Source organism: Mytilus californianus, unplaced genomic scaffold (genome assembly GCF_021869535.1).
Source record: "Mytilus californianus isolate M0D057914Y unplaced genomic scaffold, xbMytCali1.0.p SCAF_12, whole genome shotgun sequence".
Taxonomy (NCBI): domain Eukaryota; kingdom Metazoa; phylum Mollusca; class Bivalvia; order Mytilida; family Mytilidae; genus Mytilus; species Mytilus californianus.
In genome coordinates this window covers 26,150,481-26,222,569 of record NW_026262604.1, presented here as the reverse complement: position 1 = coordinate 26,222,569, position 72,089 = coordinate 26,150,481, and the positions used below count along the sequence as shown (strand labels likewise).

At 34.2% G+C, this 72,089-nt stretch overlaps 1 protein-coding gene and 1 pseudogene across 1 annotated transcript; both read left to right on the top strand.

Moving 5' to 3' along the window:
• The first annotated feature begins 38,789 nt into the window (after nt 1–38,789).
• On the top strand, nt 38,790–39,380 carry LOC127722365 (uncharacterized; annotated as a pseudogene).
• A 3,488-nt stretch (nt 39,381–42,868) lies between these two features.
• LOC127722364 (organic cation transporter protein-like) lies at nt 42,869–64,524 on the top strand. Its single transcript, XM_052229247.1, has 9 exons — nt 42,869–43,011; nt 50,167–50,413; nt 52,589–52,692; nt 54,055–54,209; nt 55,309–55,477; nt 56,829–57,041; nt 58,255–58,481; nt 63,844–64,025; nt 64,369–64,524. The coding sequence occupies exons 1-9, from the start codon at nt 42,869–42,871 to the stop codon at nt 64,522–64,524; spliced, it is 1,596 nt and encodes a 531-aa protein (XP_052085207.1).
• The last annotated feature ends 7,565 nt before the right edge of the window (nt 64,525–72,089 follow it).

Genomic DNA, 72,089 nt, shown 5'->3' with positions numbered 1-72,089 from the left:
CAAACATTTCCCCAACATATCTAAGAGACATTTTTATATAGTTATTTTTCTATTTAATATTATAGTTAATCAATATTGTTATTGTTAAAGTAACTTGCCCAACATTTCTTACTGCCTGTATAAATTCCTCTCTTTGGTCTTCGACATTTAAATGATGAGCGTGTCTTTTGTTAGGAGTTTTAGGCATTTTAATCAATTTTAAGTTAATGTGAAATTTTTCAATTCCATAAAACTCAAAAATCATGTCGGACATTCTATTTTCATGAAGGGGATGGTCTTGATCTTTTAATGAACATGTCTTTTATTGCACAATTTTAATGTTCAAGCTAATTTCACAGTACATTTTTTTTTAAATACAAATGAAAATTATTCTTTACAGTGAAAATAATGATGGTAACTATTGATTATATGCAGCTGGTCAATCATGTTATTCTCTTATCTTAGACGTCTAGACAGAGGCGGAGCTTTGTCTATGTTTAATTACTACATTACAGATATTGGTCAAATCTGTGACGTCAAACTCCCGCCAAATGATGCTAAGTTAGTGTTGGACAGTTGCTAGTTCATATTGATATTGATCTCCTGACTCTTTTGTATTAAGTCAGGAAAATACCCATAACGAAAATTCAATTGAATTTTAAGATTATCCCAAGAATTGTACCGGCTTAGTTTCTCTTAACCATTTAGCAAGAAAATCACTTGCAGGCCCGACAGAAGATCACATACCATTTAACAATCAGTTAGATTAGTAATCATTGCGTATTTGTCTGTACATCGACAATCGAATTGATACCGTTTGCAGTTAATTTTTTAGTGTTGCTTGTGATGATTAATTTCCTATAAATATATGACGTTCAGGATTTCTTTATTTTTAAAGTTAAAACTGCCTTAAGGAGATTAATTTTTCATATACCTGTACGAAGTTATGCATTTGTCAATTATTTCTCCAGTCGTTCTTGTCGGTTGATACATTCGCCCGTTTTTATAATAACCTTGTGTTTTTTACAATGTCTAACCCAATATTTGGGAACTTGGGGCAGTAAGAAAAATTATATAATGTCCAACCTAGTCCATCGGAACTTGTGGCAGTGTGAAAACAGTATATGACATTCAGGATTCCTATATTTTTTAATTTAGAACTGCCTGACGGCAAAACAATTTCATAAACCTGTACGAAGTCATGAATTTGTCAATTGTTTCTCCAGTCGTTCATGTTGGTTGATATAGTCCAGCGTTTTTAGAACTCTCAGTAATGAGCAATACAATTTTCATATAACACTAACACACATACATTGCACTTTCTTAAATGGTATTCCTGACTCGTCCACCAAGGGTGACTTGGGAGTAGAAGTATGGTCACCATTGGTCTTCCTCCGACCGGCAGTAAAACCCTTGCCAAAGTGGGGCGTCCGTTTGACTGTGCGGGATGTGCAAATATGCAGCCACGTCCGGTCAGAATGGGGACGTTAAATCCGATGCCTCGTGTAAAGAGAGAGCCACGCTCTTTGCACGTTAAGAACCCTTGCGACAACTCTTTGAGGGGTCCGTAGGTGACCTGTTGCAAGGCAAAATTTCTGTCTCTGTCCAATATACCCTCATTCCCGTGGCAGTCTAAATTTCTCCGACCTTAATCCCGGACGCCCCTATTACAGAACCTACCTATTGTATTTACTGTTAATTTGTTCTCGTCCTGAATATGCATGAAATATTTGCCACTGGACGTTAAGCAACCAACAACAATCAATCCTGATTCGTCAACGTTCATGTTTATTTTTTATCCAACTATGACGGGAATTGGTGCTCCTACGGGTTGCTCTATACTGTTTTTAATAATTGTGAGGGGTACTCTCTGCTACCATCTTGAAATGAGTAGGTTACTTCACCTGCTGGTCTTGACGAATATTTATAATTTGAGTGTTTTGGAGGACTGATAGGTTCCGTCATCGGCATCAATGATACTGGCTGAAACGATAATACATCCTCTCATCTTTATATTGATTCATTATGATTATGATTTCTTTTTTTATTAAGGATTTCTTCCCCCCTAAAAAAAATCAAAAATTCTATTAATTTATTTTTCATGTTTTAACAATATGTGACCATTTAATGTATAACGATATTAATTTTACATACGTATTGAATAATATTAATCGTGATTAATAGTGAAATATTTGTCACTACGTAAAACAAACAAAATTGTGTGTATTAATTAATTATTATCTTAAATAAATGTGAAATATTTGTTACTATGTAAAACCAAACGAAATCTAAAAAGATGTACAACTGAACTTTGAAATAATGTTATGGACAAATTTGAATACTTCTGTGAAATTGAAAATGAAAATGTATATATGTTGAACATCATCTTACCTTCTTGAATTCTACTTTCATGGTCTCCGTCGCTTCCTTAATCTGACAAAGTTCATTTAACTCATCGAAACCAAGAAACATTTTGTTTTCCTTATATATCGGTCTATTGTCGTATAAATTCATGTTGAAGAACTCGCCTCCTTTTTTCATCACAGTAGTTTTTTTTCCTCCCGAAATGGGTTCATTATTTTTGTGAACATCTAAGAGTAGATTAATCGAAATATAATTACATTAAATTCTTTAAAGTTGTCTTGTGTTAATTTTTCTGTAATTAATTTTTGTTGCATTCTTGAAAATGGTATCAAGTAGATGTTCGGACAATACTGATCCTCTGACTATTGTGTTAAGTCAGGTATATGCCCATAACGAAAATTCAATTGAATTTTAAGATTATCTCAAGTATTTTTACCGGGCGGGCTTAGTTTCTTCTAACCATTTAGCAATAAAATCACTTACAGGTCCTACAGAAGTTTGATAACATACCATTTTACAATCATTTGGCTTTTAATTGGTAATCATTGCGTATTTTGCTCTAGATCGACAATCGAATTGACACCGTTTGCAGTTAAAATTGAGTGAAACCTTGAACTTGTGTTGCATGTGACGATTAATTTCATATAAATATATGACGTTCAGGATTTCTTTTTTTTTTATTCTAAAACTGCCAGAAAGAGTATAATTTTTCATAAACCTGTACCAAGTGGCGAATTTGTCAATTGTTTCTCCAGTCGTTCTTGTTGGTTGAAATATTGAAGCGTTTTAAGAACCTTGGGTGTCATACAATGTCCAACCAAATATTTGCGAACGTGTGGCAGTATAAACGTGTGGCTGTGTAAAAAAAAATATATGACGTTCAGGATTCCTGTATTTTTAAATTTAAAACTACCTGAAGGAATATGATTATTATATTCCTATACCTGTACGAAGTCATAATATTGTCTACAGTTTCCCCAGTCGTTCATATTGGTTGATATATTCGGGCGTTTTAAGAACCTCTTCTTTAATTTTCACAACAATTTACACATTACTTATTAATTTTGTGTAACAAGTTAAATAACCAGAATGTATCGACTTTTATTACATTATTGAGCGGATTGTATATTTTTCGTGAATTCAAATCAAAGTGAACAAATGGGATTGACGTTGACATGCAGACTGACACATTCAACCAGCCTGCATGTCAACTTCTAGGCAAATATGCATTTTAAAATCAATCAAAGTATTTTGATTTCGAGTTAAAATTCCATTGATTAAGATGATTGATTACAGGTGATTAATTGCATGTTGATTTGCTGACGAGATAGTATATTGAAATATGGTTAGTTTTTAGTAACAAAATAAAGAACTGTGACAAAACAAGATAATTGCAACAAGAGATTATTTAAGCCGGTCTGGAACGATATGTCCATTTATCATCCTTCCCTACCGCTATATCAGCTTCCTCAACATATCTGTAAAACTCGTATCCAGTTAGCGCGTGCAAGTGAGGAGACATTATCAAGTGAGCAGGACTTATCAACAAATTCTTCCAACATATTGTCTTGTATTGTAATGGTGATAAGTCACCAAATAATTTTTTTAAATAAAATAAATTACACTTGCAGTACATATTTTACACACAATGACCCATTTCTTTTTTCCTAAAATTACTTTACATTCTGAAAACACAAAGTTCTGTTCAGTTGGAATACACAGATCTGTTTTTGTTTATTATAGTATAATACTAAACATCAAAATTAAAATAGTAATAATTAACAAATACAATAAAGTTGTAAATAAATCAAATAACATTGAACAAATTAAGCTTTCCATTAAATTTGATAAAATTAAACGAGTACATTATTTCTATTTTCAGATTACAGTTTTCACTTATTTCACAAGTTCACATTTTTAATGTCTCTGAAATATTTCTCGTATCATAGTACAAATTATTGTTCATGTATATTGTTCATTTCCTGAAAATGAATTAAGTATTAAGTTACCTGAAAAATAAATCTAATTAGTATTTCATTTTATAAACTTTTAATAATATGTTAAATTTGATTTTTGAACTTTAAAAACAATATATAGATTGAATATACACAAAATACATAAAATACTTTAATATATTTGAAAATTAAATCAATAGTATTACTTTTCACTATATTGTATTCTAAGCATGAAAATAGAAAACTAATGTTGTCACTTTTCTGAAAGTAAAATAAAAATACACATATTTAAACATAATTGAATTTAAAAAAAAACTTTTAACCACAGATATATTCTCAATTTAAATGATTAAATCGTTACAAAAAATGTGTAAAGTCGACTAACCTTTAAATAAAAATACAAAGTTCTGTTCAGTTTGAATACACAAGATAGTACACCAACTGAACAAACTTGTTTATGTAGTACCCGGAGAAATTATCCCATTAATCAAATAAAATAATAAACGTCGGTGCTAAAATTTTGCATCTTTGAAGTAACCGTTGAATTACCCTTATTTAAACTCTTAACCTTCCCAATACACTTAAAAGTAACATGTGTAATGGGGTTTACGTTACATGGTCATTCAGTATTCTGATTAGAGTGTTTACTTACATCACAAACCCCACTGGCTAAATTTGTACATGGTCTATAAAAATGTATACATGGCTATTGATCTCTGGACAAGTGCAACTAAACTATGTATACATTATACTTCAAACTTTCAATTATTTTTAATGAAAAATTCTCTATAATAATACTCCCCCACTCCATTTAATTTTGAGTAAAAAGACAAATCAACAACACCAATAATTGAGATTATTATGTACATGCAAAATGAAGCATAAAAAAAAAAATGTCTGTTTTATTCTTAAAAAAAATAAATAGCGCTTCCAAACAACATATGTGGGTCGTAAGGAATAAGGCTGATATCCGTTGATATTGTATATATCGGTTAGACAAGTTGTTATGACCAATATGACTTATTGCGTTTTAGTTTTTTTTTTACTCACTTTAACTTACTTTCTATCTTTTTTCACCTGATCGCTATTTTTTTAATTTTAACTTTCCCCCCCAAGGGTGACTGGGGAATAGAAATAAAAAGCCCGCTTTTCTTGGTAGTCTGTTCGAACTCCAAACATACCGGAGTCATTCCCTCTCGCTGGAGTATGCTCCTTTTTCTGAGTATTTTGCTCCGACTCCAGAACTACCGCAAGACATACCCTCATTTTCTATTATATTACTTTAGTCAAATTTGTTGTTTGTTTTACAATGGATAGTTTTCTAAAACATTTGATTACAGTTAAGATTTTACATTGTGGATAAGGATTTGCCTATGTAAGAATACATTATGTTTGCTTCAATCAAGGTGTTACATGATGACTAGCTAGGTCAACATATTTATCACTAATTTAATTAGGTGATCAAATAAAATTAAATTCTTATGATTAAACTAACATTAAATTCTTATATACGGGAACCTTAAAACACATGTTTCACTCAACATTTTGTCGTAACCGCTATAGAACCATTAAACACTTTAACAATCAACCAAGATTTATAATTCATTTTTTTCACGTGCATTTCTCTTTAACTTACTATTTATTTATTTATCTATGTTTGTTCCTTATAGGACACTGTGCATTACCTCGACACTTTCTGCTGTGTTTAAGTTTTTAAACAACCAACCTCTTCTTACAGATTTGATCTTTTGAAGGTTAAAGTTTAAGGCATTATTTAAAGGCTCTCATATAAACAAGGGTATTTCTTCCTATCCTTATACGTTAAATGAATTTGAACCGACTGAAAGTTAACTTCTAAGACATATTACATTTCAATATAGTCACCCTAAGTTTTTTTTTTTTTTTTTCTATTCAGTAAACTATAAATATTTTGCTTAACATCTCATATTTCTTTATTTTTATTTTTATTTTACATCAATCATCATCTTTTTAGTATCTTATTTGCCATTTTCAGTCTTCCAAATTAAATGAATTTTTTTTATCAACACTTTAAATAAAGATGTTTAGGCACTTATATATAATAATTCATATTCCGTTTATCTCAATTTAGACATTTCTTTTCAAATTTACCTTTATCAATGACTCCATTTTCAATTTAACCTAATTCTAATCGCTATTTTATCTATTTTAACTTTACTTTAACTTTTCCCCCCAAGGGTGACTGAGGAATAGAAATATGGTCACCATTGGTCTTCCTCCGACCGTCGGTAAAACCCCTGCTAAAGTGGGGCGTCCGTTTGGCTGTGCGGGATGTACAAATTCGCAGTCACCTCCGGTCAGAATGGGGACGTTAAATCCGATGCCTCGTGTAAAGAGAGTGCCACGTTCTTTGCACGTTAAGAACCCTTGCAACAACTCTTTGTGGGGTCCGTAGGTGGCCTGTTGCAAGCCAAATTTCTGTCCTTATCCAATATACCCTCATTTTCCCGTGGCAGTCTAAATATCCCCGACCTTCATCCCGGACGGCCTCTATTACAGGACCTACCTATTGTATTTATTGTTAACTTGTTCTCGTCCTGAACATATATGAAATATTTGTCACTGGACGTTAAACAACCAACAATCAATCAATACTTTAACTTTTTTTTTATCTAATATATTTTTAACATTAACGTTAACTTACTTGCTATTTAATAATCAGCTTTTTTTAAAACCATTGAACATATTTACAATATATACACAAAGCGTGAAACAATAGTTAAATTTAAAATCCACTGTTTAGTATAAACGTCCAAAATTAAGCTCCGTCAGGGGCCACCTTTCTCCGTTCTACGTACGCCTTTCTCCGTTCTCCTTTCTTTGTTCTCCTTTCTCCATTCTTTGTTATCCTTTCTACATTCTCTTTTCTGCGTTCGCGGTTCTCGGCTTCAGAATATATTTTACACAATTCCTTTTCTTTTCCAACATCAAGAACACTAGTCCGCTAGATATCATCTTCTTGGTTGTCCTGATTTTTCTTTCACTTCTCAGCTTCATCCACCGGAGATCTTTATTTCTTTTCCTCCAACACTTTTTATATTTGGTTTTGGTGTTGGTTGGGGTGAGACTTTACTCGACTTGGTGTAGTGAGAGGATGGATGAAACTTGTAGGTGTATGTAGATGACAAGTAACTGTTTGCTATTCGTGTTTTTAGGACTTAAATCCTACCGCTAGGGTTTCTGAAATTGTCCGGTTATATGGTTACCTTTAAAATAAAAACACAAAGTTCTGTTCAGTTGGAATACTGGTTCTAAAATAGATCAATCGAAATAAAATTAAATTCTAAAATGTTGTTTGGTATTATTTTTCTGTAATTCATTTTTGCTGCATTCTTCAAAAATTGGTACTAAGTAGATGTTCGAATATTGCCAGTTAAATGCGATATTGATCTCCTGACTTTTGTTTTAAGTTCAATCAAGCGTGGTGATAAGTTCATCTCTTCACCCACAGATGGATTATAAGGTTCCATACACTGCCGAAAAATCCTTAATAGGACAGTAATCTTTGCTTTTATACATACTTTCAAATACAAGGTATAATAAACCTTTTCAACCAGAGGTGGACGAATCCCAACTTTGTTAATTGATGTTTTTGAACCATGATGGATGATATTTGTAATTAATAGAATTGAATATGCTATTCAGCAGTTTTTCTTTTAAAAAAATCGACATGGCATCTTGTAATCATTTCAAATGTTTAATTTGGCAATGCAAAGGTGTCTTCAATAAATTCGATCCGCAATGCAAGGATAGATTTTTGTCACTGAATATTTGTTCCCAGCCATACTACAGATTTCCATTGTCACAGGAAATGCATCCTACAAAACAAAAGAGAAAAAAATTACTTTCGAACAAAAATAAATTTGTTCATTCATTTCTTCTACTTATTTTAACTTGTAAAATTTGAACATATGTATAAAAAATGTAAGTGAACTCATCAAAATGTTCATAATAGATTTGAAAAGGGATGGTTTCATTTTAAAATTATAATTAAAAATGATGTACATGTATATTGTAACGTATTAGATTTAGCTGTGATATAAATGTCAGTGTCAGCTGTGGATAGGGTAAACATGCCCTGCTTCCAAACTTAACTATTTTGATAATATGTAAAGAGAGAAGGTTATGCATTGATCTACATTTCTGTCACAAATCAGTTTATCATCTCACCTTTATTTTATCTCTCCTTTGATGTCTTGTGGTGTTAGAGAACGAAGATAGTTCAGGACATCCTTTGGCCATGTATACTAGGCATCGTCTGGTCCAATTTCAGAATCCTGTTGTATAACAAACATATTATATAAATTAATTTAAATATTACATAAGATTGAAGAAGCAAAATAGTATTCAAATAAACATATTAACATCACAAGCCAGGCATAAGTAAAGCAGGAATAAACAAAAAATTGCAAAACGAACCACAAAAATATTTAATTCTCATAGTCAAATGAAAACCTACAAACTACATGAACCCCACCCCCTCCTTTTCAATAATGATTTTTTTTTCAATTTAATTGCTCTTGGCATTACAGTTCTATGAATGTTGAATAGCCAAAGAAAGACTTTAGATAGACTGATAGACAATCTACTCATTTTGTAAATAACTTGATAATTAAAATTTTTTTTCTGAGCATAAGCCCAGTGACAGTATGTTACCATCTTAATTTTCTGTCCCCCCCCCCCCCTCCCTTCTATTTCTTCTCTTCTGTGATTGTATTTCCTCATTTAGCAAGTTGGCAAACATTTCCCCAACATATCTAAGAGACATTTTTATATAGTTATTTTTCTATTTAATATTATAATTAATCAATAAATGAAAATTACTATTAGATAATTAGATAATACTAGCATCATTAACATGTTTGCTCACACGTCATGCATAATAACAGTAGTTAAAACTGTTTTACTTATAATTTTTTTTTTAACAAAAAAAATTTAATTGTTAAAGTTACTTGCCCAACATTTCTTACTGCCTGTATAAATTCTTCTCTTTGGTCTTCGACATTTAAATGATGAGCGTGTCTTCTGTTAGGAGTTTTAGGCATTTTTATCAATTTCAAGTTAATGTGAAATTTTTCAATTCCATAAAACTCAAATATCATGTCGGACATTCTATTTTCATGAAGGGGATGATCTTGATCTTTTAATGAACATGTCTTTTATTGCACAATTTTAATGTTCAAGCTAATTTCACAGTATATTTTTTTTTAAATACAAATGAAAATTATTCTTTACAGTGAAAATAATGATGGTAACTATTGATTATATGCAGCTGGTCAATCATGTTATTCTCTTATTTTAGACTGTCTGGACAGAGGCGGAGCTTTGTCTATGTTTAATTACTATATTACAGATGTTGGTCAAATCTGTGACGACAAACTCCCGCCAAATGATGCTAAGTTAGTGTTGGACAGTTGCTAGTTCATATTGATATTGATCTCCTGACTTTTTTGTATTAAGTCAGGAATATACCCATAACGAAAATTCAATTAAATTTTAAGATTATCCCAAGAATTTTACCGGCTTAGTTTCTCTTAACCATTTAGCAAGAAAATCATTTGCAGGCCCTACAGAAGATCACATACCATTTAACAATCATTTAGATTGGTAATCATTGCGTATTTGTCTGTACATCGACAATCGAATTGATACCGTTTGCAGTTAATTTTTTAGTGAGACTTTGAATTGTGTTGCTTGTGATGATTAGTTTCCTATAAATATATGACGTTCAGGATTTCTTTATTTTTAAAGTTAAAACTGCCTTAAGGAGATTACTTTTTCATATACCTGTACGAAGTTATGCATTTGTCAATTATTTTTCCAGTCGTTCTTGTCGGTTGATACATTCGTCCGTTTTAATAACCTTGTGTTTTTTACAATGTCTAACCCAATATTTGGGAACTTGGGGCAGTAAAAAAAATTATATAATGTCCAACCTAGTCCTTCGGAACTTGTGGCAGTGTGAAAACAGTATATGACATTCAGGATTCCTATATTTTTTAATTTAGAACTGCCTGACGGCAAAAAAAATTTCATACACCTGTACGAAGTCATGAATTTGTCAATTGTTTCTCCAGTCGTTCATGTTGGTTGATATATTCGAGCGTTTTTAGAACTCTCACTAATGAGCAATACAATTTTCATATAACACTAACACACATACATTGCACTTTTTCTTAAATGGTATTCCTGACTCGTCCCCCATGGGTGACTTGGGAATAGAAGTATGGTCACCATTGGTCTTCCTCCGACCGGCAGTAAAACCCTTGCCAAAGTGGGGCGTCCGTTTGACTGTGCGGGATGTACAAATATGCAGCCACGTCTGGTCAGAATGGGGACGTTAAATCCGATGCCTCGTGTAAAGAGAGTGCCACGTTCTTTGCACGTTAAGAACCCTTGCGACAACTCTTTGAGGGGTCCGTAGGTGACCTGTTGCAAGGCTAAATTTCTGTCCAAATATACCCTCATTCCCGTGGCAGTCTAAATTTCTCCGACTTTAATCCCGGACGCCCCCATTACAGAACCTACCTATTGTATTTATTGTTAATTTGTTCTCGTCCTGAATATGCATGAAACATTTGCCACTGGACGTTAAGCAACCAACAACAATCAATCCTGACTCGTCAACGTTCATGTTTATTTTTTATCCAACTATGACGGGAATTGGTGCTCCTACGGGTTGCTCTATACTGTTTTTAATAATTGTGAGGGATACACTCTGCTACCATCTTGAAATGAGTAGGTTACTTCACTTGCTGGTCTTGACGAATATTTATAATTTGAGTGTTTTGGAGGACTGATAGGTTCCGTCATCGGCATCAATGATACTGGCTGAAACGATAATACATTCTCTTATATTTATATTGATTCATTATGATTATGATTTCTTTTTTTATTAAGGATTTCTTCCCCCCTAAAAAAAATCAAAAATTCTATTAACTTATTTTTCATGTTTTAACAATATGTAACCATTTAATGTATAACGATATTAATTTTACATACGTATTGAATAATATTAATCGTGATTAATAGTGAAATTTTTGTCACTACGTAAAACAAACGAGATTGTGTGTATTAATTAATTATTATCTTAAATAAATGTGAAATATTTGTTACTGTGTAAAAACAAAATCTAAAAAGATGTACGACTGAACTTTGAAATAATGTTATGGACAAATTTGAATACTTCTGTGAAATTGAAAATGAAAATGTATATATGTTGAACATCATCTTAACTTCTTGAATTCTTCTTTCATGGTCTCCGTCGCTTCCTTAATCTGACAAAGTTCATTTAACTCATCGAAACCAAGAAACATTTTGTTTTCCTTATATATCGGCCTATTGTCGTATAAATTCATGTCGAAGTACTCGCCTCCTTTTGTCATCACAGTATTTTTTTTCCCTCCCGAAATGGGTTCATTATTTTTGTGAACATCTAAGAGTAGATTAATCGAAATATAATTACATTAAATTCTTTAAAGTTGTCTTGTGTTATTTTTTCTGTAATTAGTTTTTGTTGCATTCTTGAAAAATGGTATCAAGTAGATGTTCGGACAATACTGATCCCCTGACTATTGTGTTAAGTCAGATATATGCCCATAATTTTAAGATTATCTCGTAGTATTTTTACCGGGCGGGCTTAGTTTCTCCTAACCATTTAGCAATAAAATCACTTACAGGTCCTACAGAAGTTTGATAACATACCATTTTACAATCATTTGGCTTTAAATTGGTAATCATTGCGTATTTTGCTATAGATCGACAATCGAATTGACACCGTTTGCAGTTAAAATTGAGTGAAACCTTGAACTTGTGTTGCATGTGACGATTAATTTCATATAAATATATGACGTTCAGGATTTCTTTTTTTTTTTTTAATCTAAAACTGCCAGAAGGAGTATATTTTTTCATAAACCTGTACCAAGTGGCGAATTTGTTTCTCCAGTCGTTCTTGTTGGTTGAAATATTGAAGCGTTTTAAGAACCTTGGGTGTCATACAATGTCCGACCCAATATTTGCGAACGTGTGGCAGTATAAACTTGTGGCTGTGTAAAAAAAATATATGACGTTCAGGATTCCTGTATTTTTAAATTTAAAACTGCCTGAAGGAATATGATTATTCCTATACCTGTACAAAGTCATGATATTGTCTACAGTTTCCCCAGTCGTTCATGTTGGTTGATATATTCGAGCGTTTTAAGAACCTCTTCTTTAATATTCACAACAATTTACACATTACTTATTAATTTTGTGTAACAAGTTAAATAACCAGAATGTATCGACTTTTATTACATTATTGAGCGGATTGTATATTTTTCGTGAATTCAAATCAAAGTGAACAAATGGGATTGACGTTGACATGCAGACTGACACATTCAACCAGCCTGCATGTCATCTTGTAGGCAAACATGCATTTTAAAATCAAAGTATTTTGATTTCGAGTTAAAATTCCATTCAATAAGCTGATTGATTACAGGTGATTAATTGCATGTTGATTTGCTGACGAGATAGTATATTTGAAATATGGTTAGTTTTTAGTAACAAAATAAAGAACTGTGACAAAACAAGATAATTGCAACAAGAGACTATGTAAGCCGGTCTGGAACGATATGTCCATTTATCATCCTTCCCTACCGCTATATCAGCTTCCTCAACATATCTGTAAAACTCGTATCCAGTTAGCGCGTGCAAGTGAGGAGACATTATCAAGTGAGCAGCCCCCAAGGGTGACTGGGGAATAGAAGTATGGTCACCATTGGTCTTCCTCCGACCGGCAGTAAAACCAGTGCTAAAGTGGGGCGTCCGTTTGGCTGTGCGGGATGTACAAATTTGCAGCCACGTCCGGTCAGAATGGGGACGTTAAATCCGATGCCTCGTGTAAAGAGAGTGCCACGCTCTTTGCACGTTAAGAACCCTTGCAACAACTCTTTGAGGGGTCCGTAGGTGACCTGTTGCAAGGCTAAATTCCTGTCCCTATCCAATATACCCTCATTTCCCGTGGCAGTCTAAATTTCTCCGACCTTAATCCCTTAATCTTAATACAGAACCTACCTATTGTATTTATTGTGAACTTGTTCTCGTCCTGAATATGCATGAAATATTTGCCACTGGACGTAAAGCAACCAACAATCAATCAATCAATCAAGTGAGCAGTACTTATCAACAAATTCTCCCAACATATTGTATTGTATTGTAATGGTGATAAGTCACATAATAATTCATTTAAATAAAATAAATTACACTTGCAGTACATATTTTACACACAATGAACCATTTCTTTTTTCCTAAAATTACTTTACATTCTGAAACGAGATGTTGATAAAATGGTGTCGACGGCAGTCTTGATAAGTTCTGCCGGGACTACTTTTTTCAGAACTGAACTATTTGAACTATTGATCTGACCTGTATTGAGATCAATCTATCGATACAAATGTCAACAATGCGGGGATGGCAGTTTAAATTATTAGGGAAAATTATAGTGAATATAAAATTAACAGTAAAACTTATAATAAAAATTGATTAATTAAATGCACATATATTATACACTCTAGATTAAACATTTCATTTTAAATAATAAAATAGGGGGAAAAAATCTACCACAAAACAACAACCCTCTTTCTGACAAGTCTAAAGTACTTATTTCGTCTGCTAAAACAAAACAAAACAAAACAAACATACAAAATGGCTACTGACAACGATAATGCTTTTGAAGACCAATCAAACAGACATTTTTTACTTCAATTTGGGGGAAATTCAGCAAATGAAAGTCAAAGTCAAACTGATGATGATGCAATATGGGAATCAGAAGATGACACAAATGAACTCTTAAGTGAAATGGATAGCCCTTGTTGTAATTACTGGGACTTTTCAAAACCTAGATCATGTGACCGGTATAAAAATCTCCCTGTAAACATCCAATCCAATCAAATTACACAAAAACAGCCAGATCATAACGTACACTCAGACAATCAAGATATCGCAAAAAATCTAACAAAAAAAAAGCAACCAATACATTAACAGACCATGAAAGATTCAGAGATGTGACAGACGCTGATTTAGAGTCATTCATAAAGGAACAACAAAGCAAAAATACCTGCAGAAAAACCAAATCTGATCTAAACATCTTTCAATCATATATGAAAACTAAACATAATGAAACGAGAAATATTGATGAAATCCCTCCTCATGAATTGGACCGCTTTTTATGTTTCTTTTTCATCAGTGCAACAAAAGAAAGACAATCAAATGGTACAATGGAGTATGAACAAACATCCTTGAAATCCATCCAACATAGTATCAGTCGGTATCTAAAAGACAGCAACTACCAATGCAACATCATGACCGATGACGAATTTTATAAAAGTCGTCAAACTTGAGTGCTAAATTTAAGAATTTAAAGTCGCTTGGATTGGGAAATAAACCAAATGCTGCTGACCCATTAACAGATGATGACATAAATGAGTTTTACTCTAAAAATGTAATGGGTGCAACCAGTCCGCGCTCTCTGATAAATACAATGTATATAAATAACAACTACCACTTTGGTTTACGAGGAGTTACAGAACATTACAATTTATGTTGGGGGGGATATAACATTGAAGGTGGACACAAATGGAGATGAATATCTACAGTGTTGTCGTGGACGACAAACAAAAACAAGACAGGGTGACAATCTTTCCAATTTACGGAGAGCAGGACCCATTGCAATGGAGAACAAGAATGACCACACACGATGTCCAGTATTTGCATACAAACTTTTTAGACAGAAAAGACCAGAAACAATGAAAAAAGATGATTCCCCTTTTTACATTCAAGCAACAACATTTCAAGATGATAATAATGGATCAAAGTTACTGTGGTATAAAGGTCAAAGACTTGGTACAAAATCAATATCTAAAATAATAAAAAGTATGGCAACTGAAGCACTGCCTTACAACGACAAGAGGCTAACAGGTCACAGTGCAAGGAAAGGATCAATACAAAAACAAAAAGATGCAAGAGTTCAGGAATTTTAATTTTCCTAACGTGCATCCTGCAATGAGTGGTCTTTTTACAAATGCAACCTTCCATGGTGGAAATTTTAACTTTACTTTTAACAATGGAATATCATCCGATCACCCCCCAAGGGTGACTGGGGAATAGAAGTATGGTCACCATTGGTCTTCCTCCGACCGGCAGTAAAACCCGTGCTAAAGTGGGGCGTCCGTTTGGCTGTGCGGGATGTACAAATTTGCAGCCACGTCCGGTCAGAATGGGGACGTTAAATCCGATGCCTCGTGTAAAGAAAGTGCCACGTTCTTTGCACGTTAAGAACCCTTGCAACAACTCTTTGAGGGGTCCGTAGGTGACCTGTTGCAAGGCTAAATTTCTGTCCCTATCCAATATACCCTCATTTCCCGTGGCAGTCTAAATTTCTCCGACCTTAATCCCTTAATCTATTACAGAACCTACCTATTGTATTTATTGTGAACTTGTTCTCGTCCTGAATATGCATGAAATATTTGCCACTGGACGTTAAGCAACCAACAATCAATCAATCATCCGATCAGCAACCCTCTGATAAGAACAACTTGAACAAAGTGAACAAATGAAAACGTACTTGCATTATTGACAGTGATAGTGATAACTAAAACCTAAATCATTCATGAACATTGGATTTTACTATATTTTACATTTCATTTCAATGCTTCAATATAAAAACTGATAATTTAAAATACTTTGTTCAAATCTGAAATTAAAGTGATATTAATACATTAATTTAATATTTACCTGACATGGTTTCTATGATTATCAATTTGCATGTATAATTTGTCAGGTTTTTCTACATATTGATATAAAATATCATCTCCAAGTTACAATGTGAAACTGTTTTTTTGGCGATTGAGCGCAGCACTTTTTCAGTGTAACAAGGTTAGGATTTTAACTTAAAACCTTCTCGTTAAGAGCTGCTCTGGTCCCTGAGCTACCTAGTTGCTAACACTGAGTGCATGTACATACTTGTATCACTAATGTCAAATTATTTGAGCCTGAATTACATATACCAAGTTTTCTCAAATTGCTTGTAAAACAAAGAAAAATAATTGTTTCATATAAAAAAAGCACATATACAACAATTTATTATCATGTTCACTGCATATTGAATTGGTATCCTGAAATATTCCACAAAAAGTCACAATTTAATGTTTTTGTTGTGAAAACTGGTGTAAATCATATATATTGGCTATATATGTATATGTACATTGATAATTCACATGAGATAGACTGAAGAGGGCAAAATAACAAATGATTAATACATGTAAACCATGTCAAAATTCCATTTATAGTATTTACTGTTTCAGTGTAACTAAGTTAGGATTTGAACCTAAGACCTTCTCATAAAGAGATGCTCTGACCCCTGAGTTACCTAGTTGAACACACTGAAAGCATAATTTTTTTCAAGAATCATAAGCATGATGTACCTTGTCATTTTAACTCCAAGTCATCAAAAGAATGATATATCAATTTACATGGAAAAACAGAATGCAGCGAAGCAATTTTTTATAATATTTCAAAAATCCAGGTGATCTGGTTCTGTTATTTTTCAATAGAGAAGAAAATATCTGACGGAAAACAAAATGCTGCTGACCATTAACAGATGATGACATAAATGAGTTTTACTCTAAAAATGTAATGGGTGCAACCAGTCCGCGCTCTCTGATAAATACAATGTATATAAATAACAACTACCACTTTGATCTACGAGGAGTTACATAACATTACAATTTATGTTGGGGGGATATAACATTGAAGGTGGACACAAATGGAGATGAATATCTACAGTGTTGTCGTGAACGACAAACAAAAACAAGGCAGGGTGACAATCTTTCCAATTTACGGAGAGCAGGACCCATTGCAATGGAGAACAAGAATGACCACACACGATGTCCAGTATTTGCATACAAACTTTTTAGACAGAAAAGACCAGAAACAATGAAAAAAGATGATTCCCCTTTTTACATTCAAGCAACAACATTTCAAGATGATAATAATGGATCACAGTTACTGTGGTATAAAGGTCAAAGACTTGGTACAAAATCAATATCTAAAATAATAAAAAGTATGGCAACTAAAGCACTGCCTTACAACGACAAGAGGCTAACAGGTCACAGTGCAAGGAAAGGATCAATACAAAAACAAAAAGATGCAAGAGTTCAGGACACTGAAATTGTTCAAGGGACAGGACATAAAAATGTGAACAGTCTCTTATCTTATTCTAAAACTAGCTTAGAACAGCAGAAAAAGACATCATTAATGCTATCAACAAGTAACCCAATAAATCATCCAAAAATATCAAACAGTAAAACAAATACTAAACCTGTAGAAACAATAACACTGTCTCGGTCAACAGAAATTATTCGTAACAGTAACAGTAATCAGTCTATCTATCATGGGAATTTTAATTTTCCTAACGTGCATCCTGCAATGAGTGGTCTTTTTACAAATGCAACCTTCCATGGTGGAAATTTTAACTTTACTTTTAACAATGGAATATCATCCGATCACCCCCCAAGGGTGACTGGGGAATAGAAGTATGGTCACCATTGGTCTTCCTCCGACCGGCAGTAAAACCCGTGCTAAAGTGGGGCGTCCGTTTGGCTGTGCGGGATGTACAAATTTGCAGCCACGTCCGGTCAGAATGGGGACGTTAAATCCGATGCCTCGTGTAAAGAAAGTGCCACGTTCTTTGCACGTTAAGAACCCTTGCAACAACTCTTTGAGGGGTCCGTAGGTGACCTGTTGTAAGGCTAAATTTCTGTCCCTATCCAACCCCCAAGGGTGACTGGGGAATAGAAGTATGGTCACCATTGGTCTTCCTCCGACCGGCAGTAAAACCCGTGCTAAAGTGGGGCGTCCGTTTGGCTGTGCGGGATGTACAAATTTGCAGCCACGTCCGGTCAGAATGGGGACGTTAAATCCGATGCCTCGTGTAAAGAGAGTGCCACGCTCTTTGCACGTTAAGAACCCTTGCAACAACTCTTTGAGGGGTCCGTAGGTGACCTGTTGCAAGGCTAAATTTCTGTTCCTATCCAATATACCCTCATTTCCCGTGGCAGTCTAAATTTCTCCGACCTTAATCCCTTAATCTATTACAGATCCTACCTATTGTATTTATTGTGAACTTGTTCTCGTCCTGAATATGCATGAAATATTTGCCACTGGACGTTAAGCAACCAACAATCAATCAATCTGTCCCTATCCAATATACCCTCATTTCCCGTGGCAGTCTAAATTTCTCCGACCTTAATCCCTTAATCTATTACAGAACCTACCTATTGTATTTATTGTGAACTTGTTCTCGTCCTGAATATGCATGAAATATTTGCCACTGGACGTTAAGCAACCAACAATCAATCAATCATCCGATCAGCAACCCTCTGATAAGAACAACTTGAACAAAGTGAACAAATGAAAACGTACTTGCATTATTGACAGTGATAGTGATAACTAAAACCTAAATCATTCATGAACATTGGATTTTACTATATTTTACATTTCATTTCAATGCTTCAATATAAAAACTGATAATTTAAAATACTTTGTTCAAATCTGAAATTAAAGTGATATTAATACATTAATTTAATATTTACCTGACATGGTTTCTATGATTATCAATTTGCATGTATAATTTGTCAGGTTTTTCTACATATTGATATAAAATATCATCTCCAAGTTACAATGTGAAACTGTTTTTTTGGCGATTGAGCGCAGCACTTTTTCAGTGTAACAAGGTTAGGATTTTAACTTAAAACCTTCTCGTTAAGAGCTGCTCTGGTCCCTGAGCTACCTAGTTGCTAACACTGAGTGCATGTACATACTTGTATCACTAATGTCAAATTATTTGAGCCTGAATTACATATACCAAGTTTTCTCAAATTGCTTGTAAAACAAAGAAAAATAATTGTTTCATATAAAAAAAAGCACATATACAACAATTTATTATCATGTTCACTGCATATTGAATTGGTATCCTGAAATATTCCACAAAAAGTCACAATTTAATGTTTTTGTTGTGAAAACTGGTGTAAATCATATATATTGGCTATATATGTATATGTACATTGATAATTCACATGAGATAGACTGAAGAGGGCAAAATAACAAATGATTAATACATGTAAACCATGTCAAAATTCCATTTATAGTATTTACTGTTTCAGTGTAACTAAGTTAGGATTTGAACCTAAGACCTTCTCATAAAGAGATGCTCTGACCCCTGAGTTACCTAGTTGAACACACTGAAAGCATAATTTTTTTCAAGAATCATAAGCATGATGTACCTTGTCATTTTAACTCCAAGTCATCAAAAGAATGATATATCAATTTACATGGAAAAACAGAATGCAGCGAAGCAATTTTTTATAATATTTCAAAAATCCAGGTGATCTGGTTCTGTTATTTTTCAATAGAGAAGAAAATATCTGACGGAAAACAAAATGCTGCTGACCATTAACAGATGATGACATAAATGAGTTTTACTCTAAAAATGTAATGGGTGCAACCAGTCCGCGCTCTCTGATAAATACAATGTATATAAATAACAACTACCACTTTGATCTACGAGGAGTTACATAACATTACAATTTATGTTGGGGGGATATAACATTGAAGGTGGACACAAATGGAGATGAATATCTACAGTGTTGTCGTGAACGACAAACAAAAACAAGGCAGGGTGACAATCTTTCCAATTTACGGAGAGCAGGACCCATTGCAATGGAGAACAAGAATGACCACACACGATGTCCAGTATTTGCATACAAACTTTTTAGACAGAAAAGACCAGAAACAATGAAAAAAGATGATTCCCCTTTTTACATTCAAGCAACAACATTTCAAGATGATAATAATGGATCAAAGTTACTGTGGTATAAAGGTCAAAGACTTGGTACAAAATCAATATCTAAAATAATAAAAAGTATGGCAACTAAAGCACTGCCTTACAACGACAAGAGGCTAACAGGTCACAGTGCAAGGAAAGGATCAATACAAAAACAAAAAGATGCAAGAGTTCAGGACACTGAAATTGTTCAAGGGACAGGACATAAAAATGTGAACAGTCTCTTTATCTTATTCTAAAACTAGCTTAGAACAGCAGAAAAAGACATCATTAATGCTATCAACAAGTAACCCAATAAATCATCCAAAAATATCAAACAGTAAAACAAATACTAAACCTGTAGAAACAATAACACTGTCTCGGTCAACAGAAATTATTCGTAACAGTAATCAGTCTATCTATCATGGGAATTTTAATTTTCCTAACGTGCATCCTGCAATGAGTGGTCTTTTTACAAATGCAACCTTCCATGGTGGAAATTTTAACTTTACTTTTAACAATGGAATATCATCCGATCAGCAACCCTCTGATAATGTCAAATTATTTGAGCCTGAATTACATATACCAAGTTTTCTCAAATTGCTTGTAAAACAAAGAAAAAAAATTGTTTCATATAAAAAAGAACATATACAACAATTTATTATCATGTTCACTGCATATTGAATTGGTATCCTGAAATATTCCACAAAAAGTCACAATTTAATGTTTTTGTTGTGAAAACTGGTGTAAATCATATATATTGGCTATATATGTATATGTACATTGACAATTCACATGAGACAGACTGAAGAGGGCAAAATATCAAATGATTAATACATGTAAAACATGTTAAAATTCCATTTATAGTATTTACTGTTTCAGTGTAACTAAGTTAGGATTTGAACCTAAGACCTTCTCATAAAGAGATGCTCTGACCCCTGAGTTACCTAGTTGAACACACTGAAAGCATAATTTTTTTCAAGAATCATAAGCATGATGTACCTTGTCATTTTAACTCCAAGTCATCAAAAGAATGATATATCAATGTACATGGAAAAACAGAATGCAGCGAACCAATTTTTTATAATATTTCAAAAATCCAGGTGATCTGGTTCTGTTATTTTTCAATAGAGAAGAAAATATCTGACGGAAAACCAAACGCTGCTGACCCATTAACAGATGATGACATAAATGAGTTTTACTCTAAAATATAATGGGTGCAACCAGTCCGCGCTCTCTGATAAATACAATGTATATAAATAACAACTACCACTTTGGTCTACGAGGAGTTACAGAACATTACAATTTATGTTGGGGGGATATAACATTGAAGGTGGACACAAATGGAGATGGATATCTACAGTGTTGTCGTGAACGACAAACAAAAACAAGGCAGGGTGACAATCTTACCAATTTACAGAGAGTAGGACCCATTGCAATGGAGAAAAAGAATGACCACACACGATGTCCAGTATTTGCATACAAACTTTTTAGACAGAAAAGACCAGAAACAATGAAAAAAGATGATTCCCCTTTTTACATTCAAGCAACAACACTTCCAAGATGATAATAATGGATCAAAGTAACTGTGGTATAAAGGTCAAAGACTTGGTACAATATCAATATCTAAAATAATAAAAAGTATGGCAACTGAAGCACTGCCTTACAACAAGAGGCTAACAGGTCACAGTGCAAGGAATTCCGAAAGGATCAATACAAAAACAAAAAGATGCAAGAGTTCAGGACACTGAAATTGTTCAAGGGACAGGACATAAAAATGTGAACAGTCTCTTATCTTATTCTAAAACTAGCTTAGAACAGCAGAAAAAGACATCATTAATGCTATCAACAACAAGTAACCCAATAAATCATCCAAAAATATCAAACAGTAAAACAAATACTAAACCTGTATAAACAATAACACTGTCTCGGTCAACAGAAATTATTCGTAACAGTAACAGTAATCAGTCTATCTATCATGGGAATTTTAATTTTCCTAACGTGCATCCTGCAATGAGTTGTCTTTTTACAAATGCAACCTTCCATGGTGGAAATTTTAACTTTACTTTTAACAATGGAATATCATCCGATCAGCAACCCTCTGATAATGTCAAATTATTTGAGCCTGAACTACATATACCAAGTTTTCTCAAATTGCTTGTAAAACAAAGAAAAATAATTGTTTCATATAAAAAAGCACATATACAACAATTTATTATCATGTTCACTGCATATTGAATTGGTATCCTGAAATATTCCACAAAAAGTCACAATTTAATGTTTTTGTTGTGAAAACTGGTGTAAATCATATATATTGGCTATATATGTATATGTACATTGATAATTCACATGAGATAGACTGAAGAGGGCAAAATAACAAATGATTAATACATGTAAAACATGTTAAAATTCCATTTATAGTATTTACTGTTTCAGTGTAACTAAGTTAGGATTTGAACCTAAGACCTTCTCATAAAGAGATGCTCTGACCCCTGAGCTACCTAGTTGAACACACTGAAAGCATAATTTTTTTCAAGAATCATAAGCATGATGTACCTTGTCATTTTAACTCCAAGTCATCAAAAGAATGATATATCAATGTACATGGAAAAACAGAATGCAGCGAAGCAATTTTTTATAATATTTCAAAAATCCAGGTGATCTTGTTCTGTTATTTTTCAATAGAGAAGAAAATATCTGACGGAAAACAAAATGCTGCTGACCCATTAACAGATGATGACATAAATGAGTTTTACTCTAAAAATGTAATGGGTGCAACCAGTCCGCGCTCTCTGATAAATACAATGTATATAAATAACAACTACCACTTTGGTCTACGAGGAGTTACAGAACATTACAATTTATGTTGGGGGGATATAACAGTGAAGGTGGACACAAATGGAGATGAATATCTACAGTGTTGTCGTGAACGACAAACAAAAACAAGGCAGGGTGACAATCTTTCCAATTTACGGAGAGCATGACCCATTGCAATGGAGAACAAGAATGACCACACACGATGTCCAGTATTTGCATACAAACTTTTTAGACAGAAAAGACCAGAAACAATGAAAAAAGATGATTCCCCTTTTTACATCAAGCAACAACATTTCAAGATGATAATAATGGATCAAAGTTACTGTGGTATAAAGGTCAAGGACTTGGTACAAAATCAATATCTAAAATAATAAAAAGTATGGCAACTGAAGCACTGCCTTACAACGACAAGAGGCGAACAGGTCACAGTGCAAGATAAGGATCAATACAAAAACAAAAAGATGCAAGAGTTCAGGACACTGAAATTGTTCAAGGGACAGGACATAAAAATGTGAACAGTCTCTTATCTTATTCTAAAACTAGCTTAGAGCAGCAGAAAAAGACATCAGTAATGCTATCAACAACAAGTAACCCAATAAATCTTCCAAAAATATCAAACAGTAAAACAAATACTAAACCTGTAGAAACAATAACACTGTCTCGGTCAACAGAAATTATTCGTAACAGTAACAGTAATCAGTCTATCTATCATGGGAATTTTAATTTTCCTAACGTGCATCCTGCAATGAGTGGTCTTTTTACAAATGCAACCTTCCATGGTGGAAATTTTAACTTTACTTTTAACAATGGAATATCATCCGATCAGCAACCCTCTGATAATGTCAAATTATTTGAGCCTGAATTACATATACCAAGTTTTCTCAAATTTGTTGTAAAACGTACGGTCAGAATGGGGAAGTTAAATCCGATGTCTCGTGTAAAGAGAGTGCCACGCTCTTTGCACGTTAAGAACCCTTGCAACAACTTTTTAAGGAGTCCGTAGGTAACCTGTTGCAAGGCTAAATTTCTGTCCCAATCCAATATACCCTCATCTCCCGTGGCAGTCTAAATTTCTCCGACCTCAATCCCAGACGCCTCTATTACAGAACCTACCTATTGTATTTATTGTTAATTTGTTCTCGTCCTGAATATGCATGAAATATTTGCCACTGGACGTTAAGCAACCAACAATCAATCAATCATGACTCCTTATCATCTGTTTTCAGATTTTAAACGACAAGACAAATCCTACGGAATCGGTTGAAAGTGCTTTCAGTAACTAATTGTGGGCTGATTGCTGGATAAACAGTCAAGCACAACTTTGCACACAATTCTAATTAAGACAACTGTATTGTACCAAGATGCACGGTCAACCCTTTTAAAATTAACAAACCCCCTCCCAAGGGTGACCGGGGAATAGAAGTATGGTCACCATTGGTCTTCCTCCGACCGGCAGTAAAACCCTTGCAAAAGTGGGGCATCCGTTTGGCTGTGCGGGATCTACAAATTTGCAGCCTCGTGTAAAGAGAGTGCCACGCTCTTTGCACGTTTAGAATCCTTGCAACAACTCTTTGAGCGGTCCGTAGGTGACCTGTTGCAAGGCTAAATTTCTGTCCCTATCCAATCGTGGCAGTCGAAATTTCTCCGACCTTAATCCCGGAAGCCCCATTATAATAGATAACCCACCTATTGTATTTATTGTTAATTTGTTCTCGTCCTAAATATGCATGAAATATTTGCCACTGGACGTTAAGCAACCAACAATCAATCAATAAAATTAACAAAAAGATATAACTAGTGTTATAATATTTGATGGTGTGATGTAACCATGAATACATCTACAGATAGATCACAATATTTAGAGTTAAATAAAAGACACAAAAACAAGGACTGGAGAGAATATATCAGAGGTGCGGGAGATTTCGCCAAATGTTGATCAATGCTCATGAGACCGTAACGCCTTTCTACAATGTGTATGCCTCAAACAGACCAGTTGGGGGTTTAGTACACCAGATTCGCCCTTTGAATTGGCCAAAGGCACCACCTCCCCGGAAGACAACAGGTCTGACACTTATTTTTTTAAGACAAAATCTTAGAGAAAGAAAACTATGATACGTGGTCAAAACAATGAAAGAAAATGGAAATCTAGATTAAAATAAATGACTCACGAATCACAGTCATTGTGCTAGAAAATATCTTAAATAATATCCAGGACACATGTATCATGCAAAGTGCAGGACACAAGAATGTTTCCTCTCTGATGTACAATTTAAGTACATGTATGTTTGTGGCCTTGGGTTGACACATTCCTCATTCCCTTCTCAATGTTATACAACATAGTTCAAAACTAATTTAAATCAATGTTTAATCTTATGATCAGCTTTGTACAGTTGAATATGACCAGAATTGTATTTGGCTTATTAATATCCTACATGATATCTGTCAATATAAGTAAGAATATGCCGTTTACTTATAGGTTACTATAACAAAGAAACCAATCTAAGATGCATACAGATGTATAGACAGTTTGTGTTCTCTAATACGAGTCCTGATAGCTATTTTACATATTCAAACACTATCATTATCCTTAACGAAGAAATATTATGTTTCTGAAAGGCTAGAAACAAACAAGATTTACAAGGGATTCGAGTTATCCTTCTTTGAATGCAAAAGATATAGTGCAGGTATATTAATTGCAGGTCAGGATATATATGAAGGGTAAAGATTCAAAGGATGTTACTTTCTGAGAATAGTTATCAAAGGTACCAGGATTATAATTTAATACGCCAGACGCGCATTTCGTCTACATAAGACTCATCAGTGACGCTCAGATCAAAATAGTTATAAAGCCAAACAAATATCATAAAAGAGAATATAGAAAAGAGACTGGTTGAAGATGGATTATTAGATGACATTTATATATGTGCTTCTTACATTCCTCCATTTTCATATACATGAAAAGGACTTGATTATGATTGATCAAGAGTTAAGCATACTATCTATTAGAGGTAAATAATTAGTTATATGAGACTTAAACCCTAGAACAGAAGAATTACAAGATTATATTAAAAAAATTACTTTTTACAGATATATATCATTGATATAGAAGACAGACGAATTAACCAAGATAACTGTTGATTGTGCTGTAGTAAGTGACAGTGTCCTGTCCTCAGTTCAATATGTCAAGACAAATGAATTTACATATCTCTCAGATCATGTTAAGATTGATAAAGTTTTAAAATGTCCAATTAATGAGAACACTGGGTTTAAATTATATAGACAAGACAAGATACTATTGTTTTTAAGTCTTATATCTTACAAAACATTTACAATAAAAGCCAACGATAAATCTTATAATTATGATACAGTGTACTACACAATATACATGATAAGCAAGTCTAAAAGGGTACAACATCACACAAAAATACAATCCTGATAAAAAATGTTAAATATTTCGGATAACTAATATTCCTCATGTAAAATGATTCTTATCTTGACATATGGTAGTCAAACTGAAATTATAATCTGGAGGTTATACAAATTATCACGAACCAATATGTTGATAAATTTGGTAATTTTTTTTTTAATATTGAGGTTTGAAAAAATTCCTTAAAACTGTAAGAGGCATGTACTGAAGCCTGAACTTTCAAATCTGTCGGCCCTTGGCCAACCTTCGTTATGGTCTATGATAGTGATTGTAAGGTTTTTGAGATTAAATGTAAATAACAGCACAACAATGTTATACTGCGAAATTGCAAAAGCAAAGTTTTGTTCTTCCCTCGCCGGGATTCGAACTCATGCTATTGGGATACCGAGACAACACCACCTCGAATGAACGAAAAATTCAGCTTTTGGTGGCCTAGTGTTACCTTTCCTCGTCAGTACAATCTAGAGTTGTAACACAGTACATGATATATAAGGCATGAAAATGGAATCAATTGCAGATTATCTAAATTATCTATCGTAAAGGATCGTAAGATGCAGTCACAGAAATAATTATAGTACATCTAAACAAGTGACAACTCTACGACAGATCCATCTATTGGATCACCAGTGAAGGTGATACAAGGATGTAAACACAATTTATATTTATAATAACTCTAAATAACAGCACAACAATGTTAAATCTGCAAATTTGCGAAAGCAAAATTTGTTCTTCCTTGGCCGTGGTACAAACTATTGGATATCGAGACAACATGCACATACACACATACATAAAATACAAAACATAATAAAAATACATTTGAAGAAAATAACAAACATTTTCTTTTCAAAAGAATATCATAGCAGATTTTGGCAGTATAAAAGTAAACATTTACATTCCTAAATAACAAAATACAAATTTATCGTCATCTGACATACTATACAAATCATGACAAAGGGAATAAGCAAGACTAAAAAAACAGCACGTAAATCTGCAAACAGTGGACATTTCAAAATTACATGTTTTTCATCTTCAATTGTATTATCGTTACAATTAAAACATATTCTATCATTAAAAGGTAAGTTCTGATTCAGGCTTCAAAACTCCTCTCAACAGCATATCTTGTTCTCATATAGGACCTGTTGTAACGTTGGTCCTGTCATGTTGTTGGGTTTTAGTCGTGTGTAAGGAGCCAAGGACGAATGGGAAATCCACTGTCCCCAAGAAGCCACCTATGGCTTATGTCTCCGTCTTCAAACATGTCACATAGCCTTGAATTGCGCAACGCAAATGATGCATGTGTACTTCCAGGCCACTTTGCCACTATGTTTAAAAACATCAAGTTTGAATCACAAACTCCCATTACATTTAGCGAGTTATATTTTTTTTCTGTTCACGTATAAGTGTTCATCAACAACTGGGCTTTTGATACGCACATGAGTACCATCTACAGCACCAGTGATATTTGGAAATTTGCAATGTAATAAAAACCTTGTTTTAAAGCATGAAGAGATGTTTGATCTGTGGACATCGAAATGTATTGATTGCGAACATTCCTTAAACATTGTGTGACGTCACGTGTAATATTCGAAACACTTGCTCTTGAAATACGATGGACATCTGCATTAACCAGCTGAAAGCTTCCAGTCGCATAAAACCTTAATGCTACCATTATTTGTAATGAGACAGGAATTGCATGGGACCTTTAAGTCGGCCTAGTGAGCTCATTTTGAAACATTCTACAAAGTTCTAGAATCATTGGTCTAGAAAGTCTATATTTATGAACAGTATCAACATCGTCCAAATAATCTAATAGATTGTCTTTCCGTAAACACCCTGTTTCGGCGAATGTTATTTGCTCGTCGTCTTACATGAACATACACAGCGGCCATATTTGTTGCTTTTATTTCAACATCGTAACTTTAAGGACTATCCTAAGACCATCCTGACACTTATGTATATATCTTAACTTTAGGACCACATTTAGGACATATCTCAACTTAGGCATCTTCGCTAGACAAGGGTTACGATCCGCTTACCTCCTCTCCACCCTTGGCAGATTAAGCCAACATTTGTGATAACAATGTTTTGCCATCTATCGGTAGATTAAAGTCACCCCCATTCCGAATACATTATTCCTGACCAATGGTAGCACTTGAACTCTCAATTTGGAGGTAAAAACACGGTAGCGTCTAGATTCTACACACTTGGTAAAGCAGGAAACGAAAATATACGTTGACATTCATGCATTTGTGCAAGAAACATACACAGGAACTTCTATTAGTTGATTAAAAACATTCAAATTGTCACTAAATATAGTCGTATGTTTAGGGATGTAAAAACTTGTTGCACAATAAGCACGTGGCAATTGTTTACATACACTTTCTACATTTACACGTGATCATGTTATAGGCGCTTTTTGATTGGATGCAGCGAGTTTCGACTGCAACAAATGAAAATCATTACCTTGTGTCTTCGAAATTCTATCTCAATCCGCCAGGGGTGGAGAAGAGGGAAGTGGATCGTAACCTTTGGCTAGCGAAGATGCAACTTAGGAGACTTTCGTTAGCCTGGGGCCATGTCATCGAACGTGTCCTAAGGTTTGTCTTAAGATCTATCTTAGGACAAATTATAGGACAGTCTTAGGACTGTCTTATGATGTATCTCGGACTGTTTGTCGAATGTATCATAAGAGATGTCCTATCGTAGTCATAAGTACAGTTTTCTTTTTGCCGTATAATGATACAATAATTTTAACAAGAATATACAAAAATAGTAGGATTTTACGAGGAGGAAGGGGATGTTATGATTTCACCCCGAGTCGATTGTTTTGATAGAAACAATTTATCTATAATGATGACAAGTCGAAAACATTTATTTTTAATTTGAAAATAATCAACTGTTTTTACATATCCATTGCACCTAATCACTAGTAAAAATAATCATTTGAATTAAAAAAAGGCTTTTACTTTGTCTTAATATATTTATGAGTATGTTTCTTTACTTGTAGATATTAACTCTGTAAGCTTTGTTTTTGAACCTGAACAGGTGGCTAGCAGTCGAAATCAATCTTCAGTTGTAAGATTAACTCTTTCATAACCATCCTCATCCAAGTTACCCGATGAAGATGTCATAGTGCAGATAGAAAGGGAAAGGCTCGCTGTAGAAAAGGTTAGGAGGGACAAATAAAAACAAAGTTTAGTTATTGACCGTCAAAGTTTTGTTTAAGAGCAGCAGAAGCACCCACTATACATGAAAAAGATCAATATCACACTCAGTCAGATGGGAATACACGTCCATCGACCAATGAAGAATCAAAGGACTGCAACTGTTAAAAATGTTTTCATACTTGTTGTGTGTTGTTTTTATGCATTGTTCTTATGCAATAATGTTTTGGGAGAGCAACAACATAAGACAAGTTCAATGAGAGGGGAATTCCTATCTTACTCGATACTTCAACACTAAAGTCAAAAGAACATTTGTTGAATACATAGTTATATCCTATTGGCATGAGTTGTCCTTCATGAAAGCATGTATCTTCTCTTGAAATGTCGAGAACAGAACTTTTTTTATTTATGCGTTGATGGTTGTCATTTTTGTGATCACTTGGCAACCGTTGTCCGTCTGACGCCGGCCCCATCATTCAGATTTCCATTTAAAGCTGTCTGCCTATATGTCCTTGGTCTGGGCGATCATTTCCATCTTGTAATGGTAATCCATTGTCAATACACATGGTGTGCAACACCACAACAGCTATTAGAATATTATACCGTTTCCTTGGACTAAACAAAAGCGTTCCACCACTTGTGTCAATGCAGCGAAGCGTGACTTTAACACCCCAAAACTTCTCATATCTGTAGCATTATATCTTTGTTGAGGTCGGATTGTAGTAATGAGGATAGGACTGAGACGCCATGGGTACCCACTATCACCTAGTAGCTAACCTTGTCCAATACTACGGTTTTCAAACCGTGTACTCATATTTGAGTTTGCCCAGATAAATTCGTCATAAGTTTCACCTGGCCATTTTGCAACAATGTTTAGAAATTTCACATTTGCATTACTCACACCTTGCACGTTTATGGAATCATAAATCTTGCGATTAACATATAAATGTTCATCCGTTGAAAGAGCTTGGATTCTTATGTGTGTCCCGTCTATGACACCAACAACATGAACAATGTTTGGGAAGTTTGCATGTTTTTTTGCAGACTAGCTTCATCTGTTGGTATTTTAGCATACTGCTAACAAACACCCACTAAAAATTCTATCACGAATAATGTTTGAAACACTGGACCTAGATACATTATGAACATATGCAATCACTAGCTGAAAACTCCCTGTGGCATAAAAACACAATGCAACATCACTTGCAGCGATACAGGGAAAGCACGAGATCTCATTGTTGGTCTCTGCAGGTCATTTTGGATCTACACATTTTTTATCAATGGACGAGATAAACTATACTTACATATAATGTCAAAGTCATCCAAATATTCTAAAGGGTTGTCGTAATCTCTTATGATTCTATTTCCCCGAATGTTTTGTCGCCTCCGCAAGTGCAAAATGACGGCAGACATATTTGTTTATATGCTAGGATATCATAAAGTTATCCTAAAAGTTAAAATGGTCTTAATTATAAAAAATATGTTGTATGATTACAGTACGATCTTCAACAATGGGCAAAGCCTAAACCATATAGTCAGCTATAAAGGGCCCCGAAATCACAAATTAATGTAAAACAATTCAAACGAGAAAACTAACGGCCTAAGTAATGTACAACAAAAATAGCGAAAAACAAATATGTAACACAGCAACAAACGACAACTACTAAATTACAGGCTTTTGACTTCTGACAGGCACATCCATACAGAATGTGGCTTGGTTAAATATGTTAAGACTATCCTAAGACAACTTATTAGTAGTCCTAAAGTTGGGACCGAAATTATGACATATCCTAAGATAAGATCTGTTCGATAACACGACTAAGAGATAAAAAAAATATCCTCAGATGATCTTAGGACATATCTTAGTTCTAAGACACTTTCGATGACGCGGCCCCTGACTTAGGACTAAGGCGTGTCCTAAAATGGACCTAATACACGTTCTAGTCCTAGGACAGCTTCGTTGACACGGCCCCTGAATCAAAATAAATGTTTAAAATATTATTTAAGAATAACAAACTTTACGTATAGAAAATTAATAACAAAACTAAGAATTAGTGACCATAATTTAATTATAGAATATTCTTAGAGGGCAGAGACCATGCTTTCAATGTTATTGATGATAACTTTTTTATAATGTGAATTAAAAAAGGGAACTGAGAAACTACTTTTTTGATAATATAGACTTATTTTTTGGGTCAAATTTGTCTGATGACGGAATGGTGATTTTTTCCCTTTAAAATTTATAAAAATAAAGTTTAGGACCCTTATTAAATTGTATTAGGATGTTCCTTAAAGCTTACTATAGAATATATTCTATGCTGGTTAATTTGTAAACAAATTCGATAGCGGCCGTTATATGTTTATTTAGGGAACCATACAAATAATTTTTGCAGTAGATCTATAAAGGAATATAAAAATCCACTAAATCATTTGGTTGACATTGATATTATTAGCAAATAAAGATTATCACGTCCGTTACGCAGGCGCTTAGAGAATGGATCCATTTTTTTCTAAAAAAAAAATTTACTTAGATAATATGTATGTCCCACCTAAGGGCATTATGTTTTTCGGTCTGTGCGTCCGTTCGTTTGTCCCGCCTCAGGTTAAAGTTTTTGGTCAAGGTACATGTAGTTTTTGATGAAGTTGAAGTCCAATCAATTTGAAAGATCATATCACATGTTCCATATGATATGATCTTTCCAATTATAATGCCAAATCAGAACTTTGACCCCAATTTTCCGGTCCACTGAACATAGAAAATAATAGTGCCCGCTTCAGGTTAAAGTTTTTGGTCAAAATAGTTTTTGATAAAGTTGAAGTCCAATCAACTTGGTGTAAACAATATTTTATTATGAATAATACAAGTATAATTATAAACACATTCACAATAAGGATTCAGAAACAAGCAACAAGTGCTTATATTAATCCGTCTCCTTGATAAAATGAATACATTATACACAAATAAATCAAAAGTACATGCTCTGTTACATAATAAAAATATTGATAATATCAGTTGAGTTACATAATGAACTTAAAAGTAAAGAAAAATGCATCTGATAAGACAAAATGCTTACAGGTTTATTGTGTGAATAATTAATGTGTAAACCTTTTAGATTTAACAATGAACCTTTGTACCATGAGAAATAAACTAATGTTTTCTTCATTTTGAAATCGTATTTGAGCCATTTAATAGAAATTCGGTGTCCATTGGTACCGTTAATTTTAGGCTTCCAAATGATATTATCAGTTCTTGTCTTATGTCCAAATATAGTGGGCAAAACAATAAAACATGTGAACTAGTTTCTAAGTCACCACAGCGACATTTAGGGGAAGAAACTAAGTTTCTTGGAAACAAGTGACAGTTTAAGAACTACTATTCATCCTTAGTCGCGCCTGAAGAACTAAGCCTTTTCGACATCCAGCATAAAAGAATAAAGGGACGCGATCATTCTGATTACAAATTTGTTTCTTAAAAACAGAGAGATATTCACAATTTCTAACACTTAACGGTAAATGATTCCATAATTTGATGGACGACGGAAGGTTATAATGTGGGTGATAAGGTTTTGCATTTTTACGGGAAATAGTCATGGTTTCAGTTTTCTTGGGGTTGAACTTTAAAAGCCATTTCTGGGACCATTCGTGAATTTTATTCAAATCGCTATTTAGAATTTCAGCGGCCTCTATTGGATTATCAACAGTTAAATATAGGCTTGTATCGTCAGCAAAAAGCTTAATTTGGGCTTTAATATCAGTGACTATGTCATTAATAAATACCAAAGACAAAAGGGGACCTAATATAGAACCTTGTGGGACGCCAGCATTAGTAGATAACCAGTCAGAATTTGAACCATTTATAACTACTCTTTATGACCTTCCATTCAAATAATTTTCTATCCATTTAAGTAAGTTTCCAGATATACCATATCTCTGTAATTTAGTGAGAAGACATTTATGTCAAACTCTATAAAATGCCTTACTTATGTCACAGAACACAACACGTATTTCTTTGCCACTATCCAAAGCTTTACCAAAATCATTCGAAATGTCTACTAACTGATTTACAGCAGAGTCCCCTTGGTGAAGCCGGACTAGGTTTGCGTTAGAATATTATTCTGTCTTGGGTAATTATAAATATGTTTTTAAATACAGCGTTTCATACATTTTGATAAGACACTGAGAAGAGATATAGGTCGGTAATTTTTAACTTCGTTTGGTGAACTATTTTTAAAGACAGGTATGACATTAGTTTTTTTCCATTGGCTCGGAAATTCAGCTTTCCTTAACGACAAATTAAAGAATTTGCAAAGTGGAAATTTTATGCCCGATGAAGCTTCTTTTAATAATAGGATTTAACATATTAAATCCAGATGCTTTAGAAGGATTTAGAACATTCAAGGCATCCTCAATTTCTGTTTCATTTAATTCAATTTCGTTTAAGTTGTTAGCAGCATCGTTAAGGTTATTTAGGTTATTGGCCTCTATGTCGTCTAAATTAGATTTTGAATCAAAGTAAGACTTAAATTCATTTGCTTTTTCAATATCATCAAAGATTAATGTTCCGTTTCGTTCAATAGGTGGTATACCATTATCGCTAGGTTTAATACCAGAAAATTGTTTAACTGTTTTCCACCATTTTGTGCTAGACGGATTACCATTCATAATTTTGTTTATAAGGTCATTATTGTAATCTTCTTTTCATTTCCTAACAAGTCCAGTGACTTTGTTTCTTATTTTTTTAAACTTATTCCAGTCAGATTGTTTGTTAAATTTTTTTGCCTCTCTGTGATTTTTTTTCCTAATTATTTTTTTAATATCATTTTAGCCATACAGGGCTGTTTTTTCGAACTGTAATAATTTTATTGGGGATACTTATAGCAGCTGCTTGAAGTATCGTATTTGTTATATTCTAAGTTACTTCGTCTACACTGTCGGATGCTATTATCGTGTCCCAGTCCGCTTCACTTAAGAGTTTTTTCTAAATAAATCATAATCGCCTTTGTCATATAACTATATTTTACGTTTAAAAGATTTAAGTGGAGTTTTTAAGAAGTTCAAAAAGCCAATAACTGGACAGTGGTACCGAATTTAGTCTTTCAACGGTGGGCAAACGCAACAGTACGAAATCTCGTTTACGTTACTTGTCATTATTAGGTCTATTAGTGAAGTAGAATTTTCGGTAAAATGTGTTGGGTTAGGCTGAACTGGTTTAGTAGAGCTTTGACTTTAGAGTTAGAGATATTCAGTTGGTTCTCGTTGAAGTCCCCTGAGACTATAATATAATCTTTGTTGTCATTTAAGGCCATATATAAGGTTGTTTCAACTTTATCCCATGTTTCGTGTCCACTATTTGGGGGAATGTAAAAAGTACCAATTAAAATGTTTTTGATTTGTACTTTAAGCTCCAACCAGATGGCTTCAAGCTCGTCAATTTATAAATCAGGGCGACGTCGTACATTCAATTTATTTTTAACATACACTACCACTCACCCTCCCAGTTTTTGAGTGCCCCTGTCACGACGGAAAGGACTATGAAAGTTTAACAAGTTTATTGAATCGTCAGTATGACTACTATTTAACCAAGACTCAGTAAATGCTAATATATCGAATTCTTCATATTCAGCTGCAACTAGATCTATCTTAGGAGCTAAACCCTGGATGTTTAAATGTAGGAAAGATAAAGATTTCGAGAACAAATCGTAAAAATTTGACAAGTCGTTTGAGTTGATAGAACTATCTGACGATGCTGCGTAATCAGATGGACCTGGATTCGTTTCAATGCACCAAGAATCAGTAATATTTGTAACACAAGTAGTATAAAAGAAATGTCTAATATTTCTACATTTTGTAGGCGGGTTTACACAATAAATTTTGTATTATTAGATTTGGGTTGTTTCCCTTGCGGTACTTCTAAAACCAGATGAATGAATAACACGAGTACTAACGCTTGGGGTTTGTTTTTACTGTTAGCTATCAGCATGATACAAAAAATGTCAAGTAAAGATAGTTTTCCTTTTAGGTCTATACTATTATTGAAATTGCCGATTCTCATGCGATATTGCTCATTGCTCACTCCCATTGTACTATGTTACTCCTTATTGCAGGTTTAATTGTTATACAGCGGTAATCAATTAGTTTATACCATTGTACAGTTATTCGATACTATTCACTGTTTCACCTTGACACTGTTGATAAATGTTACGCATGGTTTGTGTTTTTTACTACGTTGAATTGTGGTTCATAACATATAGTAAATATACGGAAAGAGCAATATTAAAACATACATGCACATTTTATCAGTAAATTGAAAACAAACATATAAGGGTTTAATTCAAAAGATTGATTGATTGATTGTTGTTTGCTTTACGCCGCATTAGCACAGAAAGGCTATATCGCGGCGATAATTCAAAAGATCAATTAGTACAAATACACGCTGTGTTTTAGGTATTTATATCTTTAAGAAGACTTGAAAATTACCATTCGTAATTCTTACACTACGCAAATGCAAGATCAACAAAAGATGAAATGAGTCTCTTCTTGATCATGTTGTATAGATGTACCAAAATAAAATTTTTGTTGTAGTCTTACGGTTCAACGTAGTTGCGGATATCAGTATGAAGGTGCTATTATACGTATATCAACTTACAATAACGTGGCAAAAAGGTGTATAAAAAGGGATATCTATCAGGATGACATTGCCATATTTTAGAGAGACATATTAAATAATCGCTGTTCAAAAGATAGAACTTTGTACAATTAATTACTGATGAGATAAGAGACCGTTATATCAGTGAGAAGGGAATAATGTACAAACGCATAGTATTAATACTGAGACTATAACCTCAAAAAGTAAAACATGTAAAAGTTAACTGTATAAGATACAAATATAAATCATAAAGAACACATGAAGTGTCAGGATTGGCCGTTGGCGCCGGATTTTTTGCGGCTTCAGATTCGGCAGATGTTATAAGTTAGTCTTTTGGAGCTTGTCGGGATTCTATTTCAAGCCGCCAATCTCTAGCCTGGAGCTCAAGTCTGCCAAGAAAGTCCATAGTCCCTGGATAGCAGTACAGAGAGCAGAACTCCATAAATGCGACCATAGTATTGACAACGTGTACTTGATCTTGATTGTCTTTGACTAGGATTTTTCCGTCGACTGACCACGTATCTTTGATTTGATTTTGATTTGCCTTGCTTTATTAGCAATATTATTGCGAGTTTTTGTTAGATCTTCGTTCATATGGATTTGTTTGGTGAAACGCTTTTCCTTCAGATGCCGTTTACATTTGAGTATCCGTTTCTTTATTGCTGGGTCCCTTAATCTGACGATAATTTGTCTTGGTACTGTGTTTTGACTGTTCCCTGGATTACTTCGTGGGGTGCCTATTCTATGCGACCGAATTATGTCTCCCTCTTGGTAGTTACTATAAATTGACCTCACTAGTTTCGTGACAAGCTCAGTTGTCTTCTCTGATGTTTCACCATTGCCACCGTGCGGCATACCGTTAAAGCGTAGAAGGTCCCGGCGACTATACTGTTCTACTGCATCTAAGTCATCACGCAGTTTTTGATTTTCTTTAGTAAGAGTATTAATTTCTTGTTTGTATTGATTGATTGTAGCCTTGATAGTATAGTCATCCTCTCCGTGAAGCATATTTTTCAATTGCATTGCAATATGTGTAATGTCTTGTTGCGACAGTGAACACGTGAACGTCTAGGATGTAGGTTCTGATATGGATTGATGTTCAAGAGAGCTTAGACCGGCTGGCACGGAGAATGGTGGATTACTGACATATCAATACGGACAGGTGACGTACATGTGTCGGTGTCGTTTGTTGATGACATAATGTAAGTTTTGTTGTGTTCTTGTTGAGGTGGTGTTGGTCTACTGTCTCTTCGTAGTCGTTTTGATTGTTCGGGGGTCTGCATTGACCTTATGTTAATACACCTAATTGTAACTATTGTTGTTGTTTTTGTTATTGTTATTATTTATATATCTTACACAGGTGTGGGAGATATGCCAGGTGATTATATTGAGTTGGTACAATGTATTTGTAAACTGAATAGAACTCGCATGAAAGAAAATGAAGTGTCCAATACACTGAATTCCAACTGTTTATATCATTTTTCAAATATCACTCATCACTAAAATGTCATCCTGAGTTCCAAGAAGATAAAACAGAATCCTCCAAATCAAAGATGAAGTTTACAGTATCATATTTTCATTTTTTTGCAGGAGCAATTTCGTAAAAAGGAAATTTATTCGTCTATAATTTCACAAAAATAAAGATACACACAGTGATATAATAAATTGTTTTATCCTGCAATATAACATTGCCACTCTAACGTTTAGTCTTATAATTCAAAAAGTTTTCTATATGGAAATCGACATAGCTTGACAAAAGACCGAAAAAGGCAACCTAGATAATAAACTTTATTTTAATTCACGTAAAAATGCAATATTTTGATTGGCTTATACGAGGGTGTTAATTTACTCTATCACATAGCTGAGCGGGTGACAATTTTTTTTAATGTTACCCTCTCGTGCAGAGCCTCAACTGGTTTCTTCAATTGGTAACCAGATTTTATAACTGTCACATGTGCGCTTGAAAGTAACGAAGATAAGCAAAAAGCTGTAAGATCCTAAATGACACCGATTTTAAACAAAAACAACAGGCGACATGTTTGCTGAAGTTTCAGAGGATGATATATCTGATTTACTGGAGTTAAAAGACTCAAAGTCAACAAAAAGATGCATAGCACACAGTTTAAAGAGTTTCCGTGGTTTCCTCGGCGAAGACAATGAATTTGAAACATTTGCTAAACCAAAATTGAATGAAAAACTGAGACTGTTTTTTGCTGACGGGAATCACTTGCAAAATTCTACCATCACTAATTATAGGTACGGATTGTCAAAATATTTGAAAGAACATTGTTCCATAGACATTACAAAGGATGTTCAATTCACCGGTTCAAATGATTTTTTCAAGGCAGTCGTCGTTAACTTAAAGAAAAAAGAGTATGCCTCTACTGACCACAAACCCACTATTTCTAAAGAGGACCTACAGAAGCTGTATAACACTAATAGTATTGCAATCAACACAATCACACCTTATGGTTTACAGAAAAAGGTATGGTTTGACATAATGTTATATTTATGCAGGAGAGGCCAAGAAAACTTGAGATCTATGACAAAAAAAACATTTTCTATTAAAACAGATTCTAGTGGAAGAGAGTATGCGTATCAACAAATAGATGAATATGATAAAAATCATCGTGATGAAGATACCCCTGATGATACCGTCGGTGAAGCAAGGATGTACGCAAGAGTAGATGATCCTCTGTGTCCAGTATTATCATTTAAATTGTATCTGGAAAAACTTCACCCGACTCTCAATGACTTATGGCAGCTCACAAAGGATTCCTATGATATAAGTGACACAACATGTTATTGGAAAGCTATAGGGAAAAACAGTTTAGCAGTAATGATGCCTGAAATTTCCGAGAAGGCTAAACTTTCTAGAAGATTCACGAATCATTCTATACGTGCAACATCCATTACTGCAATGGATGAAGCCGGCATAGAAGCTAGGCACATAATGAGAGCCAGTGGACATCGGAGTGAAGCCTCTATCCGTAGTTTTTCTAAGAGACTAAGCAAAAACAAGTAACGTGAGATGTCTGACAGTTTCAATAATATGCTTCAAAGTGACAATATTAATCATGAACTTCAGTCTGAAGGTGATCACAATATAACTGAGACTACACCTGAAGCATAGCCATTACTTGGGCTCAGTGCAGCTGAAATAGAAGCTTTATTTTCATACGAAATTTTCAGCTGTCCATGAACAATGTCCAGCCATGGTGGAACACTCACACAATGAATTTATGTCCGAATATTACTAACAGTGTGGTCAATTTCAACATTCACAAATGATTTTCAAAATTGAATTGTTTCACCAACTAAACAGTAACTGTTAAATTTTATTCTTTGTTGAATTTTATTCTGACAGACAGTTAAATTTAATTATATGTTGAATTGTTTCATATATAGTTATATACAAAATGAATGTGACCTTTGATTTTTCTCTTGTTAAAGAATTGATGAAAAATATTTCTGTTTTCTTGTTGTATTTTCTCCATTTAATATGTATCAAATTTGAAAAAAATTTCGGGTAGATGTGTAAATGAGACAATATCTTTATTTCTGTTATCTTATACAGAAATGCCAATGAAAGTTGGTAATTATCAAAGTATATCATGATATAAAGTTGCAATATTTTTCCAGATAAAAATAACAGAACATTCAGTATAATAAATTAAATAACACATAGCTGAGAGGGTGATAGACAGATTTTTAGCCCTTGAAAAACACTGTCAACCTCGGCTTCGCCTCAGTTGACAATGTTTTCTCGGGGTAACACTCTGCTCTATCACCCTCTCAGCTATGTGTTATTTATAAAGTGTTGTAAAATAGTAATTTTAACATTACTGTTCGCTCATCTTAGAAAAATGGTAACCAGAGTCTTTTTAAATTAACATACACACAAAACAATTCTCGTTATTTGTACAATAGTTGGCTGATTACATTATACATATTACATTATACATATTTTTCATATAGCAGCTCGAACTTCTCCTTTGAATTTTTGTTGTCTTCAAAAAATCTTTCGAACATTCGTCCACTTTGAAATGAGATTAACATACGTATTAACCTTCAATGCAAACTATTTACTCAAATTTCACTATAAATATATCGTTGAACAAGGATACCTTTATGATCCAATTCCTTAGTCTAATTTTAGATTCAAATTGACATTTTTCCCAACATCAAAACGCTTATATCAAGATATCTGATTGTCCAGTACCGACTTTTGCGTGGACAAACTAAATTTATCACTGATACATTATATAACGATTAACAGATATATGCGGCCTCTTATAATAAAATTAAAACTATATCTTCAAGGACAGTCACTTAATACATAAGTGTACCATAAGGCATCTTTAATCATATATGTATTTACATAATAATTACGAACGAAAGATAAATTTTAAACATAGTCGTGCATCTAAGCATCATGAATATTTACTTGACCCTTTGTCCTATACATCAACATTCGATATAACGAGATCACTGTTGTTTGTCAAAGTTTACAAGTTTTTACAAGTTTAAGTGACAACATACAGGTACATATGTACCTTAATTAAATGTATTGCTCATGATTCAATACAGATTAACAGTTTCATTGACAATAACTGTTTAGTGTCTTTAAGGTGGTACCCAACACCTTGACTTATATTAATTTGGCTCGTTTAATTTTCATAAAATTTTGACAAAATGTTTACATTGACCCTTTGACAAAAATATAAAAATTTCAAAAAATTTGAACCAACCACTTTATCAGAAAAATTTCATTGGTTATATAGCAGTTTGACAAACACTAATTTTGATCATTGAGAAGCTTAATATTTCCTTAACAATACAACGTAATTAAAACGTTTAGCTGATTTTTACAGAGTAATCTCCCTGTAGTGTTAGGTACCACCTTAAATATCAGCTGTATTTGTACAAGGATAAGAAACAGGTGTAATGCGAGCTGATATTTAAAGACACTAAACAGTTATTGTCTATATCCTGCAATTAATTTTGTACATGTTTTCCCATCCCAATCGTTGAATTTGTTTTTGAAAGAAATCGACTTGATATAAACGCGGACCACAATGAGGAACCCAAATTGAACTGTGACGTAAACAGTAATTTGACATAACCGTTCGCTGGCAACAGAAGCAGGATACCAGGAGACTATAAACGTCTAGTAAACGTATATCATGTTATCTATACACCTGTATTAGTATAGTAGAAAAGTCGATTGCAGGATGAAAATGATTAGGTACTATATACTAAGGGGAAAATTTGCTACTGCAATTTAGCAAATCTAACACTTCTATATATTTTTTTTATAGATTAGATCGTTTGTTTTCTCGTTTGAATGTTTTTACACTAGTCATTTGTGGGGCCCTTAATAGCTTGCTGTTCGGTGTGAGCCAATTCAAGGCTCCGTGTTGAAGACCGTACTTTGACCTATAATGGTTTACTTTTACAAATTGTGACTTGAAAGGAGAGTTGTCTCATTGGCACTCATACCACATCTTCTTATATCAAATCTACTGTTGGGCTTAATTTCATAAAACAAAACTTGTAAATTTGCCCTGTATAACCTGCATTACCCGCTGGGTGAAATAAATAAATAGAAAACGTCATACATGTACTGAGTTAATAATAAAACGTTTGAAAAATAAATTTTAAACATAGTCGTGCATCTTAGCATCAGGGATATTTACTTGAACCTTTGTCCTAATGAACTTTCTGTATAACGAGATCACTGTTATTTGTCAAAGATTATATTTTTTTACAAGTATAGTGACAACGCTCACATACAAATGTGCCTTTAAGTTAATAAAATGTAATGCGATGTCAACACGGATCAACAATTTAAAGTGATTGCGTATTGTATACTATACATAGAGATAGTACTAAGAAAAGGACGAAAAAATAGTACTTCAAATATAGCATATGTAACAACATTGGGCTAAATTTCAGAAGAAATTTGTATATTTTGTGTTAACCGTGAATAAACCTTGATTAACCGCTGTCCATGATGTATGGGGGGAAACTCTCATAAGAACGAACAATGAGTGAAGGAAATTTGAAGCATACTATTATTACCATGCGGAGGCCTCGGTGGCCAAGTGGTCTATATAGTTCTACTAATGTAATCACTAGCTAGTCAACACTGAGGTTGTGAGTTCGAATCCCGCTCGTGCGGGTGCACTCGACTCCAATCTTAATTGACTAGAAGTGTCAGTTTTCCTATCGAAGTTTTTTTACAAAATGAAATAAAATAAATCTCATTGTCTTTTTTAAAAATTAAATAAATAGAAGAATTTTGCATAAATTTGTCTTTATTTTAACTAAATGTATAACACAAGAGAACCCCTCTCACAGCGGAAAAAAATCACATTTCAAGTCCAGGTTATCATTTGTATCTGACGATTACGTATGATATTTGTTTTTCACAAAAGGTCATTATACTTCGTCCAGACATTAAAACATAGGTCGTATTATCTTTCGTTGCTTTTCAAGTTGTCTATTAAATTTGAACATATAACGACGCACGCCAAAAGGGACAATGAATTGATAATCCAAGTGTAATTTTCATTTTAAATAGTTTGGGATCAATTTCAAAAAAGAAAAGTTCTCAATATGAAATTTGATGACATTTTGTCAGATGTTGGCGACTTTGGATGGTACCAGAAGCGGAATTACATTCTTTTGCTTATAGGTTGGACTTTAACAGCACCATTCATGGTTCTGTCAGTGTTCGTGCTAGCTATGCCAGATCACAGGTAAAAATATAATTAGTGCAAGACATCGGTGCATTACATGTGTGCACATTACCATTACGTTAATTGCGCGCATTCATTTTACAGGTAAACGCAGGAAAACACATGAAAATTATACTTGACACCTAAAAATTCGTCTATGAAAAGAAAGGGTATTCGGCCTTACGCTTTCGCGATATACGGCTATTACCAAACTCTTCGGGTCTTTCTTCATTCACGTTTCTTCTATTTTAATCAGTTCACAACTGACCAGTTTTGTAGACCTAGTAGTAATTTTAGGCTGTCGCTTTTCTCTTTACAACCGCACCGGTAATCTGCCTCTCAACTTTTCTAGATTTATGTGAACGCTCACAGTTACCATGAATAACTTTTGAATGTTGATTAGCTTTTTCATCATGCCTTTGCAATTCTTTACAGTGCATCGTCATGACATATCCCCTGACATAAGTATTATATCGATACGGAGAGTTGATCCATTGTACACTAAATATTTTACCCATGTTTGTTTGTGCGTTAACGCAACTTTACAAAATTACTTATTTTCTATTTACTAAACGTAGCAATTTGCAAATAAATAACATGTATGCCTTAAGGGCTGATGGGATTTCACATGAACACTTCATATGTTTTTTAAGAATTCAATATGAAAAAGTATATAATATAAAATTATACATATGTTCGAAATTATCTTTATAATTGACTGTTTTACCTGTAAAATGTAATAAAATTTTGCACGCAATCGTTACAAAAAAATAATTCCCAAATGCGCACAAATGTAATAAGTTGTAACAAAAGTTTGTCTTGTTTCCGAAACTATACTGTAGGCCAATTCTAACAGGCTAAAATTAGTAATTCGTAAGGTTTCTGGGTATTTCAAGTTCATTATATTTATGTATAAAAAAATCAATGAAAAAGAAGTTCATTTTTATCAAGAGTCAATTTTCAAATGGAAGTGAAGATGTGTATTCTTTTTCAGATACAAGTTATTTTTATTTCTGTTAAGAGTTAAATTGTCCTACTATGCTAACTTTTACTAAAACATGCAATGAAAAGTTCCAAATAACATTTTGATGTAATGGAAAAAATCTTATAAGAATGCTATTCATTAATACTCAAAAATCCCATAAATTTAATCTACAAATAAAATAAATTCAGGAAATATTGATCATACCTCTTTCTAGATAATAATTTTTGACGGTCCATTTAAACCGAAAGTAAAATCTTGGCTTTGCGGGATGTACAAGTACGCAGCCACGTCTGTTCAGAATGTGGACGTAAAATCAAAAGCTTCGTGTGAAGAGACTGCCATGCTATCTGCACGTTAAAACCCTTGCAACAACTCTTTGAGGGGTCCTGTTGCAAGGCAAAATTTCCGTCTCTAACCAATAAACCCTCATTTTCCAGTGGCAGTCTAAATTTCCCCGAATTTCATCCCAGACGGCTTCCATTACAGAATCTAGCTATTGTATTGTTGTTAATGTGTTTCTCGTCCTTAGCATGCATGAAATATTTGCAACTGGTCGTTGCGCAACCAACAATCAATCTACACGTTAAAGAACCCTATTCTTCAAGGAGTTCATAATATGTGAGCAAGAAAAAATATTTTGCAACTATAAAAGTGTTTCACAGTTGCAGTCGAAATTGTGTGTGAAAATAATACTGTTAAAAATACGGAGAATAGATAGATAATGATTTGAATTTTAACGTGTAAAAAGAAACCAATGTTGTCCCTACAGGCAACATATGATATAAATATATCTCTATCAGCAACAGTATAATAAAAACTGTGACTAGCCATTCTTTGACTTCTTTGTTCCAAGGCTCCAAAGAGTGACTGGGGAATATAAATATGGTCACCATTGGCCTTCCTCCGACCGGCAGTGAAACCCTCGCCAAAGTGGGAGGTCCGTTTGGTTGTGCGGGATGTACAAGTTCGCAGCCACAACCGGTCAGAATGGGGACGTTAAATCCGATGTCTTGTGTAAAGTGATTGCCACGCTCTTTGAACGTTAAGAACCCTTGCAACAACTCTTCGAGGGGCCCGTAGGTGGCCTATTGCAAGGTTAACTCTCTGTCCCTATCTAATATACCCTCAATTCGCCGTGACAGTCCAAATTTCTCCGACTTCATCCCGGACGGCCTCTATTACAGGACCTACCTATTGTATTAATTGTTAATTTGCTCTCGTCCTGAACATGCATGAAATATCTGGCACTGAACGTTAAGCAACTAACAATCAATCAATTACTACTATTAACAGCACTTCTTATATATCTGATAGCTCTCCAACTGTCTCTGTTCTTTTAATTTCTTGGCTTTCAAATATTCGTCTTTGAGCGTTCCTGATCGATGAAGGTAAATCCAGAAAAGTGCTTCGGACTCATAGGTTATAAAGTGTTTGTTATCACTTTTTACAGCACTGGGTCGATACCTCTGCTGGTGGACTATCAGTCCCCTAGGGTATCATCAGCATAGTAGTCAGTAATTTGGTATTGACATGATTTATAAAAAACCTTGTTTAGATTGTCCGTTTATAAATTTTCAAATAATGTTTTGAATAGCTGTCTCTGTTTTTATATAATCTTGGCTTTCAAATATTTAAGGTAAATCCAAGAAAGGCTCTTCTGACAGATTAAATATAAAGTGTTGTTTTCATTGTTTTGAACAAAGACTGGTAGGGGAATTCTGTTCTTAAAATTCTCATTTTATTTTGACATTCTCAATTCTTAGTAGACATTTCTCACACTGAACATTTATACAAAAGACGGGTAGGGGCATTCTGTTGTTAAAATTTCTCACTTCCACGTTGAAATTTTTCACTTCAAAGCAAAACGAGACATTTTAACAACAGAATGCTCCTGCCGATTCGTATAAATGATCAAAGACATCTGCCTGGAAAGTTTTGTTTTGATTTTAATCCTTGTCGGTTTTTTATTTGATCCAGACAGTGTCACACATGCTCTACCAGCCAGAGCACATGGTATCTTTTTTAGGAGTGGGGTATGTTTTTTTTAGAGTTTGTTGTCTCTATCTGTGTTATGTCTGTACACTGGTGTCAGTTATGTATTATCCTCTATATTTGCTTCTTTCCCCTGTAACGTAGTTTATTGTATACTTTATAATTGATATATGTCACAAGATCAACAAGATCACTCAGTTATGAATTTAGATTGAAGAGAATAAATAGGATGTTTCTGTCATATAAATATTACTTCAAGTCACAGCAAGTTAGTATCTTAGTACTACGTTCAAGTGTTTACATATCATTGAAAAGATAAATAATCTAACAGAGATTACCCCACTTATATACATTCATAAGATGTTTCATGGGTAATATTTATACTGTTTATAAAATGTTGAATTATTCGAAACAGTGTATCTTGCCTTATTTGGCTCAACTTCTTCGAAAATTGGTATTTGATTTGGCTATCCATCTGTTTTGATTCGAGCGTCATTTATGAGTCAAGTTTAGACGAAAAGCGCGTCTGGCGTACAAAATTATAAGCCTGGTATCATTGATGAATTTTCACTCTAACAATGCCAAATTTGATATTCAGTACTATTGTTATGTGGTGTAAACGATAATGATATTGAACATAGCTATACGACCACAGCACAACAACACATTGAATACAGATATCTAAAGGAACAGTAACGTGCCAAATATTATTTCATACCTCTACAGTCAGACCCTACTTGTTTCATAATTTTAATATCATATACAGCAAATTAACGCCTTTCTGTAGCTTGGGTCAATTTGCCGAATGGCAGAAGTTCATGTCGCCATTCTGAGATTCTCCAAATTCCTTTGGAAGGTTATTACAGAAAAAATAGAAAAAAAGAAATGGATTGAAAAGTCTTAAAACTAAAGTACTACGCTAATAACAGGTATCATTAAATGATATCATCAAACCAGCCTTAATATGGATAAATCGGCATGTATTATACCCTGCTGATATAATTACAGCTTTGCATCCTGTGGGTCTCACTTCCGGTTGCAAGTGTTTTACGCCTTAGCAAAGTTTGGTTTTATGTTGATATATAATGTACATTTTTATCATTTTTTGTAATGAAATGGAAAAGTTTAAATTACGTACCGTGTTTTGTATCGACTTGAGAGGAAATAAATCACAAGTATTTCCTTGTGAGATTTTCGGTTAAAATCAGTGTTACATTTCCGTTTATCAAAAACTGCTAGAACGCAGATGTTCCAATTTATTCTTTCTTGGTGCTTTTATTTGCTAGATAAAATTAATTGCGTTGGCATATATTATGAACTTGTACGGAAAATCAGAAATAGCATAATATTGACCAAATTCATCGTGACTGCAAAAAAAATGAGTTCATATATGTAGTTGCATAACCACACGAATCGTAGTTATCTTCTATATTAAAGTGTTATGAACTGACTGTTTATGTATTGGCCCTGGTATAGACCCTTCGAGTTTCAGGGCCAATACAGCTAACCTCGAAAGTACACCGGTGCCAAAACATGAGGAAGCAGTTTATTTAAGAATTGAATGCTTCTTTTTGTATTGTTTTTTTTTTGGTTCAAAAGCGTTGACCGAAGCACATTTTGAATGAAGCGCGGAAGCACTTCATATTAAAAATGTGCGCACGATCAACGCTTTTACAACCCTATAGAATTACAAAAAGAAGCATTCAATACTTATAATTAAATTTTAATGCTATAACCATGAAATTAATACGAGTTCGTTTGTTTTCCTATGCATTGTTGTGACGTTGTCACGAGAAGCACAGGCTGTCATGAATGTTGATTTCTTTTGAGAAATACTTTTTATATTGTAATACATAGTGATTGGTTTCAGCCAATCAAAAGTACGAATTCTTATGAAACATACATGTAATGCAATTATAACACTATATAACGTCTGCAGCACAAACTGTTTCTTCGTTCAATGAACGAAACCTATCAATGAGGACCATATCTTTATTTTTATAAAGCCAATGCATAACATCGTTACAGAGATAACAACAACAATAACTATTTACAATATATACTAAACAAGCAAGTGGGCTTTTACAAGTCACTAGGTAGGAGAACAAACACATTTTTAGCTCACCTGGCCCACTTGGCGTCCGTCGTCCGTCGTCGTCGTCGTCGTCGTCCGTCGTCGTTAACTTTTACAAAAATCTTCTCCTCTGAAACTACTGGGCCAAACTTGACCAAACTTGGCCACAATCATCATTGGGGTATCTAGTTTAAAAAAAGTGTCCAGTGACTCGGCCAACCAACCAAGATGGCCGCCATGGCTAAAAATAGAACATAGGGGTAAAATGTAGATTTTGGCTTATATCTCTGAAACCAAAGCATTTAGAGCAAATCTGACATGAGTAAAATTGTTTAATAGGTCAAGATCTATCTGCCCTGAAATTTTCAGACCAATCAGGCAACCCGTTGTTGGGTTGCTGCCCCTGAATTGGTAATTTTAAGGAAATTTTGCCGTTTTTTGTTATTATCTTGAATATTATTATAGATAGAGATAAACTGTAAACAGCAATAATGTTCAGCAGAGTAAGATCTACGAATAAGTCAACTTGACCAAAATGGTCAGTTGACCCCTTAAGGAGTTATTGCCCTTTATAGTCAATTTTTAAACATTTTTCGTAAATTTTTGTAATCTTTTACCAAAATCTTCTCCTCTGAAACTACTAAGACAAATTTAATCAAACTTGTCCACAATCATCATAAGGGTATCTAGTTTAAAAAAATGTGTCCGATGACCCCGCCCGCGAACCAAGATGGCCGACATGGCTAAAACATAGTACATAGGGTAAAATGCAGTTTTTGGCTCATATCTCTGAAACCAAAGCATTTAGAGCAAATCTGATGACAATAGTATTGTTCATTAGGTCAAGATCTATCTGCCCTGAAATTTTCAGACCAATCAGGCAACCCGTTGTTGGGTTGCTGCCCCTGAATTGGTAATTTTAAGGAAATTTTGGCGTTTTTGGTTATTATCTTGAATATAATTATAGATAGAGATAAACTGTAAACAGCAATAATGTTCAGCAAAGTTAGATCTACAAATAAGTCAACTTAACCAAAATGATCAGTTGACCCCTTAAGGAATTATTGCCCTTTCTAGTCAATTTTTAACCATTTTTCGTAAATTTTTGGAATTTTTTACAAAAATCTTCTCCTCTGAAACTACTAAGACAAATTTAACCAAACTTGTCCACAATCATCATTAGGGTATCTTGTTTAAAAAATGTGTCCCATGACCCCGCCCGCGAACCAAGATGGCCGATATGGCTAAAAAATAGTACATTGGGTAAAATGCAGTTTTTGGCTCATATCTCTGAAACCAAAGCATTTAGAGCAAATCTTATGAGGATAAAATTGTTTATTAAGTCAAGATCTATCTGCCCTGAAATTTACAGACCAATCAGGCAACCCGTTGTTGGGTTGCTGCCCCTGAATTGGTAATTTTAAGGATATTTTGCCGTTTTTGGTTATTATCTTGAATATTATTATAGAAAGAGATAAACTGTAAACAGCAATAATGTTCAGCAAAGTAAGATATACAAATAAGTCAACATGACTAAAATAGTCAGTTGACCCCTTAAGGAGTTATTGCCCTTTATAGTCAATTTTTTACAATTTTCATAAATTTTGTAAGTATTTTCCACTGTAACTACCGGGCCAAGTTCATTATAGATAGAGATAATAGAAAGGAGCAAGAATGTTCAGTAAAGTAAGATCTACAAACACATCACCATCACCAAAACACAATTTTGTCATGAATCCATCTGTGTCCTTTGTTTAATATGCACATAGACCAAGGTGAGCGACACAGGCTCTTTAGAGCCTCTAGTTATAAATGAACAAAGCTTCTTCTGGACTGGTTTTAATGTACTCGAAATACATTCAGAAAATTTAACTGTATCATGACGTTTAATAAAATATTATGTTTAATACTCTTTACGTTTTTGATCGAAAAAAATTGCATTCAAATATATAATAATAATCATCACCAATATGTCGATTGTAACAACATCGTATTCTTCTGATTTGATTGAAATCGTACTGTTCCTAATTTTTACAGTTTAAACAATCAATTAATATAATGACATGCATAAAACATTTTATATTTTTTTCATTTGTCACAAAATTTCTTTTGATATCCTTCATAGGTGCAAGTTACCTGGCTACGACAACGATACATATGCAATACAAGGCGATACCCACCAGCGATTGGTTGACGAGTACATCCCGCTGTCTTCCAATAGTGAACAGTTGTATGACCAGTGTCACGTGTACCAAATAGACCAATACAAAACTGTGTTTGACAATCATAGTCATCCAGTAAACTCCAGTATTTTAAAATGTTCCGAATGGGTGTACAGTAGCGAGCTGTTTGATTATACATTTGTTATGAAGGTATAACTATACAAATAGAAGTAAATGGCAGTATTTTAAAATGTCTCGAATGGGTGCACAGAAGTGAGCTGTTTGCATAAACCTTTCTTATGTGGATAAAATAAGATATGGTATGATTGCTAATGAGACAACTATTTACCAGAGACGAAGATTAAGTATACCTAGATATATGTATGCCATATACGTAAATGTCAGTATTTTGAAATGTTCCAAATGGATGTACAGTAGTAAACTGTTTGGTGATAACTTTGTTATGACCTACTCTTTGTGTACTTTTCTATTGTTGAAGGCCGTATATTGACCTTGAAATGGGTTTTATAACACTGGTTTGTTGTCTCATTGACAAGATCAATGATTCTCCGCTTATTCATATTTAACAGAAAATTTGTCAATCAGTTATTACAGTCAATATCAACACGTTCAATCTTACAAACAGATGGCGAATATAATAAATATGTACTTATATAATCAAATTCCAATTTTCAATACGATGTTATAAAATGATATGTTTTGAATTATTGAATTTTAATAAAAAATTCTCATCGTAATTTTCCTTTTTCAACACAATAAATGAGTTGTTTCAATATGGTGAATCCAATAACCATTAATTGCTGGTCTTAATAAATCTAGACAGCTCTGTACATAATAAACACGGTGCTGACATGTATTCAATCGATAATATTTAATTAAGTAGAAATTAATTACAGTTGCAACCCAAAGCTTGTAATCATGATATATAGTTTGTTAGATTTTGATTTTTACTCTTCATATGAAATATGAGCTAGGGTAAACAATAAAATTCTAGAAAATAACTCATGAGGTTGGCAATTCTTTGAAAGAGAAAACGCTGTTCTTTTATTTCTTGGTCCTCATTGATTGGTTGATCGGTTGCCGTCTTACGTCAAGTAGCGCGCATATTTAGAAAGATTTCTTATTTATACGCGTATTCCTTACTATGTACTAGACCGACTTCTGAAACTTATTTTTATCATTCTACATGTAGATCAAAATGTCCAATGTAACAATACACATGAAGACATATTATTTTTCAATATTAACGTTATAATTTAACAAACAAATAATTAAGCATGAGACGTATTTTTTTTATTTTATCACCTTGATCTTTTACGAAAAAACGCGGGCTTTTTTCATATCGCCTTGATTTTTTACGACACGAGGCGTGCGTCTGGTTTGCCAGATTGTAGGCCTGGAATCTTAGACGAGTTTTTAGTCGTGGGTTTGGTTCCTTGACAGGTCAAACCAAAGACTCATCTTTCAATCAGATCAATTGAGGTCTGGAGCTGGCATGTCAGTAACTGCTAGTAGTACTTCGTTAATTTATGTATCACTGTCATTTTGGTTCGTTTCTTCTGTTACCTATTCCGACATCGGACTCGGACTTCTTTTAGACTGAGTTTTACTGTGCGTATTGCTGTGTGTTTGTTTATTCTACATTGGCTAGAGGTATAGGGGAGGGTTGAGATCTTACAAAACATGTTTAACCCCGCCGCATTTTTGCGCTTTTTCCAATTCAGGAGCCTCTGGCCTTTGTTAGTCTTTATGTTTTTTAAATTTTAGTTCATTTATATGTTTTGGAGTTTAGTGTGACGTCCATTTTCATTGAACTAGTACACATTTTTTTTTCTAGGGGCCAGCTGAAGCCCGCCTCCGGGTGCGAGATTTTCACGCTGTGTTGAAGACCCATTGGTGGCCTTTGGCTGTTTTCTGCTCTTTGGTCGGGTTGTCTCTTTGACACATTCCCCATTTCCATTCTCAGTTTTACTCATAAATTGTTTACTGCTTCACCTATTCGCGGCATTTAGGTGTCAGAAAAGACTGGTCGGCCTAGGGTCAAAATAATGTTTCCGGGTTGGGTGACATGTCTTCCCGTGAACTTTTACCTTGTAAATAACACATTTAAAATCCGGCTTAGCGTGTCGTTCTAGTATATATCAGGGTTTCTATTCATATCCTATTCACATGTTCAAGTCTTGAATGTGCATTTATAATGCCATTGGACGTTAAACAGCCATCTTTTATCATCATCTTTACTAAAACTTGTGTATTTATTAAATAAAAAAGAACCAATTTAGATACTTATAAAAAGAGTTTATGAACTTTCTATCATATACAATTTTGCATTTTATATTTTTTTCAAATATGAGTTTCTTCTAGGAAAACTTGGTATGTGACAACAAATACAGAATTTCCTTATCAAAGACTATCTTCTTTGGCGGAGTATTAGTGGGCTCATTTATGTTCGGGATTATTTCTGATACGTAAGTAATAAAAGAAAAAGGAAAGACAACATAGAACTGTATCCTCAGTAGTATTCTCTGATTTTGTATATCAGTTCTAACAAACATTAAAACCAAGAAACCGCCTCGGTGTTCACGTGCTAGCATGTTCGCCTCGAGTGCGTAAAGTCGTTGGTTTGAACCCCGGCTGGGCCCAGTCAAAGACTTGAAAATTGGTATTTTCCGCTTCTCCGCTAAGATCGTTCTGAATATGCATGAACTATTTGCCACTTCACGTTAAGCAACCAACAATGATTCAATCTTCTCCGCTAAGCACTTTAGGAGTTAAAGCAACGACTGTTGCGCTCGGATTCAGAATAATGTGTTCGAGTAATGTGACATGTCTTCCTGCGTGCTGTTACCTTGTGAACTAGTACGCTAAAATTTGGCTCGGTTTAGTACAAATCAGTGTTTATATTTATATCCTATTATCATGTTTTAGTCCTGAAAATGATTTTCAATTGCCACTGGACTTTAAACAGCCGTTCATTTATCCATCTGTAAAACTAAGAACAATTTGAGGGGGAAAACAGATCGTTATCATATGGATAACCATTTTACAACTATTTCTTTTGCAAACTAAAAAACAACTAGAAGTACAATGAATATATCATGTGTAAATTTTCTACAATTTAATGAAATTCAGAACCAAAATACTATACTAAAATATGAATAACCTAATAAATTAACGAACGTTGCATTATAATTATTGATGAGAAAATTGTATGGTAAAGAAGGAAGAACGACCTTACTTTTCACATTTTGTAATAATGCTTGCTGTCAATGATGTTTAGTACACGAAAAGAATTTTTCTTTTATGTCATCTCAACTAAGATTCTTGCTGCCTTACAAAAGGGTAGAATATAAAGAAGTAACCTTATTTATAGTCAACCTTTTATTCCCATTCTTGTCGTTTTTTTTTTTGTTGTTAAGTATAGAGAGAAGAGAGATCTTACTTATAGTCAACCTTTTATTCCCATTCTTGTCGATTTTATTGTTAAGTTAGGGAGAAGAGAGATCTTACTTATAGTCAACATTTTATTCCCATTCTTGTCGATTTTACTGTTAAGTATAGGGAGAAGAGAGATCTTACTTATAGTCAACCTTTTATTCCCATTCTTGTCGATTTTATTGTTAAGTTAGGGAGAAGAGAGATCTTACTTATAGTCAACATTTTATTCCCATTCATACCGATTATTTTTTTTGTATACGGAGATGAAGGCAGTAGTTTTAGTCAACATTTTGTTCTCATTCTAACCTATTATATTGTTTAGTATAGGGATATGAGAAGACCTTACTTTGAATCAACATTGTGTTATCATTCTGGACGTTTGTATTGTTCAGTATAGGGAGAAGAAAGACGTTGCTGATAGCCATCTTGTTCCTATTTGCCTCTGGTTTAACTTTAGCCTGGTCCCAAAACTACACAATGTTTGTCATCCTGAGGTTCTGTACCGGCTTTTGTAACGTAGGGATGTTTATCACAATATACGTCATTGGTAAGTGTTTTTGTAACGTAGGGATGTTTATTACAATATACTTACTTGGTAAGTGTTTTTGTAACGTAAAGATGTTTATCACAACATACGTACTTGGTAAGTGTTTTTGTAACGTTGGAATGTTTATCACAATATACGTCATTGGTAAGTGTTTTTGTAACGTATGGATGTTTATTACAATATACTTACTTGTTAAGTGTTTTTGTAACGTAAAAGATGTTTTCTTGGTAAATGTTTTTGTAACGTATGGATGTTTATCGGAATATACGAAATTTGGAAGTATAAGGTATTAAAGTAAATGAACTATGCACACTTAGCCTTCTTTATTTACAACAATATTTCTGTATAAAATAAACAATTTTGATCATACTTGTCGTATATGTTCAGGATAATTTTAATTAAATCATATTGGTGGTGTTTTGACTGGTTTTTAAATTTAGAAACAGAGTTTAATTTAGTTTTATTGAGGATAAAAGACAAAAGCAGCAGGACAGGTGTTTGATCAAACAAGGAAAGATGTAAATACACAGTAAACATTGCTGTTTTTTGCTCTTTGGTCGGGTTGTTGTCTCTTTGACACATTCCCCATTTCCATTCTCAATTTTAATTACTTCTGACAGTTTGACTTATTCGGTCTCCAGCATCTTAAAAGAGAGGCGAAAGACACCATAGGGACATTCAAACTCATACGTCGAAAATAAACTGACAGCGCCATGGCTAAAAAAGAAAAAAGACAAACAAAAGTACACAAAACCACAAAACATAGAAAACTAAAGACTGAGCAACACGAACTCTACAAAAAACGGTGGTGGGGGGAGGGGGGAGATCTCAGGTGCTCCGGAAGGGAAAGAAGATCCTGCTCCACATGTGGCACCCGTCGTGTTGCTCATGTAAGTACAAACCCGGTAATAAGTCTTATTCGGTAGGTCACATTCGGGAAAAGGGGACGGGATTGTAGTTACGACATTTGGAACATATCCGCTATCATCTGTGAAACGGATATTTCGTAACGGTCAAAGAACTCGTGATGGCGTTCGTAAAATTAACGATGGGATGATTTCAACTTCACCACTTGGTAATATGTGTATATTTTGCTCAGGTATGGAATGGGTTGGACCGTCTAAACGTATGTGGGTTGGACTAGTGATATCTTTAGTTGGACCAACTGGTGAACTCTACATGCTGACGGTAGCCTATTTTGTAAGGACTTGGAACTGGATTGTAATCGCAATGGTTATTCCCGTTGGACTCTTTACAATTTTGTGGTGGTAAGATACATGTACTAGTGAATATTTCTCAGTTTGTAGCATTTCTTTCTATCTCACATATAAACCTGAATCAGTACCAAATGGCCCCAAAGAGTGACTTGGGAATAGAAATATGGTCACTACAGGTCTTCTTCTGACCAGCAGTTGAACCCTTGCCGAAGTGGGGCGTCCGTTTGGCTGTGCGGGATGTACAAGTACGCAGCCATGTCCGGTCAGAATGGGGACGTTAAATCCGATGCCTCGTGTAGAGAGAGTGCCACGCTCTCTGCACGTTAAGAACCCTTGTGACAACTCTTTGAGGGGTCCGTAGATGACCTGTTGCAAGGCGAAAATTATGTCCCAATCCAATTTACCCTCAATTTTCCAGTGGCTGTCTAAATTTCCCCGACCTCGATCCCCGGACGTAATGCAACTAACGATCAATCAATAAGTACCAAATGTTATATCTTAATTAGCATTATGCAGGCGCACTAGATATGTATGTATATATATATATGAATAAGGAGATGTGGTATGATTGCAAATGAGACAACTATCCCCCAGAGTTCAAATGACGTGGAAATGAGCAATTATAGATCACCGTACGGCTTTCAACACTGAGAAACCCAACACCGCATAATCAGCTATAAAACACTCCGACATGAAAAAATGTGAAACCATTCAAACGAGAAAACTAGCTGCATAATCTATAACAAATCAATTAAACAAAAACAAATTTGACAGACATGAACCAACGACAACCTCTGAATTCACGCTCCTGAAATGGGACAAACACTTAAAGAATGTGGCAAGATTAAACAGTATTGATAGCGCTCAATCCATCCCGTAATCTGTGACAGTAGGTTGGCAGCACAACATCAGAACAAACTGTAAAATTCAGTTGCAAATAACTTAAATCAGTGGATAGATGGTTATTATTGCTGTATTGCGAGAACTGCTGTATTCCAAAACAAAAGTAACTTTTTGGGAAATTGGGAAATAGAACTTTGATATAACATACTCTTATTATTACATGTATTACTTTCTTTCTCTACCAGCAATTATAAAATAAATGTCCAATATGCTTGAATAGATATAATGCACTTGTTAATGATAAACTGACTTTAATATACTTTCATGTCATACGTGGAGCCCCTCCAGAGCACCTGATATCACCCCGGTTTTTGGTGGGGTTCATGTAGCTATGTGTTTAGAGTTTTCTATGTTGTGTTTTTTTTCTTTTTGTCGGGTTTTTTTTTTTTTTGTCATGGCATTGTCAGTTCGTTTTCAACTTGTGAGTTTGACTATCCTTTTGATATCTTCCGCCTCTTTTTTTAAATGAATTTATTTTAACAAACTCTTTCTATTCTAGGTTCATCCCCGAGTCTCCGAGATGGCTTTGTGGAAAAGGAAAGCTAACAGAGGCGAAGGAGTTACTTCGTTGTGCTGCAGAAGTCAATAAAACAACTTTCTCCGAGAAAATGGTTGATAACTTGCCTATTGAAAAGAAAGAAGCTGGAAAAGTTTGGTTGTTGTTCACAGATAGAACCCTAGGATGTCGTACTATTGTAATTTTCTACAATTGGTAACACTATGATTCCATATTATTTAATTTACATATAACTTATATCAGTATATTTTGATTTAATGCAAAGTATACATCATTTGGCGGTATTTCGGATTTTTATGAAATTTTTTGTATGCATTTAGAACTTTGTGACCTGTATATGAATATTGGGAAAACTTTATTTGTAGCTTTTTAACCTCCAGACAAATGATCAAGGAAAATGTGTATAAAATGTACGTAACATGCGCTGTAGAATATGCACTTTTTTCAATAAGTTGCCATTTTTTGAAAGCCTGTGCACAGAATTTTGTTTACAACATGACAAGTTATTGCCATGAACATTTAATATTTCGTCTTAATGATATCAATAATGTTTTTTTGTGCATTTGTTTAGTAGTAAAAAGTAAAGTAGATATTATATTAATAAAAGACGTTTGGTTTACGTCAACGAGACAGCAACAAATTGACACAAAGAGACAGTTACAGTTAAATTCACTGTCTTCAACACTAAACAATTATCTTTACAATATCACTCACACTCAGAAAAAATATGAATAGACTTAACAAAGACTGTGAAAGATATGTCGTTCACGCCAAATTTCCTTAAGAACAAAAACATATTTAGTATAACCACTAAAGCTATGTGATTTATAAGACGATATGAACGATGTCACGTGTCATTTGCATAAATTGGCATCTGCACCTAATATTTGTCTTATAATAACATTATCATGAATTTCCTTTTACCCCTTATGTTTTATGCTAATATATCTAAGTTATAGTTTGACTTGCGAATGTCTTTACATTCAACAACACGTTAATATCGCAGTGTGACCTTTGAAAACAAAAGATGACCTCATGGTTGATCACAAATTTAATATAACGGACAAATAAATAACTGTCATACAAGTCGGAGGTTTAGTTAGCATTAAACCAGGTTTAGCCCACCATTTTCGTCGAAAATGCCTGTACCAAGTCAAGAATATGGCAGTTGTTTTTCACTTGTTCCGTTGATTGATAGCGTTTGATTTTGTCAGTTTTTATGAAAGTCCCTTTTTGGAGTTTGGTATTTTTGTTATACTTTTTTTCTAGTACAGTAGTGAAGCAACACTTGATTCAATGATTGTGGTTTTCTATTTTATTACCGGTATAGTCATCCTCAATATGCATGTACATTGTAATATTTTTCTTTGAACTAACAAGCCATCAGACAATCGGTTTATTCTATTAGGATGGTCGCTAGTATGGTGTTCTATGGACTCACACTCAACACGGGTATGTTGTATGGGGATTATTACATTAATTACATGTTAGTAGTTTTGGTGGAATATCCGGGACATATACTTACCTTATTGATGGTAGATAGATACGGACGTAGGAAGAGCCACTTTATTTATATGGCTGTTGGAGGAGTCTCGTGTCTAAGTACGATATTTACTGTTTCTTTTGGCGGAAAAGGTAGGTAAAAACTTATGTTTGATGCTTCTGAATATTGTTTTAAATGAATTAATATATATGTGTTCCTTGTTAATTTGTTTTATCAGTTATTAGTTCGTGATTATGAAAAGGTCGTATAATTACCAGACTTTTTGTGTATTCCTTTTTAGCTCACCTGGCCCGAAGGGCCAAGTGAGCTTTTCTCATCACTTGGCGTCCGTCGTCGTCGTTAACATTTTACATTTTGAACCTCTTTTAGAGAACCACTGAATGGAATGAAACCAAACATGGCATGAATGTTCCTTATGAGGTGCTGACCAAGTGTTGTTACTTTGTAGCGGATCCATCATCCAAGATGGCCGCCAGCGGGGGACTTAGTTTAACATAGGACCCTATGAGAAATACATACAAATGTCTTCTTTTAGAGAACCACTGAATGTAATGAAACCAAACATGGCATGAATGTTCCTTATGAGGTGGTGACCAAGTGTTGTTACTTTGAAGCTTATCCATTATCCAAGATGGCCGCCAGCGGGGGACTTAGTTTAACAAAGGACCCTATGGGAAATACATACAAATGTCTTCTTTTAGAGAACCAATGAATGGAATGAAACCAAACATGGTATGAATGTTCCTGATGAGGTGCTGACCGAGTGTTGTTACTTTGAAGCCGATCCATAATCCAAGATGGCCGCCAGCGGGGGACTAAGGTTAACATGGGACCCTTTGGGAAATACATACAACTGTCTTCTTTTAGAGAACCACTGTATTGAATGAAACCAAACATGGCATGAATGTTCCTTATGAGGTGCTGACCAAGTGTTGTTACTTTGTAGCGGATCCATCATCCAAGATGGCCGCCAGCGGGGGACTTAGTTTAACATAGGACCCTATGGGAAATACATACAAATGTCTTCTTTTAGAGAACCACTGAATGGAATGAAACCAAACATGGGCATGAATGTTCCTTATGAGGTGGTGACCAAGTGTTGTTACTTTGAAGCTGATCCATTATCCAAGATGGCCGCCAGCGGGGGACTTAGTTTAACAAAGGACCCTATGGGAAATACATACAAATGTCTTCTTTTAGAGAACCAATAAATGGAATGAAACCAAACATGGTATGAATGTTCCTGATGAGGTGCTGACCGAGTGTTGTTACTTTGAAGCCGATCCATAATCCAAGATGGCCGCCAGCGGGGGACTTAGGTTAACATGGGACCCTTTGGGAAATACATACAACTGTCTTCTTTTAGAGAACCACTGTATGGAATTAAACCAAACATGGCATGAATGTTCCTTATGAGGTGCTGACCAAGTGTTGTTACTTTGTAGCGGATCCATCATCCAAGATGGCCGCCAGCGGGGGACTTAGTTTAACATAGGACCCTATGGGAAATACATACAAATGTCTTCTTTTAGAGAACCACTGAATGGAATGAAACTAAACATGGGCATGAATGTTCCTTATGAGGTGGTGACCAAGTGTTGTTACTTTGAAGCTGATCCATTATCCAAGATGGCCGCCAGCGGGGGACTTAGTTTAACAACGGACCCTATGGGAAATACATACAAATGTCTTCTTTTAGAGAACCACTGAATGGAATGAAACCAAACATGGTATGAATGTTTCTGATGAGGTGCTGACCGAGTGTTGTTACTTTGAAGCCGATCCATAATCCAAGATGGCCGCCAGCGGGGGACTTAGGTTAACATGGGACCCTTTGGGAAATACATACAACTGTCTTCTTTTAGAGAACCACTGTATGGAATGAAACCAAACAGGGCATGAATGTTCCTTATGAGGTGCTGACCAAGTGTTGTTACTATGAAGCCGATCCATAATCCAAGATGGCCGCCAGCAGGGGACTTAGTTTAACATTGGACACTATGGGAAATACATACAAATGTCTTCTTTTAGAGAACCACTGTATGGAATTAAACCAAACATGGCATGAATGTTCCTTATGAGGTGCTGACCAAGTGTTGTTACTTTGTAGCGGATCCATCATCCAAGATGGCCGCCAGCGGGGGACTTAGTTTAACATAGGACCCTATGGGAAATACATACAAATGTCTTCTTTTAGAGAACCACTGAATGGAATGAAACTAAACATGGGCATGAATGTTCCTTATGAGGTGGTGACCAAGTGTTGTTACTTTGAAGCTGATCCATTATCCAAGATGGCCGCCAGCGGGGGACTTAGTTTAACAACGGACCCTATGGGAAATACATACAAATGTCTTCTTTTAGAGAACCACTGAATGGAATGAAACCAAACATGGTATGAATGTTTCTGATGAGGTGCTGACCGAGTGTTGTTACTTTGAAGCCGATCCATAATCCAAGATGGCCGCCAGCGGGGGACTTAGGTTAACATGGGACCCTTTGGGAAATACATACAACTGTCTTCTTTTAGAGAACCACTGTATGGAATGAAACCAAACATGGCATGAATGTTCCTTATGAGGTGCTGACCAAGTGTTGTTACTATGAAGCCGATCCATAATCCAAGATGGCCGCCAGCAGGGGACTTAGTTTAACATTGGACACTATGGGAAATACATACAAATGTCTTCTTTTGGAGAACCACTGCATGGAATGAAACCAAACATGGCATGAATGTTGCTTATGAGGTGCTGACCGAGTTTTGTTACTTTGAAGCCGATCCATAATCCAAGATGGCCGCCGGCGGGGGACTTAATTTAACATGGGACCCTATGGGAAATACATACAAACGTCTTCTTTTAGAGAACCACTGAATGGAATGAAACCAAACACGGCATGAATGTTCCTTATGAGGTGCTGACCAAGTGTTGTTATTATGAAGCCGATCCATAATCCAAGATGGCCGCCAGCGGGGGACTTAGTTTAACGTAGGAGCCTATGGGAAATACATACAAATGTCTTCTTTTAGAGAACCACTGAATGCAATGAAACCAAACATGGCATGAATGTTCCTCATGAGGTGCTGACCAAGTGTTGTTACTATGAAGCCGATCCATAATCTAAAATGGCCGCCAGCGGAGGACTTAGTTTAACATAGGACCCTAGGAGAAATACATACAAATGTTTTCTTTTAGAGAACCATTGAATGGAATGAAACCAAACATGGCATACATGTTCCTTTTGAGGTGCTGACCAAGTGTTGTTACTTTGAAGCTGATCCTTCATCCACGATGGCCGCCAGATGGGGACAATGTTTAACAAAGGACCATATGGACAATACATACAAATGTCTTCTTTTAGAGAACCACATACTGAATGGATTGAAACCAAACATGAATGTTCCTTATGAGGTGCTGACTACGTTTTGTTACTTTGAAGCTGATCATTCATCCATGATGGCCGCCAATGGGGGGACTTCCTTTAACATAAGACCCTATGGGAAATACATACAAATGCTTCTTCTAGAGGTGCACTGAATGGAATGAAACCAAAACATGGCATAAATGTTTCTTATGAGGTGCTGATGAAGTGTTGCTACTTTGTTGCCGATTTACTGTTGAGGATGGCCACCAGGATTTTTTATTAAATTACAGGACCAATATTAAACCAAATTTGGCCTCACTCATTATTAGGGTATCAGTTATGATTTTAATCTATTTTTACATGATTTCCAAAACCAAAGTAGAATCAGGTGAGCGACACAGGCTTTTGAGAGCCTCTAGTTATATTTTCCTTCATTTTCTAATGTGTTTAAAAACCAACCCCAATGATTTAATTGGGTATAGAAACATGGACATTCCAGAACCTCTCGTATCTTGCAGTAAAATCTATCCTAAAGAAGGACATCCGTTTGGCTTTGTGAGGTGTAAATGAAGTCGTTTAAACCGATGCATCATGTAGGGAGATTGCCATTTACATTGTACCTAGGCACACTTATTATTACTCTAATAGGTGGCGTATATCAAGGAAACTTTATTGCCCCTATCCGATATAGCATTGTACGCTGCCAAACCAAATTCCGTACCAATATCTCGGTCGACTTACTTTGCAGAGCCTACATTTGTTCTCGTCCTGAATATGTCATAAATATTTGCCGCTGGACGTTAGATAAACATTCTATCAATCATATACATTAACTAAAAGTTTCAAACTTAGAACATGGTCTTTATATCAGCAAACTTTAAATTGAATGTAAAATTCGTAACAAGACTGTTCTAAAATGTAACGAATCTAACACTTCAATCACTTATCGTTTTTTTCCTTAAATCGCATCAGCCAAGATACACTTCTATAAGTTAAACAAAAAATGTGAACATTTACATTTTACATGTATGTACCTACGATTTTTTTATGAAGACTTTTTTACCTTTTTACTTACATTTTGCAACCCCTTCTGTTTTTTTTTTTTTTTGTTTTTTTTTTGTTTTGTTTTTTGTAGGCTATGAATTACAAGTTTTGACTATTAACTCCTATATTTAACGACATCTTGTAAAAAAATACATCATAAATACAATATTAGTAAAATTTTTCTGAAACTCTCTTTTCTAACACACAAAATATAACTTTCATACTGTTAAATAAAACGATAATAAAGACACCAACACCCATCAATTACCGCATGGTAAGATTTTTTTGTGGTCTACATGTTTCGCCAAAAGTTGTGGCGTCTTCAGGACAAATACAAGTATGAACAATTACCGTGAAGTATCAGCGGTTGTGTGGTTCGCAGAACTACATGTCGTAATAAATGTAGTCATAACGACGTTATTGTAAATTGTAAGTGAAAATAATAATGTATGATAAATCTACTATATTGTTATTGAGATCTGCTTTGGGTATTAAACGAAAAGTTGGTGGTTCTTTTTACAATCAGTCTCCTTTGTGGCCTCCATTGGTGGTATCCAAGGCTGAATTTTTTCCGCTAATTCGCGGGGTGTTTTTTCTTCCATGATTAAACCTTTGGTATGCGATATATTGTGGTCTCTTTTCATATGTCTCTTTGTGTTGATATGGATTATCATTGATATGGTCATAATTATAAATTAACTGGTAACAAAACGTTACATTTTTGAAATACTAAGGCTTTTCTACCTCAGGAATAGATTACCTTAGCTATATTTGTCAAAACTTTTAGAAATTTTTGGTCCTCAATGCTCTTCCAAATTGTACTTTATTTGGCCTTTTTAACTTTTTTTATTCGAGCGTCACTGATGAGTCTTTTGTAGAAGAAATTGAAGAAGAAAGATTTTGTGTAAAATGATTCATAGTTTGTGTGTTTATAGATAGATAGACGACCTTGAATAAACTGTAAAGTGGACGGGATTTTGCTATGTGTGTTTTGGTTTGGTCAAGTGCGTGTATGGATTTTATGTTATGAATTAATACACCATATCCATGTTTTTGATAATGTATCATCTGTATTTTTATTAACAGATCTGCAGTCGTTAACTACAGCACTAGCTATGTTGGGAAAACTGTTTGCCACTGCCGCCTTCGCAACGATCTATGTTATATCGGCGGAGTTGTTTCCGACAGCTATACGTAATGCGGGCATGGGATCAAGTTCATTGTGGGCTCGTGTTGGTGGAATGATTTCACCTTTCATAGCAGACACAGTATGTAAAACCTTTTGAATTTTAAATAAATATAACTATAAAAGTAGCTAAAATAGTTTCATCCTCAAATGATAATTTGATTGATTAATCATAATGTTGGAAAATTAACATCTCGATCATGTGTAGTAGATGGGCTCTTAACTTTTAGCATAATATGCATTTATTTGGAAACATGTTGTGATTTCTTTATGTGTAGCTTTGTTTTTCTTTTTGTTTTGATCTATTTTATAATAAAATGTTAAACAGGTCTGTCCATATATGAAGAAATGGACGTGTTATTGCGTAGTGTAATTTTAGAAAGATGTGAACTTATCTTTTGTTACTTTTGATTTAAATTTTGTAGGCAGATTTAATTGGTGGAACTTCAGGAAAAGCAATCCCATTGGTTATTTTTGGTGCCGCTTCTTTAGTAGCGGCGGGTTTAACTCTAACTCTGCCGGAAACCTTAAACAGACAATTACCAGAAACAATAGAGGATGGAAAAAATTTTACAAAGTAAGTACAAGTATTATTTTGTATTGTTTATCAGGTAATGAAAATTAGCAAATACTAACCGTTGACTTAGGTATAGAAATATAATCACCGGGACTTTTCACATTCAATAGTAAAACCGATGCAGAAGGAGGGCACTAGTAACCTAAAGTTTACTGAAAAAAGGATATGTTGGAAAGGGAAGACAAATTGCCTTGCAACATGCCAAACATTGATTTCAATTGTTCTTGCCCGCGTAGAAAACGTGGTACTCTCCCTACAAGAGGCGTTTATTTCAAAATCCAAATTCAGACCGAACGTGGCTTTGATTTTTCATATTCTTAGCCGACAAAACGGACAGGTGACAAAATTGGTCATACTATCCATTCATTATATTGTAGGTAATGTGGTAAAACAAACTTGTATGCGCTAATGATTATTAATAATGTTTATGCATATTGTGATACACATAGAATATTGTGATAAAAATAACTGATCGGCTACTCTTTGTTAGCTATTTAATAAATAGAACAAACTCTTTCATTCGCAGTATAACTGCGAGTTTTTCTCTTTGGGGTTCATTCGATTCGGTATTTTTAACCTTGATCTGTATCTTCGTAATTGATTTATGAGATTATACTATAAGTAAACTACTGTTTCCTCTAATTCATCATCAGCATATACAAATTTTTATTTCAGAAAAGCATATAAAGAGAAAGAAAAGGCACACGAACTTATTATAAAGAAACCACAAATTTCAATAATAACGAAGTTATAATAATTGACCAAAGGATATTTAAACTCTTTCAAATGTGAATGGAAAACATCTCAAAATTATCATACAATGAATTGCATCAGATACCATAATTAATTTATCGAATGGATTATTGATTTTTTTCAAAGTTGAACTATCATAGTGATCTAGTATTCGTGACGACTTAGGGACTGAATTATGATAACACAGAAATGGCAGTTCCTTGATATTCTATATGAAATAAAACACAACTATTCAATGGTGACCTCTGGTTATCTTTTACTACCAACTATCACCACTCGTAAAAAGCAGAAAAAGAGGAAATATTGCCCCTATAATAAATCAATATCAAAGGCAGGAAGAACTATGTTTTGTCCAATTGTGTTATCTTATTTATGTATTAGTACCCGTTTAACGTCATTTTTTGGCATCCTTCGTCGGTCGATATGTTCACGTTCTACTCTGAAACTCCTGAGCAATGGTGGACCAGGATATGGGTATATAAAGTCCTTCTTCATGATAAAACAAGTTTCGTCCCGATTGATAAAAATAAGAGCCAATTATATACCTAAACATTGTTGACCTGTGAAAGTACAAGACCCAAGTCTATTTAGTCCAATCTTGTCTGTTCGTCGTTTTTCTCTACCTTTGGTTTTTGAATGCCTTTTAATTGTGTGTGTGTCTCTCTCTCTACCCGGTAAGAATATTTTCCTGTAAAACATATCCGTATCTGAAAAATCATTTTACGTCATGAAAATACAGATTGGAAGACCTTTTTCATACTCATTTTCTCCTCAAAGGGTGTCAATATATTGGCAGCAATGAAAAGTAGAATAACAAAAATACCGAACTCCAAGGAAAATTCAAAACGAAAAGTCCCTTATCAAATAGCAAAATTAAAAGTTCAAACTTATCAAACGAAAGGAATACAACTGTCATATTCCTGACTTGGTACAGGCATTTCCTTATGTAGAAAATGGTGAATTAAACCTGGGTTTATAGCTAGCTAAACCTCTCACTTGTATGACAGTCGCATAAAATTCCATTATATTGACAACAATGTGTGAACAAACCAAACAGATATATAGGTAAAAATGTCAAAAATGGGGGTACAGCAGTCGACATTGTGTTATAATCTTAACCACTATAAATACAAACAAATATGTCAACTGAGAAAAACAAAATGGCATATAGACAAAGCACATAAGCAAATTTGAAATACAAGAATACAAAAAATTCCCATAGCACAATACAACAATGGCGGGATGTATAGGTTCCGAGCCACGCCAAATGGATATAACAAAAAATGGACTAAACAGTAAAGGTTAATAATTTACAAAGACAAATAAAAGAACACTATAACACGTAATTAAGATGATAAACAACGTCAGTACCTAGAATCTATACTTCAAGACCATCCTGTATTATTTGTGAAGTTGATACGAAACATTTATCAATAAGGTATTGGTATCTCCGATGAACCATGTTTTAGAAAAAGGACGAGACATTCTTTGACATAACCCTGGTTCATCAACTTTCTGCTCAGACACGGGTGACTGGCAGCATTCCTTTTGCGCCAATTATTATTTTTGAGATGTATCATTTGTGCCAAATGTTATTTTTGAAAGGATTCAATTGCAACAATAAACGGAATTCATTTGCGCTAATTGACCTGTACGCATATTTATCTTACATAATAATCATGAATGAAATTGGTTACATTTAAGAGTATATATAATTTATGGAATAAATGGGACTGTTGTTGCTTAAAAAATCTAAGTTAAGATGAGTTTACCATTGAATAGAAGATGAATAAATAATTTGCACCAACTAAAAATATGTACATATAACACGCTGAACACTAATTATGAAAAGTAATTACTGGAGGGAAAATAAACTTCATCAAAGAATTAAATATGCATATGAAGAAGCACTCACGACTGGTACAGATATCTGGTTTTCTGCTGACTGAGCATCGATGTACTGTAACATCGCAGTACCACCCGCTCAATTATTCTGCAGTGAATGTATATTTTTTCACTTTGCCATAATGTCCTTTACTACTCCGGCTAGTCTGTAACTCTTTATATCGGATGCTGTTACAGTAGAGTCTAGGACTTTCATTTTAAATAAATATGAAATCGGAACATTTTTTTTTTGGTGGGTTGATTTGTTATTTTGCAATATCAAGAGTTGGTCTCGGAATTGTTAAATTTGTGAAACACAACAGAAATGGACATTGCATACGATAATATTGTTTATCGTCGATAAATCTCAGTTTCGAATATTAAAAAAGTCCGCCATCACATACCGAGCTTCTTTGGAAATTAACGTTAATTTCGGTTATATATCTTAAAGTTCTGATCGGACGTTCTGCTTTCTGAAAACACAGAGCAAACTTTTTACAGCTTATTTTAAAAGAAACTACTTTTGATACAGACAATCGTATAAGTTTATTTTACAAAATACATTTTTCGGTCACCGTTTGATTAAGAAAACACAGTTCGATTTTATATTAAACTTGCATATGAAACACTTATACTTAAGTAAAAACACCATCGATTGAGAAGATGCAAAGTTTTTAAAATTAGACTTTCATCAAAGTTTTGAATAACCAGTTCATGTTATTCCTTACAGGTAAGCACAACCTAATATGTTGTAGAGTAGAATATTACAAACATACAATCTGTGTATGTGCATCTTATCTATTTAACTGAACGCTTATACAAATTTCCAAATACTGAATTTCTCTTTTCGTGATAGCAATTTTTTGTCTACCTCTCCGTCCTTAATTTTTCTTATACGAGTCGAAGTAGTTAACTGTATATGAAATGAGACCAATTGATTTAAAACTTAAACATATATTGTAAAATATGACACGTTATTGATGTAAACGGTATGATGAATTGATGTTTTAAAAAGACAAAGAATATTTGACCTTTTCGAGGAAAACTCCCTCTAAATATAGTACACGAACATGACAAAACCACCAAAAAGATGTAAATGATGTAATTTTATTATTTGATAGATGTTGATGTTAGAAATTCACAAATTTACTTGTTTGTGTTCTATATTTTGTTGAACTATGATTGAAAGTTTAAACTTTAAAAAAAAATATGAATTACAATCATGTATTGTTTAACATCAATTCGTATCGCTTTAACGTATCCATGATTTATACATTGTATATTTCAATTAATGTGTACGATGAATAATATTCTCGGTTACATGGTTTACTGATATAATCAATGCAACTTTTTCATCCATTTTCAGGCGTCGAAGTCCTGTAGTATAAGGAAACCTAATGTATTCTACCTATAATGACGTCCTTAACATTGTTGATCCAAAGTTAAGCCCATGTAGTATTTATCAATACACACAGAGCAACGATGGAGCTCGTTTCGAAGTTGCACGAACCATAAACTATGATCATTTATCGGTGATAACAATTGCGTAATTTAAAAAAAAACGACTGGTGTGTTCTCTGCTTAAATGAAGTGACAAGATGGAGCACATCAAATAATGAAGAACATCTGAAGAATGCACATACTTAAAAAAAAACTATATATATACCTCAATTATGATTTAGGCTAAATTTGTTTAAATTGTCTAGGTAGTTTCAAAGAAGATGATTTGTGTAAAAGCTAACGGACGACTGACGACGACATACACCAAGTGATGGAGAAAGCTCACACTGGCCCAAGTTATTCTACAAGGTTATCAATTAACTTTTAATAACACTGTAATAAGATTTTTGAATATTTTTAATCGGTACAAACATTGAGTTTGTTATCAATAAACTAAAACATAACTAAATATTGTTGCAATATACATTTAGCTCTACATTTTGTTGTAGATAATTATATGTTTTCATTGCAAATTCTTAGTTTCTGTTTATGAAAACTTCACATTTAATCCTTTGGACACAAAATATCCCTACATAAATGACTTCTGCTAGCTTGGTTGTCTGAAACTGGTAACAATCCATTAACATTTTCTCTGTTTTCAGCTATTCCCTGTTGAAAGATCATATCATAAACTGAGAGGGGCATGACATTTTGTAAGCCAAAAAAATCCAAATAACTGAAGACTGTAAGGATCGTGTGAAGCTCACCTCAATCAATGTATATTTTCCCAACACTTATACAGATTTGTAAGGGGTTATGTGGAATCCTCTCTCTCCACTGTGATTGCTGATGTCGGTGTAAAATGTTGATTTAATGGGGGGGGGGGGGGGGGGGGGGGGGGTATAGAAAAAATTCAGAAAGGCTATGGTTAACATGGTCAAACTTTAAACCAAGTTATAGTACTCTAACAAATAATGTAAGTCATGTTGACCTAATTTTGTTGTAACATATATTTTATTCCACGATTTTACCAACCAATACTCAAAATTAGACATAAAGACAAAAATAAGAAAGATGAACGAAATATACAGTATACCAACAGGTGGGAATCTACATGTATATGCTCTTGCTAAATCCACGCTCTGAGTGGTTGTGCTGTGAAAAAGTAAAATAACAAAAATACCGAACTCCAAGGATAATTCAAAACGGAAAGTCCCTTATCAAATGGCAAAATCAAAAGCTCAAACAATTCAAACGAATGGATAACAACTGTCATATTCCTGACTTGGTACAGGCATTTCCTTATGTAGAAAATGGTGGATTAAACCTGGTATTATAGTTAGCTAACTCTCTCACTTGTATGACAGTCGCATAAAATTCCATCATATTGACAACAATGTGTGAACAAAACAAACAGACATAATAGGTTAAAATGTCAAAATAGGGGTACAGCAGTCAACATTGTGTTATAATCTTTATCCCTATAAAACAAACAAATATGTCAACAAAGAACACAAAATGGCATATAGACAAAGCACATAAGCAAAAATGAAAGACATGAAAACAAAAAATGACCTAAGCACAATAACACAATGACGAGATGTACAAGTACCGAACCACGCCAAAGGGATATTACCAAAAATGGACTAAACAGTAAAGGTAATAATTTACAAAGACAAATAAAAGAACACTAAAACACGTAATTAAGATGATAAACAACGTCAGTACCTAGAATCTATACTTCAAGACCATCATTATTTTTTGTGAAGTTGATACGGAATATTTATCAACAAGGTCTTCGTATCTTCCGATGAAATTTTTTAGAAAAAGGAAGAGACGTTCTTTGACAAAACCCTGGTTCATCAACTTTCTGCTCAGACACTTGTGACGTTTTATAGAGTCTGAGTAGCAGCTGCAAGCTTTTGAAATCCTAATGAGTTTGGAAATGTATATCCCATATGCAGGTGAAGTTGGTATATTGCTACTAAGGTGGGGGAAATTGATAAATTCAAAATTGAAATCGTCTCGTTTGTCATAGATTCTAGTACTGAGATGACCGCTGATGTCAAGTTGGAGGTATAAGTCTAAAAATGAGGTGGAGGCAGTCGTGTCTGTTGTTTCTTAGATTTCTATTTATGGAGGATATAGTAATGGAACCCAATCAGAAAAGATTGGATTGTTAATGGGAAGAACATCATTAATAAATCTGAATATGAATTTAAATGATCTGGCTTGTTTGATCTTCTTGTTTTTGAGAAGTGTCTTAAGGAACTTCGACTCATATGAAAACAAGAATATGTCGTCAAGGAGATTGATTGATTGATTGATTGGTGTTTAACGCCACTTTCAACACTATTGTGATATTTCATGGCGGTCAGTTTTTTTATTGGTGGAGGAAGCCGGAGTGCCAGGAGAGAACCACCGACCTTCGGTAGGAAAACTGGCAATCCTAGTCAATTAAGATTGGAGTCGAGTGCACCTGCCCGTGCGGGATTCCAACTCACAACCTCAGTGTTGACTGGCTAGTGATACAGTAGTTCGACTACTTAGACGACTCGGCAAGGAGAGGCACACAGTTCGTTCCCATAGGAATGCCGACAATCTGTTGAAAAAGTCTACCTCCATATTCAACCATGTGTCAATAAGAAACTCCAGCATACTGATCACTTGTTTCTCTGTGTAACATGTTTAACCTTTTTGGTCACTATTAACAAAATATGCATTATGGTATCCCAAAGTAATAAATTTATAGCGTATGTTACCATTTTTATATTGAAAAGCATTACGGATTATTTCTTTTAGACTTCCAATTTCAAATGGAAAATGGTGGTATACAGGGTTGAAAAATCAAAAAAATTGATAGAACTAATTTCAGAGAAAGGTCGAGCTTTAAAATTATCTAGAAGTGCTTTATGGAAGGACAGACAGACTAGGTGATTCGTGAATACGTCACTCCATTTTATTCATCACGAACATTTTGTCATATCTGACCTTTCATAGCTTACTATGCGGTATGTTTTTTCATCATTATTGAAGGCTATATGGTATCCTACAGTTGCATTGTTTGGTATCTGATAGTCCGTTAACTCCTTGGCAATCGTACTACATCTTCTTATTTTTATATGTAAAAACAAATGGTTTTACGAACCTCAGGCTCTGCAGCATCACAATGAATATCTTCTTAGTTGGAGATATGTTCGTAGACAACTGATCTACATTTACGGCAAACCCCTGAATAAGAAAAGAAACAGACTTTATCACGTTGAATATATCAGATGGGTCTGTTTGAAATCTGTACATGTGTATCCAGTCCCGACAGTGTTGGCAAAGCATACCAAAAAAAAAGCTTTTATCATTTATCATAAATGTTGAGTGTTCCATTTTACAAAAATCCTTCTACCAACAAAATTAAGTAGGTTCACAATGAAGTTATAAAATGAAGGTTCCTTGAAATTTTCATGGAAATATACATTATGTACATCGTCGAAAAAT

Excerpts from the sequence above, each read along its gene's own strand:
- LOC127722364 (XM_052229247.1), top strand. The coding sequence starts at position 42,869 with ATGAAATTTGATGACATTTTGTCAGATGTTGGCGACTTTGGATGGTAC. Across the intron at positions 50,414-52,588 it reads ATTATACATTTGTTATGAAG|GAAAACTTGGTATGTGACAA; the intron begins GTATAACTATAC and ends AGTTTCTTCTAG. Across the intron at positions 58,482-63,843 it reads TGTTTCTTTTGGCGGAAAAG|ATCTGCAGTCGTTAACTACA; the intron begins GTAGGTAAAAAC and ends TTTTATTAACAG.